General features: G+C 42.8%; 3 protein-coding genes and 1 pseudogene across 3 annotated transcripts; 3 read left to right on the top strand and 1 right to left on the bottom strand.

Annotated features, from left to right (window-relative positions):
* The first annotated feature begins 16,066 nt into the window (after positions 1-16,066).
* On the top strand, positions 16,067-17,064 carry LOC142427619 (L-lactate dehydrogenase A chain-like; annotated as a pseudogene).
* Positions 17,065-18,560: 1,496 nt separating this feature from the next.
* OR2I1 (olfactory receptor family 2 subfamily I member 1) lies at positions 18,561-22,193 on the top strand. Its single transcript, XM_075543484.1, has 3 exons — positions 18,561-18,566; positions 20,317-20,365; positions 21,235-22,193. The coding sequence occupies exons 1-3, from the start codon at positions 18,561-18,563 to the stop codon at positions 22,191-22,193; spliced, it is 1,014 nt and encodes a 337-aa protein (XP_075399599.1).
* Positions 22,194-23,743: 1,550 nt separating this feature from the next.
* On the bottom strand, positions 23,744-26,122 carry UBD (ubiquitin D). Its single transcript, XM_075532827.1, has 2 exons — positions 25,989-26,122; positions 23,744-24,620 (listed from the first exon to the last, which is right to left on the bottom strand). Exons 1-2 carry the CDS (start codon positions 26,013-26,015, stop codon positions 24,150-24,152), a joined length of 498 nt encoding a protein of 165 aa, XP_075388942.1. The 5' UTR covers positions 26,016-26,122; the 3' UTR covers positions 23,744-24,149.
* Positions 26,123-50,478: 24,356 nt separating this feature from the next.
* On the top strand, positions 50,479-51,414 carry LOC142427608 (olfactory receptor 2H2-like). The gene has a single exon (XM_075532802.1). It carries the CDS (start codon positions 50,479-50,481, stop codon positions 51,412-51,414), a length of 936 nt encoding a protein of 311 aa, XP_075388917.1.
* Positions 51,415-72,089: the final 20,675 nt, after the last annotated feature.

Here is a 72,089-nt window from a genome sequence, read left to right on the forward strand (position 1 = left end):
CAACCAACATCAATAATGTTTTGATTAAGGTTTTTGTTTAATTTATAAAAAGTATTATTTGTACCTCTTCTCACTTTTCCTCCAAAATTTGTGTTTGTGTTTTCTGCACAATATGCAATCATTTTATGTTTTAAGTAGTTTTTTCCCACAATATTAATAATGGAACTGAAAATTACTTCAGAAGTTTCTCCATGCACAGAAACAAAATCTAAAATTCTAATTCTTATTCCAGTTTCTGAATCAGAAATCTAATGATAGTTGGAAATAACTTTATATCCTTATGATTAGATGCATCAGAATATATGGATATAAAATTAATATTTTCTAGATTTTTTAATTCTGAAAATGCATATGGGGAAAGCATATTACACACATTTGCCTCGGATTTTGTTCTAGCACAGGCAAATTGTTTGTTGATTAACTTTTTGACAATTTGTGATGTACAGTCCGTAGATCTGAAGGAAGGATTGTGATTAATAGCATGAAGAGACACAAGTCCTTCTGCTAGTGCTGATTTATTTTCTTCGTCTCCGTAAGTTGTTTTCCGAAAAAATTCCTGTATTTTGGAGGAAGATACAGCAGTATTTAAGTCTCTTTTATGTTTCTGTGTCTCCAAGTGCTTTGAAATATCATTTTTCCCATCGTGCGAAATAGAAAATTCACCATTACATTTCTCACGTTTTACCATATAATCGCCTTTGGTTTTTTTTAATAAAAGGAAATTCATTTCTTAGATCATCATTGAATTTGTATCCTCTTTTCTTACTCATTATGTTAAAAATGTAAAAAATTTTAAAATTATATTATAAATTATTATATACATATTGCTTAAAAACACAGCAAGTAGGTACATAATTACATGGACATATTAAATTAAATTAATTTGATTGTTATAAAGTTGCTATATTTTTAATTATTTTAATTTCAATCCTATATTTCTAAATAATAACAATACTAACTTGTATTATTATTTCTCTGAATTTGCTGTAACATAAGTCGTAAGTGTCACTTTCAAGGCCAGTGCTAGACTTTTTGCCGCCACTATAAAATATAAATAATACCAGTACTGTCTGCTAAATTCAAGAAAATTTATGTATTTATGAAATAAATAAATAACTTACCTAAATTATCTGAATAGCTGATTTGTTGACATCACTTGTTTAACTAGCACGCAGTACGATGTGTATCGTCTGAGAGACAGTTACAAAATGTTTTCGTCGTTGCCAATGCCAAAAAATGCCATTGTGCATTTAGTCCAAACAATGGTGGTTGAATTCTAACAACTGATCAACAATGCGAACTTTGATAAGCAGTTCTCGATAATCAGTTCTCAACAATTATTTGTTATTATTAAAGCTTAACATTATAAAATTAACAAAAATAATATAAAACTCAAAATAGCCACATGGCAGCCCCAAACCGTATATTCCCTCCAAATTCTCACCGCCGTTCCCTAGCTTGTTGTGCATTATTTCCAAAACTCAGGACTTTTTTAAAAGGCCGCGGGATGCGGGAAAAATTGTTAAAAATCGGGACATCTGGTCACCTTGTCTACAGATGAGGGTACCACTTCTGCACCATACAACTGCGCAAACCCTACTGAGAGGAAGCCCCCCTCAGCTCCACCTTCATTGTTAACTAAGCCTGACTTCTGAAATCAGTCAAAATAGAGCAGTATCAATCCCAAGGTCTGTGAATTGGCAGCAATACCAATGTTTATCAGCAGAGGATTGTTTAAATGCAGCATATCCATGTTAGGATTGGGCACCGCTGAGCAGGTCCCAACTTGTGGAAACCCTCTCAGACCACAATGAAACACTGCCCCTTTCCACACCCTTGGTTTGGTTCCATTGTCACCACTACTGTGTCCATCCATTTTGCTAAGGGTCTTTCTCTTTTTCGATGACCCCTGACTTCATCAAGCATGATGCCCTTTTCTAAGGACTAGACTCTCCTGATAACATGCCAAAAGTATGGGAGACAGAGGTTCCCAGTCTGCCCTCACTTCTAAAGTGCATTCTGCTTGTACTTCCAAATCATGCTTGCCATGGGACTTCACCAGCATCACAATTCAGAGGCATCCATTCTTCTTAATTTCCCGTTTCACTATCTAGCTGTCGCTTGCATATGGCTTGTGTTTTTTGTGCCAACATGATACTTGTAAGAAGATACGGGTGGAGTTTAGCCTGTCAATCAGGTCAAAGCTTGATGACCTCGTTTGGAGATGCCACCAAGATAAATGGCTCACTGGAGGGGGACTTCTCTCTGCCATCACCTTCCTATTGATGCCACTTGGAGACCTGTTCAAACTCAAGAGATGTGACCACCTCCATTGAATCCGCGGGATTCTTTGTCCACGGCTGGTGATCTTCCTGCATTCTGCATCACTGCATACGGTTTCCTGAGTCTGAAGACGGGCTTAGTACTAGTATCAGATTTAAGGACGTGGAGTTGGAGTGGATTGTGATTTTTGACTGATATATAATTCTTAATATAAATCTCTCGCTTACACATCTATGAGTGTCACGGGTCTTGTTTCTCTAGTCAACCTGGCCTCGTCCATGATGCGATTGAAAATTTGAAAAGCCCGCTGCTTGGATCAGGCACACATGTTAGTCCTCGAAGTGACTTCTTTGCTCTTCAAGAACTTTCACAATGTCTTTTGGCAGCATATGTGCACGATGCAATACGTCGTTTTATTTGACTTTCCCTGAGTGCTGACTGTGTATCAAAGCAAAATGAAATCCCTGACAACTCCAACCTTTTCTCCATTTATCATGATGATTCGTTGTGAGGATGTTCTGTTCGTTTTCTTTACATTGAGTTCCAATCCATCCTGAAAGCTGAAACTTTTCATTTTCATAAGCAAGTGCTTCAAGTCTCCCTCATTTTCAACAAAGTTATGTCACCTGCTTATCATATGTCGTGAATAAACCTTTGTCTAATTGTGATGCATTGTCTCAGACTATTTACTCAGTACACAGATTGAGGAAATAGGTGAAAGAATGTGGCTTGTGAGTTCTGACTTGACACCAGGCAGTGACCTAGTTCTGGTCAAATAACTGCCTCTTGGTCTATGTACAGATTCTCCATGTTTGCAGAAGTGGTCTGGAATTCCCATTCTCCTCAAAGTTATCCACCTGTGCTACAATTCACACCATCCAGTGCTTTTGCATCATCAATAAAACACAAGTCAACATTTTTCTAGCATTTTCTGCTTTCAGTCAGGATCCATCTGGAGTCACTAATGGCACCCCTTGTTCTACACCCTGTTCTGCATCCAGTTTGAATTCCTAACAGTTCTCCATGGGACTGCTACAGCTGTTTTCAATTGTTTCAGCAAAGTTTTACCTGTGTGTGATGTTATGTTGTTTGATAATTTCTACATTCTCTGGGAATTTCTTTGGAATGGACATAAATGTGGATCTCTTCCTGTCGAGTGGCCAGGTTGTGTTCCAAATGTCTTGGCAGAGACTAGTGAGTACTCCCAGTGCTGCATAAGTTTACAGCCTTGGAAATTCAGAGGAGAAGTTTAACTCCTGTGGGGTAGAGTTTGGTGTTCTTTTTTATGAGTACATTATATTAAATTGTAGAAAACATAACCTACAGTAATGTAACAAAGATGAGTAGTTGCCTGGGATCAAAGATGGACATCCCTTGCAAAGAAATGTAAAGAAATTTGGGGTAATAAATGTTCTGTATCTTGATTGTGACAGTAGTTTCACAGAATATATATCTGGCCCAGGAGGGGAAGGAAGGAAGATAGGGGGGCCAAGAAAGGGGGAACCGATCACAATGATCTACATATAACCCATTCCCATGGAGACAGACAACAGAAGGGAGACAGCGGCCGGTGTAAGACATGAAAAAAAAATTATAAATTATCAAGGGTTCATGAGGGAGGGAGGGCGGGGGAAGGGGGAAAAGAGGAACTGATAACGGGCTCAAGTAGAAAGAAAATGTTTTGAAAATTATGATGGCAACATATATACAAATGTGCTTGACACAATGGATGTATGTATGGATTGTGATAAGAGCTGTAAAAGCCACCAATAGAATGATTATATATATATATATATATCTGTTAAAATTAATAGAGCTGTGCCTTTTACATAGATATGGTTTCCTGTATGTTCATTATGCCTCCAAGTGTTAGACTAGATTCTCTAGAGAAGCATAAACAGTGGATCTGATTGATAGATCAAGAGAGTGACTCGTGTGTTAGTCCGGGTACTTTAGAGAAACAAATCCACAGAAACTCACGTATAAGAGAGAGTTTGAGATACAGGGTAAGTGCATATAGAGAAAACACCCCAACCCAGTGCTGCCCAAGCCCACAAGTCCAACATTAACCCATATGTCCAAAACCAATCACTCTGATGCCAACTGCAGGAGGAAAGCCGAATCAGTGAATGTGTAAGCATGTCAGCGCTGGCAGGGGTCTCCACGTGACTGTTCCAGCACCCAGGACTGCATCGGGATTGGTCCATGTGGCTTCTCCTCAGGGATGTCTTGAAGGAAGTGAGACTTACCAGTTGAAGCAGCTGACTAAGGAACTGGCTAAGGCAGCTGCACCCTGGTCCAACCATCAGAAAACAAGAGACCCGAGAACTAGAAAAATGAGGCTCACCAAGCCATTTATCTCTCCACCCTTCAATTAACTCCACATGTGTTTATCGGCCAGATTGGCACAATAAACGAACTAACTCACTTGCACAGTTGTAAAAGTGGATAAGTCCAGCCCAGCTCAAGTCCATGATTCAGATGTGAAGCTCATGTAACTCTCCTGACTCATGGAACTGCAAGGATGGGTGAACTAGGAAGCAGGAAGACCACCGGCTGGTGGATACATGGTCAAATCAACAAGGCAATATGGCAAGCCATTGGCTCAAATCCAAAGAACCAGAAGTCAACAAACTAGTTACAGGTCCAAACCCAGTAGAAGTAAGCTAGTGTCCCCACAACATCTGTTTATATAAGGGTAGACCAAACCCCCAATGAAAATTCCTTCCAATTACATCAGAGTTGTGACCTGATTAAAGAGGTGGTACTCTACCCTCATCTTACCATACTGCTAACTGCAGATTCCATCATAGAACCGATTAAACTAGAGTGCATGATGGGAGACTGCCCAATGACTGAGAACACTGGCCCAGCAAGTTGACCAAAAAAACCCAACCCAATTATTGTTAGATCGTCTTGGTCCTTGGCTCTGCATGAGAAAGAATTCACTCTAAAACCTGGTTTATGATCCAAATGAGTTTTATGAGAGTTAGAAGAGGTTTCAGGTTTACACAGGCACTCTCAGGGTCCCTCACCCCGTGCAGCCTCCCTAGAAACTGCTCAGAAAGTCACGTGGTTGCCTCTGGGCTCCTGCCTTTTCCAATTATTCTGCAGGAGGTGTGGTGGACGACCTTTGTCAATCCCATTGGCTAAATTGAATTTACCTGGCCTAGGTGGGCCACTCCAGGTGCAGCGCCCACCCAGGTGTACCTCCACTTCCTGTCTAGAAGTCTGAACCTCTGAGTATGCTCAGTGTACCACTCCTTTTGGCCGGTAGCTCATACCTTTGAGCATGTGTAATGGATGCCCCAGTCTCTAAGCTAAACTACCTAACATTATCACATCCTATCGATCTCATTTGCATTTCTTAAGACAATTAAAAAGTAAGTTCTCCATCCCCTTACAGAAGGGTCTTGGGGAGGAGACGAAACAGTCAGGGTGTGATGTCCCAACGATAAAAAATACAACTTTCCTCTAGTTCCTAAATGCTCCCCTCCCCCTCCCACTGTCATGATCCGAATCCTACCTTGCAAATCTGACTAGACCAGAGGATGTACACTGGGACAGATGGGAACTGGAAACACAGGGAAGCCAGGCCGATGATCTCTTCAGGACCAGTGGTGTGAGTGGCGATAGTGGGAGGGTATAGGGAGGGTGGGTTGGAAAAGGGGAACTTATTTCAAGGATCTACATGTGACCTCCGGAAACATACAACAGAAAAGTGGGTGAAGGGCGACGTGGGACAGAGCAAGATATGACAAAACAATAATTTATAAATTATCAAGGGTTCATGAGGGAGGGGGGATTTGGGAGGGAGGGGAAAATGAGGACCTGATGCCAGGGGCTTAAGTGGAGAGCAAAAATTTTGAGAATGATGAGGGTAACGAACATACAAATGTGCTTTACACGTTGATGCATGTATGAATTTTGATAGGAGTTGTATGAGCCCCTAATAAAATTATTTTTTAAAACTGAGGAGATCAAGTAGAAAGCCAAGGGCTCAAGTAGAAAGCAAATATTTTGAAAACGATGATGGCAACAAATGTACAAATGTGCTTGATACATGGATGTATATATAGATTGTGATAAGAGTTGTATGAGCCCCCAATAAAATGATTGGAAAAAAATTTTAAATATAAAATTAAGTCCTCAATAGTAATAGTGTTTCACTCTGTTTTACATAGTACTTCCAAATGCAATGGAAAGACAAATTATTAGCAATACTAATTTACAGACACCAAGGATATAGCTATAAAAAAGACACCAAATGTTTGACTTCTGAGAATTTATATTCTAATTGGAAAGGAACAGTAAATAAATAAGTGTAATAGGTGTGTTGAAAGAGCAGGATTCTTAAGAGTGGCTTTTAATATAAAACAACCATATTTCATCCCTTTACTGCCTAGGTACTTCCTACCCATTGGTTACAATATTGGACAGACTATCCTTAGATAATAAAAATTCCTCAGAACACTATGCATCCCTAAAAAAAGGAATCCCCTCATTACATGCATGAACTTGGAGAGCATTATGGTGAGTGGAGTTAGTCAATCACAAAATGACAGGAATTGTATGGCACCCCTATTACCAGTCTATAAACCAAGACAGACTTGCATGCCAAAAGGAACAGACTTTGGCGATTCCCAAGGGAGGGAGGGCAAGGGTTAGATGAATCCATGGACTAGAAGGTTAACAGGATTGACGTGGGTGAAAAGGAGGCTGGAAGTCCCTAAGAAGGAGAAGAGAAATCAGTGGAGAAGGCGTGAGATAGGAAAATAGGGAGAGAGTGCTTCATGAGTGGTTTGAACCATCCAATACTGTTGATGGTCTAAAAATGTAACAGCCCAACATACACCTCATTCACAATAAAAATGTCATCCCCCAAAAAAGAAATCTTCTGGTCATTTTGGTCCCAAAACAGGAATAAGTCCTATTACACAAGGTAAATAAAATAATCAAAATCATGTAATAAAGACTGTGAGCTTCCCCTATTAAAGGCTACCTACAGAGGAAAGAGGATCCTTGATGGTGTAGTGGTTCCATGTTGGGCTGCTAACTATGAAGTCATCAGTTCAAGATTACCAGCTGGTCCAAGAGAGAAAGCTGAGACTTCTTACTCCTGTGAAGAGTTAGTCTGGGAAATCCACAGGAGCACTTCTTCCCTGCCCTAGAGGGCCATCACTATGAGTCAGAATGGACTTGATGGTGGTGAGTTTGAGAGAGGGAAGGGAGAGAAGATCTGCTCCATTTCCTGACCAGGGTTTCTGATGGCCTCTGTCTCCTCAAGACCAGAAGAGAGGCCAGGGAAGAAGATACTAGGTAGAGATCGTACAACTCTTCTTGATATGTGCAACGATTAAATAGTATGATATATAGATTGTGTCCAAATAAAACTGTCTTTTTTAAAAAAGGTAAAGGGTAACGAAGATCTCTTTTGACCACCAGTGCCAGCTGCAAGACTGTGAAGTTTGAGAAGCAGATCACCAGGTCTTTAATCCTAGGCATCTCTGATGAGCTTGAATTGCCCACCTTTCTGTCAGCAGCCAAGCACTTGACTATTTGTACCATCCAAGGACCTCCTCTTATTTGACTGGCACTCTGATTTTGTTGATTTCCCTCACTCTGGCGAATACCGGATGTTAACTCCTTTTAGGCTTGGCAAATATCCTAAGTGAACATTTTCTTAGGAAGCATGCATGGGGTCTTCAGGCACCGCTCCCCACCCGCAGGTCTCATCTGCAGATTTTTCTCACCAGGCCTTGTTGGCTGGGCTCTCACTGTCTCCCGGTTTGAAGCCTCCCCTGCTATCATACGTGTGATCTGAACATTAAGAAGGAATCTGTCTTTGAAAAGCCTGTTTTTCCAGGGGAGGAAACAATAAATGCAAAGAACTTAATGTGTTTAAAGAAACAAAAGAGCCTATGCAATTGGTCTGTAATACTCGAGAACTGTAACACTGGTATAGAGCACTATCTGGCTTCACAGACAGAGACACAAACTTAACATCAGTCCAAGGCCAATTCCTATGAGACAGAAGTCAAATATATCTCTACATTCCCTTACCAATTCTAACACTAACTAACCTTCCCACAGCACTCTCCACTCCTCAGCTTGGCTCAATAATTAAACTATAATGACCACCCAGAACTCACAGACCCAAACCCACAATTACGGGCTTTCTTATGGAAGTTAGATGTTCTTCATCATGACAGCTTCTTCCCGACTATGTCCACAAGCAAACCTCTCTCTGGTTGTTGGAGTCTCAGCCCTTGGCCTCTGGCTTGTTCAGGCAATGTTAACAACACTCTTCTAGAGCTGCATGTAAATAGGCATAAGTCATGCCTCCTCTCCATAAGCTTCAGTTCAAAGGCATTCAGCTCTGTTAGTCACCAAGCCTAGCTCCCTCAAAGGCCTGAAAACACGCCACACCACAAATGAGCCTACTGCCCAAAGGCAGTAATCTTTGCTGCCAGGTGAACCAGCAAGCCCATGACTCTGGCTCAGGTTCTGGATCCTGGCTGTGCTGTTGCTATTCCTCTTCCCCTTGTCTGATGTCACGGCTTTCTGTCTCTGGATCAAGATGTCCATGCACAGAAACCTTAGGGTCCAAAGGACATACTCAATTCATAGATCTACTCTCTTGATGGTCCTGTGATTGGCAAGGTCTGTAAGACTAAATTCTAACTAACTACCAGGTGTGGTAGTTACATAACTTCGTGTCAACTTGATAAAGAACATACAGGGGTGGAGTCGAACCTGTCCACCAGAACTGATTGTACCTTCTGGTGGGTGTGGCCTTCTCATAAGGAGAATCCTGGGAACTTTCTCTCTCTCTCTCTCTCTCTCTGTGTGTGTGTGTGTGTGTGTGTGTGTGTGTGTGTGTGTGCTAGTCTTGGTTGACTAGAGAAACAAATTCATAGAAACTCATATGGATATAAGAAAGGGGTTTCTATACACTAACAATTGAATATTGAGAAAACATCCCAGCCCAGTCCACATCAAGTCTTTAAGCCCAATATTAACCTATATGTCCGATACTAATCTACAAAGTACTCTTCAGACTCATGAAACACATGCAATGACGCCGAGTACAGGCAATCACAGACCAGTGGATAGAAAGTGTTTGGATCCAGTGGCGTTATAAGCATCTCAGCGCTGGCAGGAGTCTCCACTTGGCTTCTCCAGCACCCAGGGCTGCATCTGGGTAGGTCCATGTGGCTTCTCCTCAGAGATCTCTCACAGGGAGTCAGCCTTGTCAGTGGAGAGTCTCCAAGGGAAAGAGCCGAGAGAGAAAGTGTGTGTCTCCAGCCTCCAAGGAAGAAACACCAACATTCCCAGAATTCTCAGGAGAAGGCCATGCCCACACAGAGACCTCATAGATTATGACCCGATTGACAGACTAGACTCCACCCCTTCACTCTTAATCCTCTCAAGCCCCAAACTGACACCACAACAAGTATATACTCTTCAGACAGGGAGGACTCACCTCCATTGCCTCTCAAGGAATTCTCAGCACTCCAGGGCTTGTATACAGTTTTCTCTTTTTTTTTTTAATAGTTTACTTAGGGGCTCATAAAACTCGTATCACAATCCATACATACATCAATTGTGTAAAGCACATCTGTACATTCAAAACATTTCCTCTCCACTTAAGGCCCTGGCATCAGGTCCTCATTTTTCCCCTCCCTTCCCAGCCCCCTTCCCTCATGAGCCCTTGATCATTTATAAATTATTATTTTGTCATATCTTGCCCTCTCCGATGTACCCCTTCACCCACCTTTCTGTTGTCAGTCCCCCAGGGAGGAGGTCACATGTAGATCCTTGTAATCGGTTCCATCTTTCCAACCCACTCTCCCTCTACCCTGCCAGTATCGCCACTCACACCACTGGTCCTGAAGGGATCATCCGCCCTGGATTCCCTGTGTTTCCAATTCCTATCTGTACGAGTGTACATCCCCTGGTCTAGCCAGACTTGCAAGGGATAATTCGGATCATGATAGTGGAGTTGCGGGGGAGAGGAGGAAGCATTTAGGAACTAGAGGAAAGTTGTATTTTTCATCATTGCTACATCACACATTGACTGGCCTGTCTCCTCCCCTACACCCCTCTGCAAGGGAATGTCCAGTGGCTGACAAATGGGCTTTGGGTCTCCATTCTGTACTCCCCCTTTCATTCACTATGGTAAGATTTTTTTGTTCTGATGATACCTTATGCCTGATCCCTTCAACACCTCATGATCACGCAGGCTGGTTTGTTTCTTCCTTGTGGGCTTTGTTGCTTCTGAGCTAGATGGCCGCATGTTAACTTTCAACCCTTTAAAACCCCAGACGCTATACTTCTGATAGCCAGTCACCATCAGCTTTCTTCGTCACATTTGCTTATGCATGCATTTGTCTTCAACGATCATATCATGGAGGTGTGCACCCAATGATATGATTTTTTGTTTTTTGATGTCTGATAACTGATCCCTTGGGCACCTCGTGATCACACAGGCTGGTGTGTTCTTTCATGTGGGCTTTGTTGCCTCTGAGCTAGATGGCCGCTTGTTTACCCTCAAGATTTTAAGACCCCAGATGCTATATCTTTGGATAACCAGGAACCATCAGCTTTCTTCACCATAGTTGCTTATTCACCCACTTTGTCTTCAGTGGTTGTGTCAGGAAGGTGAGCATCATAGAATGCCAATTTAATAGAAGAAAGTATTCTTGCATTAAGGGAGTACTTGAGTGGAGACCCAATGTCCTTCTGCTACCTTAATATTAAACCTATAAATATAGGCACATAGATGTATTGCCCATCCTCATATATAATTATATTTACATATGAACCTGTATTTATGTAGACCTCTATAAATGCCCTTTGCCTCCTACCTCTTTCCTCTATTTCCCTTGACTTTCCTCCTGTCCCACTATCATGCTAAGTCTCCACCTGGGTTTCAACAATTCCTCTTGGTTACATTACCCTTGATCATTCCCTACCAGGCCTCCCACACCCACCTGACCACCAATTTGGATCACTTGTTGTTCCCTTGTCCCTGGGTTTGTTGACACCACTTCTTTTCCCCACCTCTCCCTATCCCATGTTCCCCCGGAACTGTCCGTCCTGTTGTTTTTCTCCTCCAGATTGTTCATCCAGCCAATCTTATTAAGACAGATTTGCAGAGATAATAAAATGCACAAAAGCAAGACAAAGCAAAACCAAGCAACAATATACAACAAACCACTAATAAAAAAAAAACACAATAAGAAAGAAAAGCTTGTAGTTAGTTCAAGGATCATTTGTTGGCCTTTAGGAGTGTTTTCTAGTCTAGTCTGTTGGGGCACCACGCCCTGGCCCCAAAGTCCACCTTTAGCATTCCCTGGGGACCTTGCAGCTCCATTCCCTTGCTGTTCCGCTGCATTCCCCCAGTGCTTTGCCTTGGTGTGGTGGGAACAGGTCAGGCACAATTCCCACACTGTGTCTCCGGTGCTGTCCCCTGCAGGGCCATGGGTCAGTGAGGGGCGTCATGTCTTATAGTGGGGCTGCCATGCGGTCCTCTCTGTGGACTGACTGTTCTAATTGGGGTTATCATTCTCAAGGCCTGGTGGGCCAGCACGTGCTCCACTCTCTGCTACTCCCCCTTCATCTGCTCCCATGTGCTCTGATCAGATATGTCCCTCTCCCGAGCTGCAGATTCAATGCCGTCCTTTGAAATAAATTCTTTTCAGGGGAAGAGCAGGCATCCACTTAGGATTTGGTAGTGGGGCCAGCCCCCCAGACCTCTCCATTGGTTCCCTACTCCACGCCGAATGTTGCATTCACACCTTGGGGCACTGGGTTGAAGTCTGGTCCCTCTTTCCCTGTGGAGATATAAACAATACCCTCCCCTTGGGTAGGTTAGCTCAGCTGGTAGAGCGGAGGACTGTAGGCTACACATGTTGGATAAAATCATATCATCTACAAATAATGATAGTTTCACCTCTTCCTTCCTTTTATGTCTCTTCTTTGCCTTATGCTGTTAGCTAAAACCTCCAGAATGATATTAAATAAGAGTGGGGACAAGGGACATCCCTGTCAGGTCACCTTTTTCAGTGCAATTGTGTTAGTCTTTTCACCATTCACTACCGCCTTGGCTGTTGGTTTTTAATATTTAGCTTGTATTGTCTTGAGGAACTTTCTTTACATTCCTATCTTCTCAAATGTCTTAAACAGGAATTGGTGTTGGATGTTGTCGAATGCTTTTTCTGCTTCTATCGATATTATCATGTGATTCTTATAGTTTTTCATGTCAATGTGATGAATAACACTAATGGTTTTTCATATGTTGAACCATCCCTGCATCCCTGGTATGAATCCCACTTGGTCATGGTGAATTATTTGTTTTATATACTTTCATATTCTGTTGGCTAGTATTTTGTTAAGGATTTTTGCATTGATGTTCATTAGCAATATTGGTCTATAGTTCTCGATTCTTGTGGGATCCTTGCCCGGATTTGGTATCAAAATTATATTAGCTTCATAGAAGAAGTTCTGGAGTTTTCCATATTTTCCTATGTTCTGGAAGAGTTTGTGTAGGATTGGTGTTAGTTCTTCCCTAAATGCTTGGTAGAATTCTCCAGTGAAGCCACCTTGTCCAGGGGATTTTTTTGTTGTTGTTGGTAATCCCTTGATAACCTTGTCTATTTCTTCTATTGCTATGGGTCTGTTGAGATTCTTGATGTCCACCGATGATAGTCTAGGAAGGGATTGTTTTTCCAAGAAATTGTCCACGTCTTCTAAATTGTTGAATTCATTGGAGTACAGTCCTCCATAGTACTGTGTAACTATCCTTTTGATGTCATTAAGCACTGTTGTAATGTCCCCTCTTTCATCCCTTATTCTTGCTATTGAAATTTGTTCCCTCCTTTCTTTGGATAGGTTTGCCAGTGGTCTATTGATTCTGTCTATCCTTTCAAAGAATCAACTTTTAACAGTATTAATTTTTTCTTTATTTTTCTTATTTTCCCTCTCCTGAATCTCAGTCCTGATTTTTATCATTTATTTTCTTTTGCTACTAGTAGGATTGTCCTGCTGACTCTGCTCTACTTGTTGTAAATTTTGTGCCAACATATCAATCATGAGGCACTCTTCCTTTCCCAGGTGTGTATGTATTGCTATGATGACTGCCTTTGCTGTGTCCCATAAGTTTTGGTATGCCATGTGCTCATTCTCGTTAGTTTCTAGAAATTTCCTAATTTTATCTCTGATCTACGCCAGTACACACTCCTTTTTCAGGGGAGCGTTATTCATCCTCCAATTGTTTGCTCTTATTTCCTTTGTCTTCCTTTTGTTGATTTCCAGTCTGATGGCACAGTGATCAGAGATAGAGGTCTGTGTGATTTCAATGTGCTTAAATTTATGTAGATTTGCCTTATACCCCAGCATGTGGTATATCTTCAAATATGTGCCATGTGGGCTTGAAAAGAATGTGATTTTTTTTTTTTTGGTGTATTTGAAAGAAAAGCTCTAATTCTAATTCAGGTCAAATTCTCTAATTGTGGTGTTTAGATCTCTAGCCTCTTTGTTGGGTTTCTTTCCCTGTTATCGATCTTTCTTGGAGAGTGGTATATTGAAATCACTCACTATAATTGTTGAGGCTGTGATTTCTTTTTTAATCTTTTGTAGTGTTTCATGGATGTATTCAGTGGGTCTCTCATTCAGGAAATATATGTTTGCAATGCTTTGTGGTTCTTTGTCTACGATTCCCTTGAGCATTATATAGTGTCCCCTCCTTTCTCTTTTTATGGCTTTCACGTTGAGGTCAATTTTATCCGAGATTTGGATTGCAACCCCTGCTTTTTTTGAATTGATGTTTGCTTGGTAAGACTTTTCCAGCCTTTGATTCTCAGCCTATTTTTGTCTGTAGCCTTGAGCTGTGTTTCCTGTAGGTAGCAGATGGATGGGTTGCATTTTCTAAGCCAGTCTGCTAGTCTCAGTCTTTTAATGCTTCAGTTCAGGCCATAGATATTCAGGGTTATTATCTCCATCTGCGGACTCTGTGATGTCAACTTATACCTTTTGTGTTCGGGTTTTCCTATTTTCCTTTCTCATTAGTGTGTTGTGCATTTGTGTGTGTGTGTGTGTGTGTGTGATTCTTGACTTCTTTCCATCCTTTAGCCAATGCTCTCTTACAGTCTATTTTTTCTTTGTTGCCCTCTGGATGAGGTTGTTCTATGTGGTTGTCTCTTATTTATACTTGATGAGTGTTGTTCTTCTGCTCATACTGGGTCAGCAAAGATCTTTTGTAGGGCTGGGTTTCTTCTCATGTATTCTTTGAGGTTTTTCCTTGTCTGGGAAGACTCTTACTTCTCCATCTATCGTGATTGATAATTTGGCTGGGTAGAGTGTTCTTGGGTTTGTATTGTTTTCCTTCAATTTTTGGAATATGTTACTCCACTCTCTCCTCTTCTTCTTAGTTTCTGCTGATAATTCTAAGCCCATTCTTGTTTGGGAACCTTTATATGTGATTGCTTATTTTTCCCTAGCTGCTCTATTGATTTCCTCCTTTTTTTCTCAAGGTTGGATAGTTTAACTATTATGTGCCTTGGTGACTTCTTCTTGGGATTCAGTCTAGTTGGTGTTCAGTCTAGTTGGTGTTCTTTCAGTCCCCTGAATCGTTGCCTGATTTTCATTCATTAAACTTGGGAAGTTTTCGTCCAAGAATTCTCTTACTATTGTTGCAGATGACTTCTTTGTTGTGTCTTCCTCCAGTAAGGCAATAATTCTAATGTTGTTCCACTTCATAGCATCAGATATAGCTCTTAGGTTGTTTGTTTTTTTTTTTCAGCTTCTCTGATGGTCTTGTTGGATTTTTGTTCACCTTTGTTAAAGTCTGCTTGGCTGTCCTCCAAGTCACTGATGTGGTTCTCTGCCCCTCCAGTTGATTCTCGAGGTCCATGTTTCTGCTACTGGTTTTTGTAATCTCCTCCCTAAGTTCTTGTGTTTCCCTTTGGTGTATGGCCTTTATCTCCTCTATCATTTCATCCTTTTCTGTATTGTTTCCCTCATATCCTGTATGACTCCAAGCAGCATTCTGAAAATTTATTTCTGTTGCAGCTCAATGTCTTCTTCTGTGTCACTCTGTCGCCATCTTCCCGGAAGTCTGCAGTTTCTCGTATACAGTTTTCTAACTTCAGACAATAAGGGCTAGGTGGTGCCACATTTAATGTGTCACATCTTTTCTTCAAGGAAAATCATTCATTCACCTGATTTTGGATCTTTTAAAAGCCAAGGAGTACCCTGGTGCTGCCAACACTAAAGCTCGCAGCTGCTAATTGAAATGTCAATGATCTGAACCCACCAGCTATTTTGCAGGAGAGAGCTATGGTAGCTCACTTCCATGAAGAGATACAGCTGTGGGAACATGATGAGGCAGCTCCACTCTGTCCTAGACGGTTGCGATGAGTCAGAATTAACTTGATGCCAATGGGTTTGACTTTGGGGAGATGGGGGATGGTTACAGCAGTCTTAACATCTCAGACCACTTTACCGAGATGCCACTTTGTGTTCCATTTCTTCTATCTTATCAATTGCACGTTAGGCCACTTTATGGAGGTTTTTACAACCTGCCTCATATGTTTCACATATTCTATTTTTTAAATTCAGATATTGTCTACTTTTAATGACATGTGCATTTGTTGATTAAGAATATTTGGAAGACCCCTCCCATGCCACCTGTGAGCCCGGAGCTGCTGCCACTCTCTGCATCCCTAAGCTTCCCGCTTGCCCAACATGGAGTCCCATTCCTTCCTCTTCCAAAAGTGCCATGGCAACTCTGAAGGACCGGTTGATTCAGAATCTCCTGATGGAAGAACTGCACCACCACCCCCCCCCCCCAGAATAAGATTACAGTCCTTGGGGTTGCTGCTGTGGGAATGGCCTGTGCCATTTCTATCTTAATGAAGGACTTGGCAGATGAACTCATCCTTGTTGACGTCATGAAAGACAAATTGAAGGGTGAAATGATGGATCTCCAGCGTGGCAGCCTTATCTTTCGAACACCAAAAATCATCTCTGGCAAAGACTATGGTGTGACTGCAAATTCCAAGTTGGTTATCATGGCTGGAGCTCATCAGCAGGAGGGAGAAAGGCATCTTAATTTGGTCCAATGCAACGTGAATATCTTCAAGTGCATCATTCCGAATGTCGTAAAGCACAGCCCGAACTACAAGTTGCTCATTATTTCTAATCCAGTGGATATCCTTACCTATGTGGCTTGGAAGATAAGTGGCTTCCCCAAGAAGCATGTTATTGGGAATGGTTGCAATCTGGATTCAGCACAGTTCCGTTACTTAATGGGGGAGAGGCTGGGAGTCCACCCATTAAGCTGTCACGGAGGGGTCTTTGGGGAGCATGGAGATTAGTGTGCCAGTTTGGTGAGGAATGAATGTTGCTGGTGTCTTCCTGCATCCTGCTTTAGGCACTGATGGAGATAAGGAACTATGGAAAGAGGTCCACAAACAGGTGGTCGACTGTGCTTATGCAGTGATCAAACTGAATGGCTATACTTCCTGGGCCATTGGGCTCTCTGTGGCTGACTTGGCAGAGAGTATAATGTAGAATCTCAGGCGGGTACATCCCATTTGCACCATGATTAAGGGACTTTATGGCACAAACAAGGATATCTTCCTCAGTGTCCTGTGCATCCTGGGACAGAATGGGATCTCAGATGTGGTGAAGGTGACCCTGACTCCTGAGGAAGAGGCCCGGTTGAAGAAAAGTGCAGATATGCTTTGGGGGATCCAAAAAGAGCTGCAGTTTTAACGTCATATACAAACCACTTCACTGTCTGGGCTACAAATGGATTTTAGTTGGGGGATTTGTGCATGTGGCTCTTTTAATCTCTTCTATGACTAAAGCAGTAAAATTATGATCGAGGGTAAGCATTAATGTCCTAAAGTCAGACCTGGGGATGGGCCATAAAGCCTTACAACTCTATCCTGAGGTGAATAATATTTATCATGTGTAGTTCTGTATTGGTTAGCATAAAATTGTTCTCCACCTCCAAGACCCCACTGCCAAGGCGTTTACTATGTGTGATAGAACTTCTGGTACCTTCACTCAACATGCCAAGTCCACCTTCTTTCCCCAATCACATCTTGGGCTCCAGTGTGTAAAGTGAATCCAGTATCGCATGTCTTGTGCAACAAAAAAAAAACCCATTTGGAACATAGCAATATGCCTTACACATATTACAGAAACATAGGCAGAAGCCTTCCTTATATATGGGTGGTTAGAGGGCTTCACCTGGATTCCTAATAGAAATATCAAAATACAGAACAATCATGTGTAAAGGTGTGTCCAGCAGTGCTACTTTCAAGTCTTGTTAAGAAAATTAAAAATCGCAAATATTAAGGAGGAGACTGATATTTCAGTGAATTTTAATAAATTGCACTATTTAATACAGTGATATTTTAAAGGCTACAGTGCACAATCATAAGGTTATCAGTATTTATAAGCTACATTTTACTGTACTCATAAGAGATCTATAATATTATGAAAATCCTTCTACTATTAGATGATAAAAGCAAAATGCCAAAAATATAAAATTGTAGTTCACTCAACTAGAACATAGATTCTGAGCCAGTTAAAACAGTACAGCTGACAGAGAAAGGGAGTTAGATTGTCTCTAATCTTCACACACTGACAGGCACACACAATTCTAAAGGGACTTTCCCTCCAGAATGTGCCCTGCTCACCCTGGAGGACTCCTCTCTGGACACCTCCATGAAAAATTAAAGTGATGGGAATGGGACATTGAATCCCTAGAGCTCTGGCCTCTCTTTTAAACCACAGAGGAAGTTGATTCCCCTGGTTCTTTTCCCTGCTCACCAGCAGCCTACCTCCTTGCCTCCAACTGCTATGGCTTTTTGAATCAAGAGAGAAATCTTTTGCCAGCACCATGGGTTCATGCTAATTCTGTATGTTCACCAGTCCTTGCCTTAGCAGAACCCCACTACTGGGTGCTCCAGAAACAGACATCCCTGGATCTTGACTTTTCAGGGGACTTAGGTGGCTTCTTGTCCAAAGAAAATTCTCTCCATTCCTCTCTGTCAAGCAAAATGGTGCTGAACCCACATCTCTTCCCTGCTGTGCCTGGCTGTGATTTCCAGCTCCCATTCCACAAATCTACAAAGTATGCCACTAGGTCTTCTTGTTAACGACGTCCCCGTGCCATTTCAAGCCCAGAGAACCAGAGTCAGGGGACCATTTATCAGCTGGACCCTCATGATCCAATTACCAGTGCCAGGCAATCAGACATGAAGGTAAGTAAGTGTGTTACTGAACTGTCCTAGGAAAATGGTCCTGCGGATGAAGAGGATATTCTAGAATACCAATGAAAGTCTGAGGACTCATTATGGAGTACTGTTAACAATAAATTTGCCTCCTGGCTGCTTGGGGTGAGTGCTAGCAGACGTATGTATACCTACACAGGTGTCAAAGCTATGGATTTGGGAATCTGTACATCCGTAACATTGTCTCTGCAGTATTACCACTGGGCGCCTGATTTCATGTGAGAACAATAGGACCTGTTTGGAGAGGAATGTGGGAGGGATTGCATGTCTGACAAGGCTTGTTTCGATGTGGGTGTGGTATTAGAGAATATAACTTTTCATAGCCGTCTAATTGCCTTGGACCATACATAAGAATGCCATCTCCAGTGCTTTACTCATCAGGGTGACCCCAAAGCTGCCAGGTTCCTTAGAAATCAAGATCGGGTTTTGCATGCCCTTTCCACATGCCCCTTAGCATAATACAGTCTAGTTTCTAAAAATAACAATGACTTTGGATTTAGTCAGATTTGGGTTGGAAGTCTGAGAAATATTTACAAACTGTGAGACTTTGGGTAAATGATCTACATCACAAATCAGTCCCCTATTGGAACGAATAAAATAGGACTGCTATCTAATGTGTAGCAAAGACCAAAGTGAACCGTTGAAAATAGGACTGCTATCTAATGTGTAGCAAAGACCAAAGTGAACCGGCTGACTCAGCACCAACATACCACACAGTGGGTTCTGACTCGTAGTGGCCATACATGCAGCAAAATGAAATGCTGCCCTCTAACCACCTACCTGCTCGTCTCTGCAATGAGGAGGGAATGGCTCATAGTCACAAAACAATTGCTGTTTGCCTGGCACCAGTCTAAGAGTGGTCCATGTCTGAACTGGCTTGTTTCTATGTGCTTGTAACAGTCAACAATCTGAGGCTGAAGGAGGCCTGGAGACACGGGTGCTTGAGCTCTCACTGGCTGACTGAGAGGGATGAAGGCTACCAGCCTACTGCTGATTCAGAATCTGACATCAATCAACAGTCAGAATAAATGAGGGACTCTACAAACAGGATGGGGTTTCCCATTGTTCTTAACAGTTCTATTGGAATATAATTCACATTTCATACAATCCATTGTATAATATCACTACAACCAGTTTTAGAACATTTCCTTCATTCTTGTATTCCTCATTATTAGCTCCCCATTTCTGTCCCCAGCCTCCCCTACCATGTCCCACTCCTGCCCCATTAAACATAATGTTTTGAAGATGGTTTGTTTTCCCCTTTCCCCTGAAAAACATTTTTAAGATTATCATTCTTTTAAATTAAGAATAGCGAGTGTGGTGTCTAAAAAGTTAGCCTTACAGCGATGTCATCAAACAGGTATCAGTTGCTTTACACATGAAAAAAATTGAGGCAGAGAACAATGGAGTGACTTTCCCATATCAATGGGTGACAGCTCAGCTACCCCAAACTCAGGTTTCCTGACTGCTGGCTTGGTGTCCTAACCTATATCCTGATGTAAAGGTTGGTGGGCATGACCATGGTCGTGCAGGAGGGGCATGGCCATTGGAAGCAGTCGTGAGTCCCCACAGTGTAGACATCAGCAGTCAGCAGTGTAAGGGGCTGCATTAGGAGAAGGAGAACATCTGGAACAAGGGATGTGATGGTTATGACCTACCAAGAGTTGACTAGGCGAAGCCTGAGATATTGCACTCATTTTTAGATACCGCTCACTTTCAGAGAAGGGAGATTGAGGCTGAAAGTGAAATCCGCCTTCAAGTATCTGAAGGTCTGTCATGTGGGAGGGAGATTAGATTAGCCTTTGGGCCCCCAGGAGTATAACCAGAACCAAGGAGAGCTGAAAGAGCATTGCCTTAGAAACTAGCCAGGTCCACATTCAAGTCTCACAGAGCCAAAGAATAGCTATGGCTTGAGGACAACATCCAGAACCTTTCTGCCTCAGTTTGTTTCTCTGTACTATGAAGGTTCTAGCCAGGTGGCCTTGTACAGAAAACACTGGGTGGCTCACACCAGGGGGTTCAAATCTACCACCCTTTCCATTCTGCAGGGAAAGGAAGAGGTTGTTCTTTCCCATAAAGATGTCTAGTCTCAGAAACCCTAGGGAGCAGTGCTACTTAAGCCTAAAAAAGGCGGCTGTGAGTCAGATCGACTTGATGGCAGTGGGTTCCAGTTTCCTCAAAACCAAACCAAACCAAAGCAGCTAACCCTTTGTGGTCTTATTACTTCTGGCTCATAGACCCTCTAGGACAGAGCAGGTCTGTCCTCTGACAGGGTTTCCAAGGCTGTAACTCTTTACAGAAGCACACTGCTGAAGCTTTTTGCTCCCCAGAACTGGGGTGAGTTAAACTGCTGACCTTCTGGTTCTCAGTCAAGCACTTGGCCACTGGGCCGCCAAGGTTTTTCATCTTCCTTGTGGAGCAAAAAAACCCAAAGCCACTGCTTTCCGGTGGATCCTGCCCCAGTAGGATCTTGTCAATCAAACCACACGGTATCTCCGTGCACGGCAATCTTTCTGAACCGCGCATTCAGCTCTATGCGCGACCCTAGCTGCTTCCACCCATCCTTTCTTTCTTCCACCTCGTGTTCTTCTTCCTGGGTTTTCACTCCCACCCTTTTTCTATTTCCACCTCCTGGGAGTCTCCCCCCTGCAGGTCAACCGCAGCTCAGAGGAGCGCTTCTTCCTGCTGGGTTTCTCCGACTGGCCCTCCCTGCAGCCGGCCCTCTTCGTCCTCGTCCTCCTATGCTACCTGCTGACGCTCCTGGGTAACTCGGCGCTGGTGCTGCTGGCCGTTCGCGACGCGCGCCTGCACACGCCCATGTACTACTTCCTCGGCCACCTGGCCCTGGTGGACGCGGGCTTCACCACCAGCGTGGTGCCGCCGCTGCTGGCCAACCTGCGTGGCCGGGCGCGCTCGCTGCCGCGGGGCGGCTGCCTGGCACAGCTGGCCGCGTCGCTGGCGCTGGGCTCGGCCGAGTGCGTGCTGCTGGCGGTGATGGCGCTGGACCGCGCGGCCGCCGTGTGCCGCCCGCTGCACTACGCCAGCCTGGCCTCGCCGCGCCTGTGCCGCGCGCTGGCCGGCGCCTCCTGGCTGGGCGGCCTGGCCAACTCGGCCGCGCAGACGGCGCTCCTGGCCGCCCGGCCGCTGTGCGCGCCGCGCCGGCTGGACCACTTCGTCTGCGAGCTGCCCGCGCTGCTCCAGCTGGTCTGCGGCCGCGGCCGCAGCGACGGCACCGAGCGCCAGATGTTCGCCGCCCGCGTGGTCATCCTGCTGGTGCCGTCCACGGTCATCGCGGCCTCCTACGGCGCCGTGGCGCGCGCAGTCTGGGGCCTGCGGGCCGGCGGGGGCGGGCGGAAAGCGCTGGGCACCTGCGGCTCCCATCTGGCGGCCGTCTGCCTGTTTTACGGCTCGGCCAGCTACACCTACCTGCAGCCCGCGCGCACCTACGACCAGAGCCGGGGCAAGTTCGTCTCGCTCTTCTACACGGTGCTCACGCCGGCCCTCAACCCGCTCATCTACACCCTGAGGAATAAGGAGGTGAAGGGCGCCGCGAGGAGGCTCCTGGGGGACATCAGGAGGGGGGCGGCCAGGCCGTGAGGAGGTGGCAAGGGGCCACCGAGCCAGCCCAGGACCGAAGGATGGAAACGTCCATGGGAGGGTCAGTCCATGCTGCCCTCAGACTCTCCTCTGCTGTGAGCGATTCTGTAACAAGGCTCCACGGTTACTGGGTGAAGTCCCCCCCCTCCCGTCAGAAATGCCCCTGCTTCACGAGGGATGTGTCTTTCCTGTTACCTAGCGGTTGGAACCAAACCCAAGGTCACAGAGTGGATTCTGACTTTTAGTGACCAATGTACAAGGAGACGTCATAAAAATTCGTAAAATGTGGAATGGAAAGATAATGGAATTTCCCCCAATAACTTTTGGAAGCCCTCTAGTGGGAAAGAGCTACCCCACAGGATGTCCTTGGCCGTGATCTTTGCGGAGGAAGAGGGGGGATTTCAACCACTAACTTTTAGATCAGCAGCTGATCCTTGCTTCTACCACCCAAGCTATATAAACTTTAATCTAGATAAAGGTCTGGGGAAGAGAAAAAATGTACCCCCACCTCCCACCCAACCTGGTTTCTGCTAGACTAAGGAGGGAGGAGGTGGGCTACTGAGGGGGCACTTACCATTCCTTGAGCAATACAGTAACCTCCCTTCAATACTTCTAATGCTGATTAAATTATGTGTAACCGGATGTTATCTTTAACTTGTCCCGGTGGGATGGAAGAGTTATGGTCTCTAAAGTTGACAAAGAGCTTTTGTTTGTTTGTTTTCTAATGTAGGGAACCTTGCAGGAGACTCTGTGCAAGAACAGGAATCAAGAGCTCTCTCTCCAGCAAACTGAGACATCATGGCAACTTACCCAGATGACCAGTGCTCAGCAGAGGGCACTTGACTCATAAGATTGACGTGGTGGTTGTGCTGTGTTGGGTGAAGATAGGACACTCTCCCATAGGAAGTGGTTCATGCACCAGTTTTGAAGAAGACTCTAGCACTCGTCGGAAAGGAGGGCAAGGCTCGGATTCTAGGAAGAGCCAGCTTGCAAGTGATTAGTGGCAAGATATGAGTCAGAGACTGTAAGAGAGAGGATAAATGGATGGTGGAGGAGGAAAGCGGGGGGTCTGGTGTTCCCAAGAAGAAGTTGTAGAGGAATCAGAGAGGAAAACCTCCATTAGCAAGAACTTGGGCCCAGAAGCCAACCCCATCTCTTTCTTATTCAACTGATGCCTCCAGCCAAAAAGAAGGCTTGCTAGACGCTAAAGACAGAGACTGGTGCACAATCCCTCACCTTTTAGAAAGACCATTCCCGCCTGAAGATTTTCTACCCCCAAGGAGCCCACACTAGAGAGAGAAACAGCAGTTCAAGATCCCCCTGGAAGCTCTCTCCCTGCCCACTACCATGCCCATAGAAAGGAAAGACTTAATTGGGTGTGGGACATGGACAGTACATAAGGGTTACCATGCCAGATTTCATGTCACACCAAATACCCTTACACAAAAAGCAAAGCTTTGTAATTAACTTTTTAAATTATTTATTTGTTATATTATGATCATGTCACAATAATTAATTAACTGAAACATAAGTAATTTCACTCTTCTTCACTATAGCTGGAAATTCAGTTTGACTCCACAGCCATTGGGTGACATTATAGATGAGGCAGAAAACATAGAAAATACTGACACACTTGGGTGCCAACCTATGCCTTACTATCTTAATGGGTAGGAAAGGAAATAGAGGAGATTTTCTACAGATCAGAATTGGATTTAAATGCTGCCTACCATATACCTTAGCAGTTCATTTTCCATTCTCGGGAACACATGATACACAATCAAACGGGTTAAAATCAAAGAGGCCCAGCCTGGAAAAAGATTCCCTCCCCATCTCATCCCAAATCTTACTTTTCTATTTATTACCTTCCCTCTAATTTTTCACAACCACCAAAGGATGTGATTCGTGAATAAAGAGATAAGCTCTTTTGCGCTTGATACCACCCCATCCCTAGAGCAGTCACCCTGCATAGCAGCGACAAGTAAGGAAAAGGAAGTTGTCCTTTCTGATGTCATAATCTGCCATCTTCTTCCCGTCTTCCAGGGTCTTTCCATTGCAGTTCACGGTCTGGGTCTCGGGGGTTATACCAGTCTTCATCTCGATCATCTTTTTCACCTGGGCCACGGAGTAGGACCTCCACACCAGCAGGTGGTACTTCCGCCCATCATCATCTAGGTCTATCAGGACTAGGGGCACCTCCTCATCAGTGGGCTTCACCACCTTCAGGGTGAGATGAATGGTCTCCTCTTTGTCAATGCCGTAAGATGAAAGGCTTCTCTCAGGCCTGAGGGTTTTAGACCCCAGCAACAGGACCTGGTCTTGCACGTGAACCTTGGTCTTGGATCGGATATGCTCATTGATCTTCTTTACTTTGTCAGTCTGGTTGGCAGTGAAGGTCATCAATTCCCATTGCTCAGAACGAACATTTACCTGAACAGAACAACGAGAATCCAACAACAATGCCTTAATGTCCACCTCCCCCTCTACCTCCCCAACCCCACCCCCTTTGCCCACCTGAATGACTCCTGCCCTTCCCCAGCCTGTCAGGTCCCCTCACTCCTTTTCACCAACCTAAGTCCTTCACTGGCTTGGACCTTCTCCCTTTGGAATTGCCTGATTATAACACAGACAAGAAAATGAGTCTCCTTCCATTATAGACATAACTCGTTTTCCATTCTAAAATAGTTAATAATGCCCATTTCTATTTACCTGCCTCCTTTCCGGATAAGCTCGCCGAGTGTCAAAAAGTTAATCCAACTATAAAAGCTTCAAAAGATGTATATTAGACTCAAAAGTCACCTCCTAAAGAGAGTTTCCAAGACTTGACAGACTCCTTGGATATCCCCTTGGCAGGAAACTCTGGTTAGGACACATCATCTCAGCAGGATCCATTTCCTTTAGCTCACCCGATGCTTTATCATGACAATGCATGTATGACCGTGGCACTGTCTCCAGTGTTACTTGTGAGTCTGTTTCATGGCTCTTGTGCTATACGATCACCTTTAATGTGATCAGTTCTCACTCACTGATGGTAGGAACTACACTAGTTTTACTTCAATCACTGGAACATGCTGAAAGATGAGGACATTTACCCCTGTGCAGCTGTTTGACAGCCCGGAAGACCACCCTTGAGGCCCCTTCAGAAATAGCTTCTCCAAATGGGATAAGTGATGATGTTACATTGTGGAGATTGTAAGCCATGACGTGAAACAGCTGTATGTGAATGGAAAATGGACTTTCTCTGTGAACCTTCAAAAGAAAAAGTATATATATATATATATATCTTCCCAGGTCGGCAGTCATCAAGACTGTTTGACATTCTTTCACTAAAATGTCACTCCTCTGTATTAAACATGACCTTCCTCTCAGCTTCTCCTTAGAATGCATCTATTCATATATCAAGTAATTTATTATGTCATCAACAATGTAAAATAAATATGTTTGGTAAAGCCCTCTGAGGAGGGAGCACCTTAGTTTAAAAGCTCTAGATTCCTAAGCGGGGCTCAAGACATCATTTTAAAGCTTAACAGCCCCAATGGGCACCTCCACTCCCTATGATTTACCCGGAAGAGTGGCCAGCATCCAAGCAGTGGCACAAAGCAGAACTCAGGATGTGAAGGACCCGATCCTCTCCCTACTACCTTTCTTCCCACAGTGCAAAACCCCCCACCCTCTCTCAAGATGCCTCCCCATCTCCCCGCCTTCCCAAGCACTGCCACTTGCCCGCCTCCTGAGATCTTTCTGCAACTCTTGGGGACGCTCCTCCTTTCCCATCCCCTTGATCAAATCCTGACTTACACAGAGGCAGGGTGCGTTGGGAGCCATCACGGCAGTAGTCAGGAGAGCAGAAATCTGAAGATGAGAAAAGGGACCTGAAACCCAGCTTATATAGAGCAGAGTTGGGAATCCCTGGACCGGATGGCGTTCTGTGCCCTTTGTTCTCACACTTTGTCAGAAAGCTCTTTCACTTTCAGTGGGTGGAGTGGGGTTAGTTAATAAACCAAGAATACTTTCTGTTATGGCGCTGCTCCCCTCGGCTGACGTATTTTCATTCCAAACATGGGAGAGTCCTTTATAAACCTTATTTTTCCCTGATTAACCTCCTTACATCCCCACTTCTGATCCTGATTTATGAACCATCAGCCCTGATCCTCACTAGCATGAAGACCTTTTATGCTCAGTGATGTTCCTCTCATGTTTTTCTGTGTCTTCCATCAGTTACTTAGGGACCTTCCTAAGAGCAAGGGAGCCCAAGAGAGGACAATCAGGGTTTCTGTAGAGTACTGTGATTTGTGAGCAGCCTATGCACAGTGGAATGTCCCAGGGTGAAACATTGTTTGAGAGGACAGAGGGTGAAACATTGTTTGGGAGGACAGAGGGTGAGACATTGTTTGGGAGGACAGAGGGTGAAACACTGTTTGGGAGGACAGAGGGTGAAACACTGTTTGAGAGGACAGAGGGTGAAATATTGTTTGGGAGGACAGAGGGTGAAACATTGTTTTGAGAGGACAGAGGGTGAAACATTGTTTGAGAGGACAGAGCCCTAGACTGAGAATAGACAGGAGTTCAAGTCCTAGGGGTACCACCTGGTATATGACCTTGAGCAAGTTTGTTCACCTCCTTAACTGCTGGCTTCCTAGTCTGTGAAATGAGATTATGGAAGAGGATCCCTAAAAAGATTCCAGGCTTGGGTTATTCCGGGTTGACTAGAAAAGCAAATCCATGGACACACATATGTGGATAAGAAAGAGATTTATAGAAAGAGTAATTGAATATTGAGAAAGCATCCCAGCTCAGTTCAGGTCAAGTCCATAAGTCCAATGTTAGTCCATATGTCCGATCCCATTCTATAAAGTCCTCTTCAGACTCACGCAACACAATGCAATGATGCCGAATGCAGGAAGATCAAAGACCAGTGGGTGGAAAGTCATGTAAACCCGGTTGCAGTGGAAGCATCTCAGCACTGGTGTGGGTCTTCACGTGGCTCCTCCAGCTCCAGGGCCCTGGCTCCATTGGTGTAGCTCCATGTGCCTTGTCAGCAGGAATGTCCAGGAAGGGTGGGTCTCGCCTCCAGTGAGCTATTTATCTCCTTCATGCCTCCAAATGAGGTCATCAAGCAGAGACCCGATTGACAGGCTAAACTCCACCCCTTTACTCTTAATAGTCTCAAGATGACACCAGATGATGTAACTGCCACAAGGCTCAAAATAGCTTTGTTTATAAATATCCTTTACAATGCATTCTACGTGATAGCCAAGCTAGTCACATCCCTGGCCTATGGTCAGAGGGGATTCACCAGGGGCTTTATCCACGTATATTTCCCACTTCATTTTTTTTCCATTTATAATTTAGCACCCTGCCTTGTGATCTCCCTTATGATCCATTTGAATTTATTCTACTTTTTATCATTTGCTGTTTTCTTTTTTTTGTTTTGCCCTTTAAGGTCTATTTTATCTTATAATAAGACAACCATCCCATCTCCTTCAGTTACTGTTTGCATTGAACAGGATTTTCTGCATTTCACTTTCAATTGGTCTGTCTTTGGATCCACAGTGGATCTCTTCTACGTAGCAAAGAGTGGATCACGTTGTCTTGCCCACTCGCTCACTGCCTTTTGGCTGCAGAGTTTCATGGAGGTACCTTTAAAGTTATTCTCATGAAGGAAGGACTTGCTTCTGCCATTCTCTGTTTACTTTCGGTGTGTGGCACACCTTTGTTTGCCTCATTCCCTCCAATACTGCCTACTTTCGAGTTGAGTTGATTTAACAAGCCCTGGGAAGAGGCATGGATGCCTGGTGGCATAGTGATTATGCATTGGGCTGCTAACTTCAAGGTCAGCAGTTCAAAACACCAGCCGCTCTACGGGAGGAAGCGGAGGCTTTCTACGCCCGTAAAGAGCCACTGTCTCAGGAACCCACAGGGGCCATCCTCCCCTGTCCCGTGGGGGCTGTACGAGGGAGGAGGGACTCCGTGGCCATGAGTTTGACTCTAGTTTTGGAAGAGGATGGAGCCTGGGGCGGCACTGCTGACTGCCAGGGCGGCTGTGCCAGCCCACCAGCGGCTCCGTGGGAGAAAGATGAGGACGGCTGCTCCCTGAAAGAGGTCCAGCCTCGGGAACCTTAACCAGGGCACGGAGAGTTGGAATCAACTCCGTGGCAGTGGGGGATGGGTTTCTGAAGAGGGATTTGGTCACCACAGATCTGCCAATCACAGCCCGCTTCTCCTGTGGCTCCGTTCACATCTCCTTGATGCTTGGGAAGTCCTTTGGGATCAGGGTGGCCTCACTCTTTCTGATGGGAAATCTGGAAGACGGAGGTTATTGGGACAAACTGCGTCCTCACTGCTGTCGTTGGTCTCAGCATCACTGTAGATACTTACTGGGTACTTTCATAATCTCGTGTCAACTTGAGGACATGAAGAGTGGACGCTGTTTTCTTTTCTGTTGAGTTTTTTTTATCTCTTTTACTTTGTTCTGTTCGGTTCTGTTTTAATGTTTTTCTGTATCTGAAGTCCCAGGATGGGTGAATCTACAGAGACAGTACCTAGATTCATGTTTCTTTGAGGTATGGCAGCAGAGGTTGGGGGACAAAGAGAAGCTAATAACAATGACTCAAGAGTGAATGAAGTGTTCTAAAACTAACTGATTGTGGTGATGATTGTATAGCTGTTCTTGATGTGATTGACCTATTGAAATTGTATGATATGTGAATTACATCCCAATAAATTATTGGGGGAAAATTATAATACAGAAAAACTGAGAAGTCAGAGGAGATGTCCTTTTAAAAGGCTTTAGAATCCTGTGATTTGAGCTCTCCAACACACTCCCTATCTTGTCCCAGACCCTACAAACTAATCCTACCACTTGAAAACAACCCACAGTCAAAAGCCAAATGCTGACTCCCACCGTCCTCACACCAAGCACAAGCCAGCACAATCATCACATCCAGCCTCACAGCACAGCAACTCTGTTCCCCAGGACTCTCCGCGCTGCTGTGGTCAGAGAAGGGAATGGTGACATTTAGACTGGGGCTCCAGAGTGTATTAGCTCTGCCCTTGGGAATGTATCCCATCACTGTGATTCCCCTACATTCCAAACTAGTGACTGCCCTCTCCCAGACTCTCAAAACATTGCACAAACCCAGTGTTTGGTTGTGTTTTGTTTTTGTTTTTCATATTTATTAAAAAGTATTTCAAAATTTTGTTCTAAGTAAAAAGTCTGTAGCAATGTCAACTAGCATCTTTGTTTTCACTAGCCATATTGTACCTTTACTCACTGATAGGTCTGACAATCCCATCTTATTCTAAGAATTTCCATGCTGAAGGACTTAGATTTATAGAGGTGTCTGTGTAAAATAATGGGGTCCAAGCATTTATTCTAGTATTTCAAAGCTCCAAAGAGAAACCATGGACTGCTTAAAGGACAAACCAATCTATCTTGGAGGAAGAACAGCCAGAGAACTCCTTGCAGGCAAGGATCTTACATATTTGGCCATGCTGTCAGGAGAGACCAGTCCCTGGAGAAGGACATACTGCTTGGAAAAGTGGAGAGGCAGCGAAAGAGAGGAATGAGATGGATTGACATCATGGCTGCAGCCATGAGCTCCAGCACGGGAACAATTGTGAGGATGGTGCAGGACCACGCAGTATTATGTTCTGTTGTGCATATGGTCACTGTGGGTCATAGCTGATTTGATGGCACTTAACAACAATAACAACAAATCTGTATAGCAGTGAGCAGACACAGCCTCAACTTTCTCCCTTGGAGCACTTGGTGAATTTGAACTGCCAACCTTGACGTTAGCAGCCGAACGCCTAACCCACAGTGCCGCCAGGACTCCTTATTGTTTCAAAATCACATTATAAACAAGTTAGCTTATTTTAAGTGTTTGTTATATGATCAGTTAATACGATTGAAAAAAAACTGATTCTTATATAGGTGTATTTTGTGAGGAAAAATACTTTTACAAACATAGGAGGAGTGTGAGGAGGAATGATTGCCTGATGGAGTAGACTGGGAACTATTAGGTCTTGCTATTGTTGGGTTATTTCTCTGAGCTCCTGTAGTCCCAAGGGTGTTTCAACCAAGATGAAAGGATTATGCCTTTGGCAGCTGCACAACAGAGACGGGTGCCCTGCATCGCTGCTCCAATAAGATTTCAGGATTCTGAAGCATCACCAGTGACCAAGCAAGAAATACCAGCTCGGGTTGAGGATGATAGGGAAACAAATCCCTAATAGCAGGGGAGCTGTGGGGGAAGGGACTTGAAAGAGAGAAAGGAAAAGCTATCTAAACAGCTTCAGATTACTCAACAAGCAAGATAAATAAATGCTTACTTGTGCTCAATCTGGAGTGAACAATTTCACTTTTTTTTTAACCACATCAAAGATTCTGCTTCTAACTTACTGACATCTCATGGTCCCGACCCTTGGTGTAGAATCAGACCTCTTTTCAACTTCACATTTCCTGACAGCAACAGAGTACCCAACAGGCAAGGTCAACACAGGCATACTTAATAATCCCTAGCCAATAATTCCTCAAGATTTTCACCAGCCTGGTCTAAAGGTTGGTAAGATTATTCAAGGGTGCCTGATAACACGTAACTCTCATCTTCCAACCCTAAACCAGGTCCCTCAGACTCCCCTGGTCCTCCAGGATCACAACAGTTGAGGCAATGCCAAGACTGGACCCGTGAAATCTCCATGCCCAGGCAAAGTCTGGAGATTGGTCAGTTTTCCCTTCTGGTCAGTTAAAGAGGTCCTCCCTCCCCTTACAAGTTTTACAGATCAGGAATAGAAGCCTCTACACCAAACTCTCCAGCATCATGTGGTCTCTGGCTGACCAGACACTGGGTGGTAACAGTGAGGCACTCACAGGAACAGGGGATTTCCATCATAGGCTAAAACTAGGACAGCCCTTCCCAAAGAGCACGTGGATTCTGAGAATCAGAGCCCTTTCAAGGAATATGCAAAACAAATCTCTCATCTTTTTTTACAGCAGTTGATTCGATTGTGATGAGGTCCATTCCTTTCTGACTCAGGTTATTTACATTTCCTTCCTTATCTCTGTTAGATTTGCCATTGGTTTGCTTCCTTTTCTAATCTATTCAAAGAACCAACCCCTTGTCTTGTTGGGGGTTGTTGTTGTTGGGGTTTTTTGTATTGTTTTTCTGCTTTCTGTTTCATCTACTTCTGCTCTAATCTTTTGCACTTCTTTTCTTCTGATGACTGTAGGCTTATTTGCTGATGCTTTTTCTAATTGTTGGAGATATTGAGTTTAGGTGTTGACTTGGTTATTTTCCTCTTGTGATGCGTGCTATTATTGTTCCCTGACACTGCTTTTGCTGTGTTGCCAATGTTTGAGTATATTATGATTTCATTCTCATTTGATTCAAGGAATTCCTTTATTTCTTCTATGAATCAGAGTTTTAATCATGGTATTACTAAATGTTCATGTATTTGATTTCCCAGTCCCATTGATCTCTTCCTACTGTTGATTTCTAATTAAATAGCATTGTGATCTGAGAAGATGCCTTATAATATCTTGAAGTTTTAAAATGTATTGGAGCCTAATTTTTAACCTAACATATATGTTCCCTCTATCTACTTTGTAATTATCTTTGTTACAAATTGATATCCCTAGTACCCTATTTTCAGTCTTATGTTTGTTTTACTTTGGATACTTCTAAATCTGGTTTGACGTCTGGGTGGTAATATCAAGAATGTCACATCGATTGTTGTTGTCTACTGTCGTCAATTTTCAGTCCAAAGAATTGCCTTGGGTATTTCTTGTAAAATTGGTCTGGTTTTTACAAATTCCTCTACTTTCTGTTTATTTGGAAGTGTCCTAATTTCACTGTCATACTTGAGGGACAACTTTGTTGGATATATGATTCTTGGTTGGCAATTTTTTTTTCTTTCAGAATTCATCTATGTCATCCATCGCCTTCTGGCTTCATGGTTTCTGCTAAGAAACCAGGGTTTAGTCTTACTGGTTCCCCTTTTAAACTAACTTTTAGCTTTTCCTGAACTGTTCTAAGATTCTTCCTTCCTCTTTGGATCCAAAAATTCGGACTGTGATATGTCATGGTGAATTTCCTTTAGGATCTATCATGTCTCGGGTCTGTTCAGTATGTTAGTCTGCGTAGACTAGAAAAACAAATCCGTAGACACTCATATGTCTACAAAAAAGAACATTGAACATTGAGAAAACATCCCAGCCCAGTCCAGATCAAGTCCATAAGTCCGATATTAACCCATATGTCTGATACCAATCTATAAATTCATCTTCAGACTCACGTAGCACATGCAATGACGCTGAATGCAGGAAGATCACAGGCCAGTGGGTGTAAAGTCTTGTGAATCCAGTGGCAGTAGATGCATCTCAGCACTGGCAGGGGTCTCCACGTGGCTCCTTCAGCTCCAGGGCTCTAGTGTAACTCCATGTGTCTTCTCAAGGAGAATATCTCACAGGGAGTGTGTGTGTGTGTGTGTGTGTGTGTGTGTGTGTGTGTGCCCCAGCTCCAGCAAGCTATTTATCTCCTTAGCGCCTCCAAATGAGGTCATCAAGCTGCAAACTGATTGACAGGCTACACTCCACCCCTTCACTCATAATAGTCCCAAATTGACAACAGGTTATGTGACTACCACATTCAGCTTCTTAACTGCCTATCTTCTAGTCTTTCATAGTGTTAGGGAAGCTTTCTTTAAACAACTCTTTTGACAATTTTCTCTGTATTTTGCTGTTGTTGTTTGTTTGTTCTTCCTTTAAAAAATTCCTCTTGATGATGTTTCACATAACTCTTTGGCTTTCTTAGGATATTTGTTCTTGTTTTATTATTGTTACAGTAGGTTAATACTGAGATAGTCATCTTCCAGCACAGTAATTCAACCTTCCATTGATTCATGTTTACTCCTTTGCTCCTTAAATATCTTGTTTCCGAACTCTTATACTAACCTCCTGGATTTTTATTTGCTGTTTTTATATGGTTTCTAATGTTTCATTTATCTTGTTAGTATATTTTAATATGCTAGAAATCTATTGAGTGGAAAAATCCAGGTCAAGGGGCAATATAACATATATTGTTAAATAAATCTAAAAATTTAACATAACTATATAAAGAGACAGAGAAAAACATAATCTACTTGGAAAGCCAAAATACATCCAATCACTGGGCCCAGGTACATGGCCATGATAACGATACCTAAAAATTTCCTGATCCCACAAAGTAACTGGAATAACTAATGCAATCATTAGCTATGGGATAAGGTACAAGCCAGTGGCTCATATTCACTTGGCAGCGGTCAGGTCATCCTGGATTCAATCCAGTTATTCTTCCTATTGCTGTGCAAGTCATTTAAACATCCTGAAGAATATTACTTTCTTTTCTAAATTGAAATTTCAGTTATGAATGCAAGAGGGGTTACCCCCCCCCCCAAAAAAAACACACTGGAAACAGCTCTGTTGGGTGGAGCTTTCATAGTCCACATTTTTCTTGCTAGCCAAGCGTCAAGCAACTACTCTGAATTAGCGCACCCAGTGGCACCAACTCGGAAGGTTCTCTCTGATCACAGCAAATTTTTTCCCCAAATCAGTTTCACTCAAACCTTGTTTTTTTGTGATGGTCAATTTAAGAGAAAAACTGGAGACTGTGAAATTTTGTTTCCTGCTCTGGAAAAATGCTGCAGAAACTGCTGTGATGTTGAACACAGTTTACAAGGACAGCACGATGGGGGGAAAACTCTCATTTCAAAAAGGGTGAACTGTCAATTGATGACAAACCTAATTCTGGACATCCATCAACTTCCCAAATGGATGAAAATGTCTACTCGTAGTGCATTTGGATTTCATTCCACCAGGTCAGGCTGTTAATCAAGCTTCTATTTAAAGGTTCTGGCAAGATTGCATAACAGTGTGCACAAAAAAGGCCTGATTTGTGGCAGACAGGGGACTGATTTTGCCATCACGACCATCCACCCTCTTATGTTTGACAGTTTTGTGCAAACAAACAAACTTAAAAACATGCCTCTTTTGCCCTATGCACCTTAGCTCGCTCTGTGTGACTTCTTTTTTTTTTCTTCCTGCGAATGGAGAGGGACATGAAAGAACAGCAATATGATGACATAGAAGAGATAAAGAGAAAAAACAAGGGAGGTCCTATCAGCCATCCAAACTGACGAGTTTGAAAAAGTTTCCAAGAATGGAATAAAAGATTTGACAAATGTATTATGTGTGATGGATAGTACTTTGAAAGTGATAAGATTGTTTTGGTTTTTTTTTAAATTAAATACATAGCTTTGGAAAAACATCTGGTGTGTGTGTTTTATTTGTTTGGTTTTGTTTGGTAAGCCCTCATAAGTTCTCTTATTTAAAGTAATGTTACTTTTAAAAGACACAACTATAAGTCATCTCTCTTGTGGTAAATATCTTCAGTGATCCATTGAAACTTCAAAAGTCTTAGAGTTAAATATAGCCTAAATATGATCTATCCAAAATTAGGAAAAAACTAAAATGATTCCATTCTGACAAAAATCTAAAAACAATGTCCCAGAAGTCCAAAATGATCAGTCAGTAATATATCTGTTTATTAGAAAGAGAAAATGAATACTCTTCAGAGGAATATAATGGAATATATGTATTCTGATCTGCAGAATTACAGATTATAATATTCTGTGTAATATATACAGATTCTCTATAATATGAGTCTCATTTCTTTGACCTACTGCCAAAGAAGGAATAACAGAGAAATGGCAAGGGACAGAGTCTCAATACAGGTTGATATTTACAATTTCTCTAGCATTCCATCCACAGTATCTGGTATAAAATAGAAAACTAATAATTGTGGGTGGAAAATTAGCTAGAAAGATAGCTAGGGAAAAAATTCTCTATAAAAACAAACCCTAGCATAATCCAGTTATCAGATAGGATGCTAAAATAACCATTACACTTTAAAGAATCCCACGGAAGGATCTATATAATGAACAGAAACATGCTGGATTTTGGGAGCTGGTTTATATGAAGTTTAAAAAGAATCTTAGAACTGAAAAATATAATATTTGAAATAAAAATATATCAGACAAGATTAATAACTGATTGCAATTAACAGAATAAGGTGCTTTGAGATATATTAAAGATTATACAAACTAAAGCAGAGAAATAAATATTGCACACACAAAAAGAGACTGAATGACCTGTTACCGTATCAAGTGCTTCAACATATCTGTAACTGGGTCTCCAAAGACGACAAGTGAGATAAAGGGCAAAAAGTTTTGAAAATTATTCACCAAAAATTTTCCAAATTTTTATCAAAACCTGCAACTTACCTACAGATTAAAATATTTCAGGAGACTCTAACTCTGTTAAATTTTAAAAGAAGGAAAAACCAGCAGCAGTTAAAAATCAGACAAAAAAGCTGATATCAAGGGCTCAAGTAGAAAGCAAATGTTTTGAGAATGATGATGGCAACAGATGTACAAATGTGCTTCACACAATGGATGGATGGATAGATTGTGATAAGAGCTGTAAGAGTTTCCAATAAAATGTTTTTTTTAAAAAACAGAAACAAACAAACAACAACAAAAAATCAGACAAAGAAAAATCTTAAGTCACCTGGAAGGAATGAAGACATTATGCAACAAGGAACAGTAATAAAATAATCATTAACTTCCCATCAGAAACAAATGAAGTCACGAAACTATGGGATGTATGTAAAATGTTAAAAAGTGACAAAAAAAAACAAATAAAAAACCTCCCAATTTAAAGTTTTATGTCTTTCCAAAATGAAAGTAAGACAAAAACAATTTGAAATAAAAAAACAGATAATTTGATGTCAGATGATATACACTACCCTCCCACACACAAAAAAAATGCTAGAGGAAATTTCTCAAGTTATAAATGATAACTAGAGGATGCTGTGGTAGTTGCACAATTTCATGCCAACTTGAAGTGTAGGGGTGATGTCAATCAGGTCACAGCCTGATGATGCCTCCTGTGGGCATAAGCAGCTCATCAGGAGGGTCCTGGGCACCTCCCCTCTCTTTGTTGAGAGGCCAGGCAGAGACCCCTGGAGATACAGCCACTGCCACTGGATCCACAAGACTCTGCACCCACCTGCTGTTGATCTTCCTGCATTTTGCATCATTGCTGGGGTTTTGTGAATCTGGAGAGTGATTTATGGACAAGTATCAGACTTATTTGGACTGGGATGGGATGTTTTCCTAATGTGCAATTACTTCTTGATCTAAAGCTCTCTCTTATACTTATATGAGTGTCATTGGATTTGTTTCTCTAGTAAACCTGTCCTAATACAGATGCTTACATCTACACGATTTAAGGGGGGAAAGAGCACTTTAAAGGGTAAATAGAGTCGTATCCAGATGAGATATATGACTAGCACAAAATAAGGGGGAACATGGAACAATGTTGCAACAAAGTACCTATATGCCTATTTACTCAACTGAAATTATGTCAGTACTATACAGGAGTGGGTTCTGGTCAATTAAAGAGCATATGTCTAGAACAACCACTAATAATTCAAAACGTACAATTAAAGTTCAACAAATCAGCTAATTGAAAAGTAGAAAATAAGTTTTGTTACTGCCAAAGAAGGAATAACAGAGAAATGACAAAGGCATTAGACATTTAATAAAACAGATACCAAAATGGAAGACATAAACCCCACCATAGAAAAAGTGTCATTCATTATGGATTACTAAACCAAAAAATAGAGGTTGTCAGACTAAATAAAGATGCAACACCCAACAGTATGAGGCCTACAAGAGGAACCACTGACTCACTAATGGGTCAAACATAAGAACCACTGTGAGAGCGGCACAGCACCAGGCAGTGTTTCCTTCTGTGGTGCCCAGGGCCACTGTGAGTCAGTCCTGACTTGACAACAACAACAGCGCAAGAGGAACACTTTATGTTCTAAGACATAAGTAGGTTGAATATAAATACAGAAAAATATTTCACACAAACAGTAATAGTGTGTCAATGATACTGTCAGATAAAGTAAGACTTTACGACAGAAAATATTACTAAAGGCAAAGGGAGATGGTTCATAAAGACGAAGGGATTAATACTCCAGAAAGGTATGATCAATACTACAGGATATGCACCTGACAACAGAGCCAAACATAGAAAGCAAGATCTAACAGGATTGGAAGGAAAAATATACAATGCAAAAAATATACTTGGAAATCTTAAGACTCTAAAAATTTCATAATACAACCAAGTAGAAAATAAATAGGGATTTGGAAGACTTGAAAAACTCTGCTAAAACTTGATCCTGTTGGCCTTTTCATTATAATACATATTCTTCTCAAGTGCTTATGGAATATTCACTAGTAAATGCTAGGAACTCGGGTAGAAGTGGGTTATGCACTGGGCCTCTAACCTCCAGGTCAGCAGTTTGAAAAGATAAACCACTCTCAGGAGACAGATAAGGATATCTACTCTCATAAAGAGGAGCAATCGTGAACTCCAGAGGGGCAGTTCTGCTCTTGTCTTATGAGTCATTAGTGAGTCATAGAGTCACTATGAATTAAAAGCAGCTCGTTGGCAGTGCGTGAGAGCTGACATAGGAAGACAAAAAGGATGGTGCCCAGCTATCGAAAGAGATAGTGTCTGGGGTCTTAAAGGCTTGAAGGTGAACAAGCAGTCATCTAGCTCAGAAGCAATAACGCCCACATGGAAGAAGCACACCAGCTGGTGCGATCGCAAGGTGCCAATGGGACCATGTATAAGGCATCATGCAAAAAAAAAAGAATATACATATATATATATACCATAATGAATGAAGGGAGAAGAGCAGTGTGGAGACCCAAGGCCCAAATGTCAACCACTGGAGATCCCCTCATAGAGGGGTTTAGGAGAGGACATGGGTCAGTCAGGGTGCAATGTAGTACCGATGAAGAACACAGCTTTCCCCCAGATCCTGAATGCTTCCTCCCCCCAACTACCATGATCCGAATTCTACCTTGCAGGACTGGATAGGGCAGAGGTTGTGCACTGGTGCATATGGGAGCTGGAGGCACAGGGAACCCAGGGTGGACGATACCTTCAGGACCAGGGGTGTGAGGGGCAATGCTGGGAGAGTGGAGGGCGAGTGGGTTGGAAAGGGGGAACTGATTACAAGGATCCACATGTGACCTCCCAGGGAGATGGACGGCAGAGAAGGGGGAGGGGGGGAGGAAGACTCCGGATAGGGCAAGATATGACAAAATAACAATCTGTGGGTTATCAAGGGCTCATGAGGGAGGCGGGAGCGGGGAGGGAGGGAAAAATAAAGAGGAACTGATGTGGAGGGCTTAAGTGGAGAGCAAATGCTTTGAGAGTGATTAGGGCAAAGAATATATGGATGTGCTTTATACAATTGATGTATGTATATGTGTGGATTGTGATAAGAGTTGTATGAGCCCCTAATAAAATGTTTTAAAAAAAAGAAAGTGGTATCAAAATGCACATGCACATGGACAATGAAGATGGGAGGCTGAGGAAATGGACTCCATGACAGTGAGTGAACGAGGGAGAACTAAGCAATAAGGCAAATCCCAATAATTTCAGGTGACTTTAATTCATTTAAAATGTGTTCTCTGACCTAAATTGAATTAGGACTCAACAACAGAGGTTCATTTGGAAAGCCAAAAAATATTTGGAAATTATATGACAAAATTCTAAATAATCCAGGAGTCAAAGAAGAAAACCTAAAAAGAACTAGAAAAATATTCTCTCAAATGAGTAGACAAGAAGAGCAGAGTAGGAATCTATAAAGCAGAAGACAAAAATAATAGAATATAAAGTAGAAAAATTAAGTAGACAAAATTCTAAAATTTCAGCTACCCAGACCAAGAAAGACATAGAGAAAAATAAAATTACAGGCATCAGAAATGAAACCAAACCTACAGACATGCTGAGGATGATAAGTTAGTATTGTGCAAAAATTAGAGAACCTAGCTGAAATTTTGAAAGTTCATAGAGCAGAAGTTACCAGAGTTAAGAAGAAATAAATAATTTGACCAAAACTATACCAAGAAATTGAATTAATAATTTAGAATACACACACACACACACAATGCCCAGATATGTCAAATATGCCAGTCCTATGAAAACTTTTCAGAAAATAGTGGAAGAGGAGAAAATTCCAAACTCACTCTATAGTCCCAGTATTATCCTGATACCAAAGCCAGAATTTTTAAATTCACACGAAAACTACAGAAATATATACATGGAATAGAATGGAATGGAAGAGATAACGCAGCTAACAAGAATGGGAATGATGAAAATGGGGAACAGGAGGCTGCCAACGAGGTGGACGAAGGATAGGAAGAAGGTGGGGAAGAGGAGGCAGAGGAGGAAGTTGATGGCGAAGAAGAAGATGAGGCAGCTACAGGCAAACGAGCAGCTGAAGATGATGAGGGTGATGATGTGGACACCAAGAAGCAGAAGACTGATGAGGATGACTAGACAGCAAAAGGAAAAGTTCAACTTAAAACAATCAAACAAAACCACACAGGCCACCGTGACCAATCACCCTCTGCTTCCCCGTCTCAGCATTGAAACGCGGTCACCTTCAAGTACAGCGGTCACCTTCAAGTACAGAGTCCCGCCTGCCCACCACAGACATGCACTCACCACCACCCACCATAACCACACCGTGAATTTGCAACAGAGGAGGCAAAAAGAACCAAAATTTCCCAGGCCCTGCGTTTTTTTCTTAAAAGTGCATTAAAAAGAAAACTTTGTTTGTATTTTTTATTTCCTTTTTTTTTTTACATAGTGTTAGGGGTCAGCCATTTTTACCAAACCGGCCTTTGGAGCGCTCTCTGTCCTACTTCAGACTCTACTTGTGGTGTGACCATGTTCACTATAATCTCAAAGGAGAAAAAAACCTTGTAAAAAAAGCAAAAACAACAACAAAAAATCTTATTTTTTTCCAAGCTTTCCAGTAACTGTTTTGTGTATGTACTTAGCTGTCCTATAAGTAGTTGGTTTGTGTGAGATGGTTAAAAAGGCCAAAGATAAAGGTTTCTTCTTCCTTTTCTTTGGTCTATGAAGTTGCTGTTTATTATTTATTATTATTTTTTGGCCTATTGGACGTATGTGTGAAGCAATGTTGTCCAACAATAAACCAGAATTTTATTTTGCTGAGTTCTTAAAAATAAAAAAAGAAGAAAACAAGTAGGATTTATCCCAGAACTGCAAATTTGATTTAACACTGAATTATCAATTAGTGCAACATACATATTAATAGAATAAAAATTAAAATTTCATCTGACCATCTCAATACATTCAGGAAAAGGGCATTTTAAGAAGACCTATATCCACACATATTAAAAGCTATACAAAACTATAAATAGAAGGGAACTAACTTCCTCAACCTGATCATGGATAAATTCACCAAACTTACTGGCATAGAGTTGATTCTGCTTCATAGCAATGCTATAAAACAGAGTAAAGCTGTCCCTGTACATCTGCTAGACTGTAAATCTTACAGAAGTAGAAAGCCTCACCTTTCTCACAAAGAGCAGCTGGCGGTTTTGAACTACTGACCTTATAGTTAGCAGCCCAACTTATAGTCCACTGTGCCACCATATCTGCCAAAAAAACTAAAGCTAATATCATGCTAAATTGTGAGCATCTGAAGGCTTTTCCATGTTACCAGAACTAATTAAGGATTCCATTCTCAATGATTCTATTCTATTCAACATTCTATCCAGAGAAATAGACAAAAAGAAATTTAAAGCATTTAAGATTGAAAAGATAAAAGAAAAACTATAACTTATAAATGACATGATCCTGCAGACAAAACAATCTATAAAATAAATCTAATGTGAAAATTAATAAGCAAAATGAACAAGATCATAACATATAAGATCAATACTATAAAATAATGCACTTTTGATGTACTCTCAATAAACAGTCCAAAAGTGAATTGAACACAATTTCAATCATAGTACTGTATGTAATTTGTTGTTAGGTGCCACCTTATCATTTCTGCGGCCCCATGTGACAGAATGAACTTGCCCCATAGTGCACTCTTGGCTGTAATCTTTACATGGAAACAGAGTTCATGTGTGGGGTCCAGCCCCATGAGCCAACAGGGTCAGGCAGAAGTGGGAGTTAGCATGACAGGTGAGTGACGAGATGCTCTGAGCTGGTGAAAACACTTCAAGGACTCTGTGAGAGGCCAGGCCTCCCCCGTCTCTTTGGTAGCCTTTTAGGCCCAGGTGCAGAAGGCTAAAGGTTACAGATAACTTTGAACATTGTTGCTTAGCCCCAGATCTGCAGACAACAAAGTTGCAGTGGAAAACTCCCCAGCTACTCCCTCCCCTAAACCCCGGCTATAAAACTCTTCACCTCTTGCCTGGACAGCCCAACTTAGCAGACCCCCAGCTGGGAACCAGAGGACCTCACCTGGGAGCTCAGGATGGTCCGTGCCCTTTCTCTGTACTCCCCTCCCTCCTGGGCTGTGCCGCTTTTCTGGCCCCAATTCAGGGACCCATGAGACTTCTCTGGCCCCAAATTAGGGACCCATGAACCTTGCCCGGGAGCTCTGAAATAAATCTTTGAAATTGTTTCTGCCTTTGCCTTTTTTTTTTTCTTTCATCGCCAAATCTACCTTACAGAAACGACTGTGCAATCATAGAAATAAAAGATACAGAAAGAACAGGGCACAGAGTACTGATCACCAATATGGAGACAAGAAGAGTCTCGAGTTTATTCAACAATGGGGTTACCCACCTCCCCCCCCCACAAGGGGATGAACAACAGAGATGTGGATAAAGGGAGACTGTGGTCAGTGTAAGATATGAAAGCAATTTTAATTTACCAAGGGGTCATGAGAGTGGGAGAGGGGGGAAGGAAGGGGAAACGAGGAGCTGATACTAAGGGTTCAAATAGAAAGTAAATGTTTAGAAAATGATGATGACAACATATGTACAAATATGCTTGATAAAATTGATGTATGGAATGTTATAAGAGCCCCCAATGAAATGATTTTTAATGGGGTTATGTAGCAATAGGCCTGCAAGCCTCTAGTTGGCACATAGACAATAGAATGGGCAATGTGTGAATCTTGGATATCCTGAAATCCCCAGGGGAACACCTCATGATAAGTATCAGGCATTTAAGAGACAAGAAGAGATGTTCCTGGTGTGAGATGAGGCAAAAAATGACTAATCTGAAAGATAGGCCGCCTTCAGCTACGGAGCCAGGTACCAGATGCCTGTAGGAGACAGCCTTCTATTAGAATTTTAATGGAGGTCAGTTGTGGAGAAATTGCTATATATGGAAAATGTATATTTGACTATTATCCATATCTCAGGACTGTGAAAGTCTTTCTGTAAACACTAATGCTGGTTTCCAAGCCCTGTGGTGTGAGTGTAAAGATCAGGCCCCTTACACTCTCTTCCAGTTTCTCACACTCCAGGTCTCGCTACTGCAGAGCCACTGGGTGAGTTCACACCACCAAGATTTCAATTAGCAGCAGTTCATTGAGCTACTAGTGCCAGCAAGGTTCCACAGGTGTTAATTCCGCTGGTGTTAGGTGTCCTTTCAACAGTTCCAACTCATAGCAACCCTGTGTAAAACGGCTACCTGATCCTATGCAATCCTCACAAGAGTTTATTTACTTTATTTAAGTAGCCATATTAATGGATTCAACAAAAATGTTCAGGACCTGTCTCCTGAAAACTATAAAACATTGCTGAGATAAAATAAAGACCAACGTAAGTGGAAATTTAAGCTAAATTCCTGAACATAAAATCTCAATAAGTCAGAATGTACATTCTTCTGAAACTGTCTTATAGATTTAATAAAAACCCAATCAACCAGTTTAGAAACTGAAAAGCTTAGTCTAACATATACGTGGAAATATAAGTATCAAACCCACCGGGGCTGTCTCAAACTCACCTGTAACTCCTGGATGTAAGGCTGGTGACTGCTATCCAAGGGCATAGAGCTGTTGGTCATTGGACTTTGATTCAGGTCTCTTCCCTTGAGCATGCACAATGAATGGTGGCCAAAGACTACCATATACTTACAATTTTAATCCCCTCCTTGCTGTCTTATGGTATGTATTAAACTGTCAGGTGTGGCTCTGCTGTTATGAATTAATATTATTGAAGGTTTGCCCTATCACCAACCCCCACTGTTAGTGTAAATAGTGTCAAGTCACTTAAGAATTGGATGGGTACACATCAACACACCCAAATACAGGATCTGCTGGATTGCTTCGGCCTGTATAGATGGAGATATGGTCTGTGCAACTTATGCTCATGAATTTCCCAAGTACGGTGTGAAAGTTGGCCTGAACAATGATGCTGCAGCACATTATACAGGCCCGCTGCTGGTCTGCAGACTTCTTAATAGATTTGGCATGGACAGATATATGATGGCCCAATGGAGGTGACCAGAGATAAAAACACATGGAAAGCATTTATTGTTAACCTGGTGCCTTCATCTTCTATCTGGATGATGGCCTTGCCGGGACTACCACTGGCAATAAGTGTTTGGGGCTACGAAGGAAGATGTGGATGGAGATTCATCTATTCTTCATAGTACCAAGAAATTTTTTTGGTTATGATTCAGCAAACAAGGAATTCAATGTAGGAGTACATCTGAAACACATTGTGTGTCAGAACGTTGCAAACTACATGCATTACCTAATGGAAGAGGATGAAGATGCTTACATGAAACAAATCTCTCAATACAAATAAATCCTGACATGATGGAGAAGATGTATAAGAATGCCTGTCATTTGCATCCATGACCCTCAACCCAATGACACATGAAACATGAGTGTCCTTGAGCTCGATAGTATATATATATATATATATACTTAATATATAATATATATATATTCTTATTAAAGGTGCCACCCCAGCCTCCCAAAAAAGGAAACAATGCACATGCTACTATGGGAAAGAATCTAGTGTGTAAGAAAAAGCCTAAAAAAGGATTTTTAAAAAGAAAAGGTGGGATCGTCCCAAAACGTCTCTTGTCCAGGAGAAAGATCAGGTAGCTCAGAAGAAAGGAAGCTTCCCCAGAACTCAAGAGTGGACTGCTTAGAGCTAAACCAGACCGTAATTTTCCACGAGGGTCTCCCACCGAAAGACAATAAACTTTTTCACCAAGTTAAAAAAAAAAGAGCACAAAGAAAGATATGACAGCACTTAGTGACCCAGTACAGGAAGTCACTCACCCCTATCATCTGCGTATTGGCTAGTACAGGAAGTCACTCACCCCCATCATCTGGATATTGACTAGTACAGGTAGTCACTCACCCCTATCATCTGCGTATTGGCTAACCAGGTGGGTCATAAGTGACAGTGCACTTTGAAGGGGAGGGATAGTAGATTCAATTTTGTTTGTTTGTTTTTTAAAAGAGTAGCAAAGAATTTAGGGATATATTTTCAACCACTGCAAACACCCTATCCAGTGACAGGTGAATGGATGAACACATTGTGACGGCTCCACACAGTCGTCTACTCTCAGCAACAGAAGAAAACACGCATGGGCTGTTGATCCACAAACATCATGGCTGGATCACACACACACACAAAAAAAGGCATTGCAAGGTATAAGAAACCAAACACAGGCAGGGGGAAGAGGGGAACAGGGAGGGTGGGGGAGGGAAAAAAAGGAAAACGAGCTGATTCCAGGAACCCAAGTGGAAGGCGAATTTTGAGAATGACGAGGGCCACGAATGTATAAGGGTGCTTTATTCAATTGACGTATGTATGGATTGTTATAAGAGTTGTATGAGTCCCAATAAAAAGATTTATTAAATTTTAAAAAAGAAAGAAACCAAACATAAAGGACTATGTCATGGGTGAATCCATTTCCATGAAGTTCTAGAACAGACAGAACATTCCAAAGTAATCGACATGAGGGCAGTGGTTGCTTGAATTAATATTGTTTTTTAAAGCACGGTGGTGATTGTAAGTGGGCCTGGGAAACTTCTGGAAGAATGGAAGTGTTCTATATTTCCAGAAGGATGGTGGTAACCTGAACGGATTCACTTGCCAAGTCTCCAGTGAACTGTGCATTAAAATCTGTGTGTTTTATTATGTACATTATACTGCACCTTAAATGGGGGAGGAAGTAATCAGCCTAAGATGGAGTAATCAACCTAAGATGGGAGCACATTTGAAGCGAGAGAGAAGAGCTTGAAATTATGGGGCCCCTTGGGACTTTAAAAGAGCAATTGACCTGGCCCTCTCTGGTGGCAGAGGGAAGCAGTGGTGACCTTTCTATTTACCACAGGGAGCACTGCTGCTGGTACATTTCCTCTGGATGCCCCCACCCCTACTTACTTAACCAGGATTAATGCCAGTGGCTAATTGTCTGTGGGCTATGGGGCCTCAAACCTTGGTAAAATTAGACTGATTCTCTCCATGGGATTAAAAGCCTGGCATGCCTCCCTCTTTCACCTCACCATGCCTCCCTTTCTACCTCCAGTGTCATGAGACAAGAGGTTGTTAGCATAAAGCTCTCTGGAAGAGTTCCCTTGGCCTCACATGCCCCACAGAGAGACGGGGTTGGGCCATCATTAGTGTGTGGCCACTGGGGTGCACATCTCAGCCAAAGAAAGAGTTACACTTTCCAAACAGGTTATTCATCCCCTGTGGGTCTCCTTTTTTAGCTGATAAAGAACATGAAAATACTACCCACCCCTTGAATTTGGTGTGAGGGACAATATAAGCACGGCACTTTGAGAGGTGCTGGAACAGTAAACACTAACAATCACTCTATTACCTGGCATCCAGGTTCTAATCATCTCCAATTATGTACAATTTCTCAAAAGTTTGCTTTCAGTTCCCATCGTGAGGGTCAACTCGCGGCTCCCACCTGTGAACATCACCTTGTCTTGAAGGAGCTCGGGCAGCAGGGCAGTGAGGAGATTTTGGCTTATTTGCAGGTAAGTTACCAGTTTATTTTAGTATTGCCTGTCAAAATCACGACCTCAAGAGTGGAGCCAGAAGGAGGACCAGATGGGAAATCAAATGGGATCTCAAATTCTGGCTCTGATACTTATTGACTGAGCAACGTTGGACAAGTTACTCCACCTCTCCCAGACAGACTCTTCTCTTAAAAAATGAGGATATATCAATTATCTATCTTTCTGGATTGTTGTAAACAACAGGTTGTTTAGCAGAGAAAGTACGGGGACAATGATGGCTGTTGGAACAATGGCTGGCAGGCTTATAGAGCAGAAATGGTACTTTATTCCCATATAGTATTGATTACATGACAGGCTCTTTGGAGGCTGACCATTTTTTTAATGGGCGCATTAAATTTAATGGGCAGGAGAAAGCAGCAGCAAGAAATCCAGAAGCAACTTCCAGAGGGAGCCAATGAGTTTCCAAATGAGAACTGCATCAGGCGGTAGATGAGCAGTTCTCTACCTGTGGGTCTCAACCCCTTTGGGGGTCGAACAACCCTTTCACCGGGGTCACCCAATTCATAACAGTAGCAAATTTACTGTTACGAAGCAGCAATGAAACTAATTTTATGCTTGGGTTTCACCACAACATGAGGAACTGTATTAAAGGGTAGGGTGTTAGGAAGATTGAGAACCACTGTGGTGGACGAATGAGACAACGCTTGAGAGCCAACGAAGTGTTTAAAGGAATAATGAGTTAAGATGAATAAGAATAACAGCTCTTCAGGAGGGGAAGAAGGAGATGTGATGGAGAGGGCACACAGAAGGCTTCTGAGCTACTGATAGCATTGGATCTTCCTCTCCCTTCTTAAGCACCATTAGGGCCAGTAGCTAATGCATTGTCTTTCAGTTGCCGGACTCTGAGTTTTGAAGAACTGAGAGAGGTGGTATGTTTATGAAGCCCTAGTGGCATACTCTCTCCATGTTGACCTGCAAACTGTAAAGTTAACGTTCTGAATCCACCAGTCACTCCTTGGGAGAAAGACGCGGTTTTCTATTTCTGGAAAAAGTTAGTTTTGGAAACCCACAGGGGCAGTTCTATCCCTGTCCTATAGGATCACTATCAGTTGGAATTGACTGTGTGTGTGTGTGTGTGTGTGTGTGTGTGTGTGATATTTATATAGGAATGGAATCTTGTGTTTCTTCTGTAAACATCACAGATTTCATACCACTCTTTTATTTGGATAATTAACATATTATAAAAGGAAAAATCATATCCTCATGGGAAAAATGAATGCTGGCAGAAGTAATATAGAGACCTACATGCTTGCACAAGGAGGGGGTCGTAATGAAAAGGGAGATGAGATGTAGCATTTAAGCCAAAATAGAGATCAAGTGGTAGAGAAGTGGCCATACCATCTGATAGTATTCCAGTATGATTTCTGCCAACATGGCCACCACTTTGCTTGCCACTCATTCTCTGTGAAGATTCCTCCTCTCACCTACTCATTACCTGTGCATAATTTGCCTTTAATTTCTGACCAGATTCTGTATATTCACTGATGCTTTTTCAAGAACATAGGCCACATGGTCTCAGCTTCCTCTGGCAGAGCCTGGGTCTATCAGCCTATCCTTCCATTCCGGTCTGTTGTTGCATAACTGAAGAAAAACTCCCAATACGACCAGTCAGGCATGTATGATCTGGAAGAGACCTTCTATACGAAAAGTTATTATAAAGGACATTAATGAAACAAACGACAGTATGAACTAGAGAACAGATAGAATTCTTTGAGCCATGCTAAATTCCCTATATTTACTAACTACTATCATGGTTCAATGGGTTAAGAATTGGGTTGCTAACTGAAAATCAGTGGTTCAAATCTACTGTCACTCCTCAAGAGAAAGATGGGACAACTTGCTTCTGTAAACATTTACAGCCTTGGAAACCCCGCGGGGCAATTCTAGTCTGTGCTACTGGGTCACTATGGGTGAAATCAACTAGATAGCATTGAGTTTTTTTTCTCATATACTTTGGAAAGATTATAGGGATGGGCCAGCCATTGGAGGAGGTGGATGTCTTGCCTGGTCAGTGAAAAAAGTGGAAAACCCTCAACAAGATTAATTGCCCATGTAAATGCAACAGCAGATTCAATCATTGCAAACATCGTGAGGATGCTGCAGCACCACGCAGCGTTTCTGTCCCTTGTACACAGGGTTGCAACTTGACCGTGCTTGAGGACAGCATAGTTAACAGAATTACTTTTTTTCTTAGAAACTATATTCTGGATCATGAGATGTCAATAAGGTATCAGGCATCTAAGACCCAGAACAAAATCATACCAATGTGAACTGGGAGGGTGGGGCATGAGGAGTGGAGACCCAAAGCCCATCTGTAGAAAATTGGACATCCCCTCTCAGAAGGGCCACCAGGAAGAGATGAGCCAGTCAGGGTGCAGTATAGCATCGATGAAACATACAACTTTCCTCCAGTTCTTTTTTAATAATAATTTTATTAGGGGCTCATACAACTATTTTCACAATCCGTACATACATCATTTGTGTCCAGCACATTCGTACCTATGTTGCCATCATCATTCTCAAAACACCTGCTTTCTACTTGAGTCCTTGGTATCAGCTCCTAATTTTTCTCCTCCCTCCATGTTCCCCTTCCCCTCCCCCTTGATAATTTATAAATAATTATTACCTTATCATATCTTATGAATTGGACATTTCCTCTAGTCCTTTAATGCTTCCTCCCTGTCCCCAGTATCATGACCTCAATTGTACCTTACAAATTGGATTAGACCAGAACATGCACACTGCTACAGATAAGAGCCCAAAATACAGGGAATCCAGGATAGATAGAAACCCCTCAGAGCCAACAATAAGAATAGAGATACCAAGATACCAGGAGGTCAAGGGGAAGGTGGGGATACAAAGGGGACATCGATCACTAGGATCAATATATAACCCCCTCCCAAGGGGACAAACAACAGAAAAGTGGGTGAAGGGTGACAGGATGGTGTAAGATATGAAAATAATACTCTATAACTTATCAAGGGTTCATGAGGGAGGGAGGGAGGGAGGGAGGGCGAGAGGGAGGGCGAGAAGGGGGAGGCAGGGAGGGAGGGAGGGCAGGGAAGGGAGGAATGAAAAGCTGATCTCAAGGGCTCAAGTAGAAAGGAAATGCTTTGAAAAGAATGATAGCAAAATATGTACAAATGTGCTGGATACAATGGATGAATGTATGAATTGTGATAAGAGCCCCAATGAAAGTATTTACTAAAAAAGAAAATACTGTATATTCTGAAATATGAAAGCAATCCACTCCCAAATAGACTAGAATAAACATATATCTGTTTATGAACAGAAAAAATGGGGTAATTTTGTTGTGATGTGATAGAATGACAGCAATTTGTCATCTGGATAAAGGAGTTTTTAGAATATTTGTGGAAATTTCCTATAAGCTTGAAATTTTTCTATACAAAGGCCTTTCAATTTCATAGTGAATAAATTTAGGGAAACATGTAAATTCTAAGTTTTACTTAAATGCCCCAATTCCAACTAAGTACTTTGCTATTGATACAATCTTATCTGAAACAGAAAATATTTAAAAATCTTTTTTTTGTTGTTTTCAAGGACTGTTACCTAAAAATGGTTTGCAGTTACAGAAGACAATCAAGACACCATAACTTGTGGTGTTTTGTGCCTTACTTTACTACATTGAACATAATTTTGAGCTTAGGACTTTGCAAACAGAGAGACAAATCTTGCATTTAATTTTAGTAAATCAAGATCATCTTGTTCAGAAAGGACCTTGGCACCTAAATGAAGTCTCTGTGGGTGGAGGCACTTCACAGAGAAAAGAAGACTCCCTCTTAATTCATCCTTTTGGTTTATGATCAACAACCGTGAGACTAGGGATAAAGTAAATAAAACATCAGTGAGTCTTGAGCATGCTCCTTCCCAATAGAAAATAAGTATCTGGTGATATTCATTATTTACAAGCAAGCAATCTGATATAAAGGGTTTTTGTGTTTATTCTAGGAGCGCATTCTGAACTTTCACAGTACTCTGAACTAACTGACTTTTGGAAACCAACTCATCAATCTCACATTGCATCAGTAATATCCTCAATGGGGAAGTAAAAGATACCAGAATGAAGCTCCCCCATGTGTGTCCCAGCACTTTGTGAATCCTGGATTCGAACTAGACAACGTTGGTTCAGGAGGAATGAGTAAAGAGAAGATGCTGCTGGATGGCGTGAGCCTAGGCTATGGAGGCTGGGTGAGAAGAGCTGGGAGGGAAATCTGACACCTGGGCCAGGTGGGTTCTCATCAACCTGGAAGGAGCACATGTCACTGACAGCTCTCCTCCATCTCTAGAATCTACAGGAACAGGCCATGGTCAACCAGAGCTCCCCAGCGGGCTTTCTCCTTCTGGGCTTCTCTGAACATCCAGGACTTGAAAAGATTCTCTTTGGGATTGTCTTGACTTCTTACTTCCTGACTCTGGTGGGCAACACCTTCATCATCCTGCTCTCTGTGCTGGACTCCAGGCTCCACTCCCCAATGTACTTCTTCCTCTCCAACCTCTCCTTCTTGGATCTCTGCTTCACCACGAGTTGTGTTCCCCAGATGCTCTTCAACCTCTGGGGCCCCAAAACCATCAGCTTCCTTGGCTGCTTTGTGCAGCTCTTCATCTTCATGTCCCTGGGGACCACGGAGTGCATCCTCCTGACAGTGATGGCCTTTGACCGCTATGTGGCAGTCTGCCAACCTCTCCGATATGCCACCATCATCCACCCCCGCCTGTGCCGGCAGCTGGCGGCTATGGCCTGGGTCACTGGCTTGGTACAGTCAGTGATCCAGACTCCTTCTACCGTCCGCCTGCCCTTCTGTCCCCATCGGCAGGTTGATGACTTTTTATGTGAAGTCCCAGCTTTAATTCGACTCTCCTGCGGAGATACCACCTACAATGAGATCCAGATGGCCGTTGCTAGTTTCTTCATCCTGGTGGTGCCCCTCACGCTCATCCTCGTCTCTTACGGTGCCATTGCCCGGGCGGTGCTGAGAATTAACTCTGCAAAGGGGAGGAGGAAGGCTTTTGGCACCTGCTCCTCCCACCTCATGGTTGTCATTATCTTCTACAGCTCAGTCATTGCTGTCTACCTGCAGCCCAAAAATCCCTATGCCCAAGAGAGGGCCAAGTTCTTTGGCCTCTTCTACGCGGTGGGCACTCCTTCGCTCAACCCTCTTATCTACACTCTGAGGAACAAGGAGGTCAAGAGGGCATTGATGAGGTTGCTGCGGAAGGATGGTGGCCCGGGGGACAATTGAAGAACAGGAGCTTGCTGTGTGCTCTAAATTAGGAAGTTCCTTCATGCATTTGTGAGCAAGTGTGAGCTTAACTGCACACTGACTGCCACAGACACAACTAAGCCATCGTAGTGGATCACAGTGTGACTATGTGGTGTATAAAAGATTGCAAGGGAGAGACTGTGTGGACAAGAGGTAGGATCTCTGTAAAGTGTTTTTATCTAAAGCATTATCATTGCCGACCAATTTCTAATTCTGCTTTCACTGTCTTCACTTCTACTATGGATTCCCTGACTCTATAGCAGGCCCATTGCTGGATACTTAGTTCCTCTTCATTATGTCCATGTCATGGAACACCCTGGAGACCTTGCATATATCCACGGAGGTCAGCAAAGCTTGAGCCTGGGTTAGTTTGACACTTGGCAGTATGCATTGTGATCCTCCAGGGACTAGTTTCTGTATCACTTCTCTTTAGATCTCTTCTCTTTAGATCCCCTTAGAGCAGTGGTTCTCAACCTGTGAGTCGCGACCCCTTTGGGAGTCAAATGACTCCTTCATAGGGTCCCCCGATTCAGAACAGTAGCAAAATTGCAGTGATGAAATAGCAACGTAAATAATTTTATGGTTGGAGGTCACCACAACATGAGGAACTGTATGAAAGGGTTGCAACATGAGGAAGATTGAGAACCACTGCCTTAGAGTAGGATGAGGTCTGATGAGGAATGAGGCTTTCTGCCCCACCCCCCTCATGAAATAGCTGCTGAACCTCGTGAAACATAGCGGCAATGTGCAATTGGCTCATGAGCAATGAGCTTTTCCACAGCTTGTGTTGCAATCACTGGACCCTTTTTGTTTCAATGCCTTATTTATTTTTAGGCATTGAACTCAAAAAGCTGACATCTGTGACTCCTCTTCCTTTGGCTGTTTATGTAACGTTGTTGCTAGCTGCTGCTGAGCTGCCTCCGATGCATGGGGACTTCATGCACAAAACTTGACTATGATAATCCATGGAATTTGCATCATCTGCTTTTTGGAAGTAGTTAGTGGGTCCTCGCTTGTGTTTAAATAATAAACTGTCTGACCTAAAAGTGGCTCATTGTATCTTTACTAGCGAATCCATCAGGCCTAGCCCAAGCCTGTCACAGGCCTGCTAGACCGTAATCATCATTGCTGTAGCTCATTTCTGGTTCCTACCATGTCTGCTCCCTTTCTTCTTCAAAGTCCTTTCTCTTCACTCCCTTGTTGATCCTTTTTAACAAGTCTTTCTCCTTATCTCTCTTTTAAGTAGCATCCAGAAGAAAGAAGGAACTGAAATGCATCAAAAAACATGCAATAGTAGCAGGGTCTCCCCACAAAGTGGCAATCTGTTCATTCCAAGTCGATTGTGAATTTTCAATTATTAATATTTCAATGGGATCACTTATCAGGTATCAAAGAACAAAAAATCATATAATTGTGTGCTCACCTTCCTGATACGTTCACTGAAGACAAAGCAGGTGCATAAGTAAATGTGGTGAAGAAAGCTGATGGTGCCCAGCTATCAAAAGATATATCATCTGGGGTCTTAAAGGCTTGAAGGTAAACAAGTGGCCATCTAGCTCAGGACCAACAAAGCCCTCATGGAAGAAACACACCAGCCTGTGTGATCATGAGGTGTCAAAGGGATTGGGTATCAGGCATCAAATAATTGTGAATTAGGGGAATTGCAGAGTGGGGACCCAAAACCCATCTGTAGGCAACTGGACACCCCCTTACAGAAGGGTCGCAGGGAGGAAATGAACCAGTCAGGGTGCAGTGTAGCAACAATGAAACACAACTTTCCTCTAGTTCCTAAATGCTTCATTCCCCCCACCCCTCCTCCCCAGTATCATGATCCCAAGTCTACTTTACAAATCTAGCTAAACAAGAGAATGTACATTGCTACAGATAGGAACTGGAAACACAGGGAATCCAGAACAGATGGTCACTTCAGGATCAGTGCTGAGAGTGGCGATACCAGGAGGGTGGGGTGGAAAGGGGTAACCAGTTACAAGGATCTACATATAACCTCCTCCCTGGGGGATGTACAACAGAAAATTGGGTGAAGGGTGACATTGGACAGTATAAGATATGACAAAATAATAATAATTTATAAACTATCAAGGGTTCATAAGGGAAGGGGTATCGGGGAGGGAGGGGAAAAATTAGGAGCTGATACCAAGGGCTCAAGTAGAAAGCAAATGTTTTGAGAATGATGGCAACAAATGTATAAATGTGCTTGACACAATAGATGTATATATGGATTGTGATAACAGTTGTATGAGCCCCCAATAAAATGATTAATTTTTTTAAATTTTAAGACAGAAAAGAAATAAAAACTTTGCTTTCTCCCTGAAAAAAAAAATTTCAATCCCCCAAAATTCTAGTAAAAAAATAAACCACACCCACTGCTCCTATATTGCTGTGATTAAGGTCCCAAAACCAAATCATTATGTGAAAATTGGTGTTTGACAAAAAATGGAGGTTGACCACATCAGACCCAAACGTGGACATTACCACATCATTATGGAGCTACCAAACAGGATTACATAACTGTTACATGACAGCATTGCTTAACTACTAAATTGCCCATACATTTTTACATAACTGCCAAACCACTGAGAATCACAGCCCACTCAAGTTGACACAGAATCCTCTCACCTCACACTTGGGCATTCATTATTGCAGACATACATCATTCATTTATATAGTAGTGGCTTTTACTACTGTCATCAGAAATGCAAAATGTTAGATACGGAAATTGTCCATGAGTTTATAGGCCATATGTAGGTGTATAGGGTCCTCGGCACAGCTGGCAAACTAAAAAGCTCTGAAAACCATCCGCTCCATGAAAACTGTAAGAACAGTAGAAGCACAATTTCACCTTTCATGTATATTCAACTAGGTCTCAGCCATAGCTCAAGAAACAAGGCTTTGACCGGGAAGGCTCTGAGAACTTCCCAGCTGGTGAAGGAGGGTGACTCACCCCCTTTTGTTTATGGAAGCTCCACTTTTGGCAAGCTCCCAGAGCTCACCCATGTCTCTCTCCATGATGATGATCCTGCAATAAATCTATCATGGTGAGTGCACTGCTTTCTGTGAGACCCATGAGTCCTTCCAATGATCACCAGGCCCAAAGCAGTACTGAGAGCTTACAGGTGAATGTGAAGGACACCGAAAGTGAAGGAAGCCACAGAGCTTGTGACTGGCCTCCTGAAATAGTAGTGGAAAATCCCAACTTTTCAGCTAGCAAGTCAGATGTCAGGGTGTCAGGGGGACATTTAAATTGACAGCTGATGTCTGTCTATCTTGCAGTCTCAAAGGCAGTGTCTTCTCAACTGTGAGTTCTGACCTAGCTCCAGGCTGCCACCTGGGAAGCTAGCTTCAGAGATGATTGAGAATGGGGGAAGTGGGGATTCCGTTAATTAATCTTCACATTTATGGGGGACTGAATTTATGTGGATTCTCATTCACAGAGGTCTAAACATACCAGTCAAAGGAAATTATAAGAATGAAAAAATGACCAAACCCAGTTGCTGTCAAGTGGGCTCCTAAGAATGGCCCCTCCATGTGTGTCAACATGGAGCTGTGCTCTACAAAGTTATCGACACTTGTTTTCAGAAATAGACCACCAAGACATTCTTACACCTCACCTCAGACCTCCAACTTTCTGGTTGGTCACCAAGCACATTAGCTGTTTACACCACCTGGGGACCTTGTAAAAACAGTAAGACCCAACTACGTGTAGTCCGCAACTTACAGCAGGAGACTGTTCTGTGACTGTGTTATGATTGCTTTTCAATATCTATAGTTATAGATCATAATATTAAACATCTACAAATGAATATCTGAGAAGAATAACATCATCGAATTACATGCTGAAAGATGATATGTGGTACATGCCTCGAACAATAAACTATTCTAACAATGTTGTAAATAGTTTGTCACAACTCAAAACCTTGACTACATTGTAAGTCAGGAACTATCTATACTTGACACAATTTTTAAAAAGAGAAATGAATGAGACAGGTCTGCCTTGAGCATTCTGCTCTTTATGAGCTATCTATGTGAAATCAAATGAACAATAGCAATTCACAGGGTTGGATAGAAATCGTATGAGATGGTGAATTTATGTTAATATGAGGGAGGGACGGCTCAGAAAGGGAAAGTGAGAATTATCACATGGCCCAGAGACTGTAGCCATGTCCCTAAATTACATTGTACCTGTAGATACTGCTGAATTAGTGTATGCTTTGATGGGTATATTCACAAAAGCAAAGTAAGTCCATTTTGGAAAGAAAAAAAGGCAAGATATAATGTGAGATGAATTTTTCATATATAGCATTAAGTCAGTAAATATTGTTACAAAATCATAAAAAATCTTTATTAACCAAAAATAGCAAAGTATTTTTTTTTCTGAACACACCCTCCATGGAGGGCTATGTACTTTTAAAGGGGCATTCTCTGTTCACCTCTCGAACCCTTCCCGAGACGACCCTGGTGGCCCAGTGAACTGCAAAGTGCAAGGTCAGCCTTTAAAACCATGGGAGAATTGTGAGGCATTCTGCTCCCATAAGAGACCCAGGGGCAGTTCTAGTCTGTCCTGTAGAGTCACTGTGAATTGCAGTCAACAAAACGGCAGTGAGTTTGGTTTGGAACCCTTCCCCAAAGGATTGTCCATGTTCTGATTACACAACATTGAAACAGTAGCTTGGGCAGCCTCCAGTGACTCTTGGGTAGACCAGAGCATGTACACTGGTACAGATAAGAGCTCTTGACACACACAATGCAGGACAGATAAATCCCTCAGGGCCAATAATGAGAGTAGCGATACCAAGAGGGTGGGGGGGGGGGGCGATGCGGGGAGAAGGGAGAGAAAGGGAGAACCGATCGCAATTATGGATCTACAACTCCCCTTCACCCCCGCCCAGTTCCCATGGTGGGCTGCCCTGCCCAGTTCCCACAAGGGTTGGCCTGGATTTTCTCCCAGTGCCTCCAACTGTTTTCTCTTATTTACAAACAAGCAACTTGGTCCTGTTTGTTGTCTGCTTTGGCATTCTCTCTTTTTTTTTTTTGGATTGTGACAGGACTTTATTTTTACAACATGAAAGACCAAACATACCAAAAGCTGGGCCACTCCCTGGGACGACAGCCTGGGGACAGGGACACACCGCTGAGCTGGCCCTGCAGTTCCCACAGAAGGAAGGAAACCACCTCCCCTTCTGATGACAGGACGCACAAGGTCCCCCAGCAGGTCCATTGCCAGTTCCAGGGGAGCAGTGATCCATGGCGCCCTGTCTTTGGTTTGTCTGTTGCTGTCTGGGTGCACAGACACCAGTCCCTGGGGTCCCAGGCATAGGCAGGCCTCTGGACTCAACAGACCCCCTCCCCCTGCTTTGGCTTTCTTCTCCTGTGTTCTGGTTCTCCCACTGGCTCGTTTTCCTTTTGCCAAACATTTAGATGTGGCGCATGCTGGGACTGCATCTATGACCGCGGGGCACTGGGCCCTCCTAACGTCTCTGTTGTTTGGTTTTCTAGATGACTAATGCTGTTCCCAAGGGACCTGCACTAAATTATGTGCTGTCCAATTGGCAGAGATTTGGCCTGAAGATGCTAGGGAAACGGAAGTTAAGATACTTCTGCAACACCATCACATTCTAGGTGATGGGGAATCTTGGTTAAAGAATGGCACGCTTTGCTTTGGGACCCTGATTCAGCTGAAACGCTTCTGCAAAGGGATGGGGAAGTGGGAGGAGTTGCTTGATGTCAAAGCCTTTTTCCTCTCGAGAAGCAGTGAAGACCTTCATTCCAAGTGTGCCAAGGACCCCCTAAAGGGCCCTGAAGCTGAAGGCCACTCCACCCCCAGCCCAGCCACACCATCCTAGGTCCCTGAACCTGCAGATGCTGGAGGAAGCCGTGGTCTCATCAAAGTCCTACCCTTAACAGAGGCAGGTGCAGGGTTTGGTGCCCGGGCAATTCACGAGCCTTTCACCCTAATTGGACTCGGGCAGATTAAGAGAGACTTGGGCAGTTATTCAGACAGAACAGTACACAGAGACCTTTCAGCACCTCCCCCTAGCCTATGACTTGGCTTGGAAGGATGTAAGGATCATACTTGGGCACACAATGACAAACATGAGTTCTGAAAGGAGCTAGGAAGTGTGCCAAAGGTGCCCATGTGATGGTTGGCAGGTGTCCAATAGGAGAAACAGCTGTGCCTTCAACTGACCCCACTTGGGATTCTAATGATCCCCGTGACAGGTGGGCACGAGGACATTCTCTGGTGTGTGTCACACATGAACTAAAGCCAGGGTGGCAAAAGGCCATCGCTTACATCAAAGTGAAAGCAATTAACCAAGGGCCTAATGGAAGCCCTTGAAGTTTCACAGAGCAGCTCAAAGAAGCCCTGCAGCGTCACACCGCTGTGGACATGGCTCATATGAAGGGCAAGTCTGCCTCGGGGATGAATTTCTCACACAGGCTGCACCAAACCTTTGGGGAAAGCTCCAGAAGTAAATGAAGAAGCCTGGAGGAGTTACCCTATGGTCACTTCTACTAACTCCACCTTTTACAACACGGACAAAGAGCAAAATCCTGGGGCTCGGGAGAAGGACACGGGGAAAGATGTTAGACTGGCAGGTATTGACGGCCATAGCTAACCAACTCCAGGCACCAACTGCCTCCCATGTTCCAAGACCCCTGCACTGGGTACACAGTCGTGTGTGTGTGTGTTGGCATTTGTGCCACAAGCAAAGGTTTCCCTAAAGGAGACAGGCCTCCCTGAAGCCCCTGCTATCAGTGTAAACAAACTAGCCACTGGCAGCTCTCTGTCCTGTGGGGAAACTCAAGAGGAGAGCAATCGCTGTCAAGTCTGCACCTGCTTCCTGGAAGAAGCAGCCCAACATGACAGCCCCAGCAGCACAGGATTGCCATTCCTATTCTGGATCCCTGATTGTGCATGGATGTTGGAAGGTGAGCCAATCCCTTTCCTCTCAGATGGTGCTGTTTACTCTATCCTTGTCTATTTCCTGGACCCCTGGCACCCATTCATGGGTAAAACCATGGAGCCATCACAACCAGACCCCTCAGAAGCAAAGCACACAGATGAGTACTCCTATGAACCGGTGGATGGTATTAACATGGTGTTCCACTGCCACCCTGAGACAGAAAAGTGCTCCACAGAAAAGCCTACCTCAGACCCACTGCAGTCGGTGCCTGTGTTTAAACTGGCACCCATGCCTGTCAGTCCTATGGTTTCTTCTCTAAACTTCAAGTGACACTAACCCTCACTTCCTAGGGCACTGCTCTCGCACAGCTTTGCCCTTGCCTTCCCCAAACTGTTCACCTGTTTGGTTTCTTCCAGAAGCCATCAAGTTACCAATGACCCTGAGCCAAGATTGCCAACCCCAGGACCACCAGCTCCTGGATCACCCCAACCTCATCCATTGTGGGGCCCTAGGTGGACAGCCCTTCCCAAAGGAATACAATGAGTGTGGACCCCAACGCCCATAACATGCACCTTTTGTCAACAGGAAACGGCTAAAGATGTTGTCCCCTAGTACCACAAAGATTTGGGTCCATACTCCTTCAGTGGGGAAATATTAAGTAGCCAGGGCAGAGACAGGGGATTGTCCCTCCCATGCCTGCACAGGCCCTCTAGAGGAGGTTGGAAGGGAATCAGGTGACCATTAGATACCCTAACTGAGCATGCTCCAATTCAAGCCCCCAGCCAGCTGGGAGGTACACCTGGGAGGTCCAAACTAGGCCCCAGGCCCATCACATCACACAGGTGGGCTTACCACAGCCAATCAGGACAACCAATACCTTCAAGCATGCCTCCCCTAGCCAGCGAGTGCGATAGAATAAAGACAGGAAGCATGCTCTGGGACTTAAGCTGACCACACAGCACCCACTTGTGCCATGCCACCTCAGTTCTGCACGTGTGGACACACTGTTTCACAAGATTGCTCATGTCCAATTGGGAGCTCCAGTGCGGCTTCTGCATGGCTTGTCATGCTTCCCCGACATAGCATGTACTCTATTGAGACTGTAAACCTGAAACTTGTTCCATATTTTTGAATTCCTTTTCATGTGAAGCCAAGAACCGAGGCATTACCCACTCAAGAAAACTCCCACACACCCTTCTCAAAACTTAAAGCACTGACATGTGTGTGGTTTATTGTATATAAATTGTCCCTTGGCTAAGTTGATTCTTAAAAAGTAACTTGGCTACGGATAGAAGAAAAAACGTGGGCAAATCTCGAAAATATATTATGCTGACTGACAGAGGCCTGATCCAATATGGGATCACATCGTGTGATCCCATTTGTGTGAAGTCTTACAAGAGGTAAAACCAAACAATATCAACAGCTAGGTCACCCTGGGAAGAAAGAGGTACACCAGAAGTTTATAAAATGATGAAGACATTCTGTGGTTATTAAAGCTATCATAATTCATTGAATTATAAACTTAAAATCTGCATTTTATGCTATGCAATTTATATCCATTTTGACAATGAGATAAGTAACAAAAATAATGGGATGATAAATGGGCTCCTGAGATTCCAGAAGAAAGCCTGAGACACTCAGGAGAAAAGTGGCTTTCTGCTCCCCAGTGGCTGAGGAGCACACTCAGGGAGTACGACGGTGCCACCTTTACCACAGGGAGCATGGCTGCTGGCATCTTTCCTCAGGTTCCTTCCCTCTTTTCTTAATCATTAAAGCCAGTGGCTAATTAATTGTCCATGGGAGTGGGACCCCAGAGCCCTGGCAGAATTAATGAGCTGTTTCTCTCCATGGGATGAAAGCCATAGAATACCTCCATCCACTGCCTCACCTTTTCTAATTCCACTGCCACTAAAGGTGAGGTGAATTCCATCGACAAGAGTGGATGGAATTCATTGGCTAAGGGGTTCTTGCCAAAAGCTCCCTCTGAACTAGGCTTCCAAGAAGAGTGATGGTGGCTGAGCTATATTTAGTGAAAGAGCCAGCTCCTAGGGGTTTAAGTCTCACTTCTGTCTGTGCTACTCCAAGCACATGATTTATCCTTTTTATCTTGAGCTTCTTCATCTAAAAACACAGATTTGTTAGTTAAGTGTGATCAACTTGGATCCTACACATAGGGACCTTGTGAACAACAGATCAAAGCACTGCCCAGTCCTGTGCCATCCTGACAATTCTTCCCATGCTTGGAGATCATTACTGAAACCACCGTGTCAAACAATCTCACTGAAGACCTTCCTCTTTCTGCTACCCCTTTATTTTAACAAGAACCATGTCCTTCAGGGACTGACCTTTCCTGACCACATGTCCAAAGTAAAACAAAGTCTCACCATCCGTGACTCTAAGAACTCTAGCTGTACTTCTTCCAAGAATTTCAGTGTGGACTACAACTCAATGCAAAGAAAACTGAAAGTATCGGGACTGGAGAAATAGATAGCATCATGATAGATAGAGAAAAGATTTAATTTTCAAGGATTTTGTTTTGCTTGGATACACAATCAATGCTCAGGGGAGCAACATTCAAGAGATCAAACAACGCATTGACTTGGGCAAATCTGCTACACAAAACCTCTTTAGAAGTTTGAAGATTGAGGAGGTTACTTTGAGGATTAAGGTGCACCTGATCCAAGCCATGGTGTTTCCAATCACTCCATAGGCATGTGAAAGTTGGATATTGAATCAGAAAGAATAAAGACGAATCAATGAATTTGAATCCTGGTGCTAGTGCTGGTGAAGAACATTGAAAAATAAAGATAGAAGATAGTAGTAATATCAGAACAATATAGTTATGAGTTCTTTGAATTGTGTGGTGGTAGCATTTCTAATAAAAAATATTACCCAAGACCTTATTTCCAATCATTTCAGTGCTGCTGATCCTTCCTTAATTGTTTTGTGTTGTCATTGTGAGCATCAGTTGGAGGATCCAACCAAGGCAGAAGCTCCTTGTCTTGGGAGAGGTCTGGCAGCAAGGCAATAAGGAAATTCTGACAGGACTACAGGTAAATCACAAGCGTCTTCATCTCCTACAGTCCATCAATTTCCACATGTCTTCAGTAGTGGAGCCATTATTTGAAGGTGAGCAGGATTGAACATCCTGGTCCTGTCAGTTATGACTAACTTGGAACATGCTTTCGTTCTCCAAACCTGTTCTTCTCCTATAAAACAAGGATGATATAATCGACCTTTCAGGTGTGTTGTGAGATCCAGGTATTCAGGGATTTGTTTAGCACTGTGACTGGTAGCTATGTTAATTGCAAAAGCAATCACCCAGTTATCTTTACTAGCACAGCAGAATTTCTAACTGATTCATTGTTTCATCCTTGAAAACACCAAAAGCATATTGCCTTTCTGGAAACCAGTAAAGGAAAAAGGACATGAATGGAATGGCAAAAACACATGGCACTATAACATATAAATATAAACAACAAAAATACATGACAGTCGTCCTTGACTTTTGTTGGTGTCAGGAAACAGGAGGATGAAAAGACAGTAAATGAAGAAAAGTCAAGGTGCCTTGGCCTTTGCCTACATGGGCCAGGAAGCTGGCATACCTGTCTCTCTGTCCCATACCGCTAAAGGCATGAGCTAGATAAGGAGAAGGTGCCGCATAGCTTGAGTACTACTCTTGAGTCCCCGTGTCACAGTCTCGGGTTAGACAGCCTCCACTACTTCAAACAGAGATCTTGTATGAGCTATTCCAAGGTCTTTGGAGTTTCTCTCTGCTGCTGCTGCTAAGTTGGCTCATACTTAAAGTCAGTGTGGTGGTAATGAAAACTGAGATAGAGAAACCATCCCCGCTCTTAGTATTTACACACTGCCTATTTGTATAGGCTCACCTAAGACCCAAATGGGTAGAAGAGTGATCAAAGAAAGCCTGAGAAAAATGTGTTGAGAGAAACAACCTACATCTTTTTGGGATCCTGAAACAAGAAGAAACCAAAAAAATCTATAGAGAAAATAGTGTAAGAATTCGTGAAAGAAAATTGCACCAATATTACTGAAGAGGAGAAAACAATTACTAAAGAAGCTGAAAAGACCCAACATAGGATTTACCTGGAGGAAGTGGGGAGGAGAGGGGGCAGACAGGACTTCAAGACATATAGGAATCAAATTATCCACCTTCGAGGAAAAAGGAGAAAATTCTCTAGAGCAAATAGAGAAAAAAGAACAGGCACCAAAAATGAAATGTTCATAAGGATGAGCTCAGACCTCTCAGCAGTACAATGTAAGCAAGAAGCCAGTGGAGCAACATAAATCAAACTTGAAGGAAAATAAACTGCCAACCAATTTATAGAAAATAAATTCCTATGCCCAGAAAATATGAAGGACAAAGAAAATCTGAAAGAACTAATAAAAACAAAATTAGCATTACAAAAAAATTTAACCAGATAACTGTAGTCTAAAAACTTTCACTCCATCACAATTTTATATATATATATATATATTCATCCACATTATTTTTATCTCATAAAGAAGAGTGATGGACAGCTATTTTAAAATCAATAAACACTATTAATATTGCCTCCGACATCTCCCAGAAGATTGCACCACAGAGGACAGCACTGATGATGTAGCCCATGGAGAGTGGTGGATATGCTCAGACCACACTGGAAAAAAGTAAAGTAAGAGGGGAAATAGAGAGAACTTGAACCGAATCCTAGCCCACCCAGCCTGAGGACAACACTCCTGCTCAGAACACCCAAGGCACAGAGAGGACCATAGGGCGGGCCACACCAGGAGACATGACATCCCCTCATTGACCCACAATTAGTCCACACAGCAGTACAGAGGGCTCAGTTCAACTCAATTCTGTGCAACAGTTAATATACTAGAAGTCCTTCAACTCACGAGGGCTGCTGGATCCTAGGTCAAGGGGACAGACAGCTGAGTCTTCAGTAGGGCAATGCAGCCAGTTTAGCCACAGGAAGCAAACAGGAGGACAGGTCGCAAGCAGTCAGCCAGATGACAGGATTCCACAGTCCCAGGCTCACATGATCTATACACCAGTAGAGTGGCTAAGCAGGTCTTGAAGGAGCCTCAAGCTCTAGCGACATGATCCACGGGTTGGGTGTCCCATGGATAGTGTGGCTTGCAAGTAAAAGCAGAGAATTAGCTAAGGCAACCACAGAGAGCAAGAGAGACAGGCGAGTGCTTGCCAAGCCATTTATCTCTTTGCCCTCCAATCAAACTGCCACCTTATCAATACTACAGGTTCCTATTGGCCAGGTTGGCACAATAAACCTACCTATCACAATCAGGATATTTTTTCTCCACTTGCTTAAGGGGGACTGAGTAGACTTGAAGTTAGGAGAATATACCCCAAAGCATACAGCAATCCATTGGAGCTAAAACCAGTCCCCCAAATCCTTCATCTGGCAAACTACTAAGCACACACTGTGGCTTTCACAACATAAGCAAATATACCAGCATTATTAGGATTTATAATCAAACGGGTCTTTAGGTAAAAGCTTTGCTAATTCCGCCCTAACAGTTTCCTAACAACCTAGCATTACAGAGATCAGAGTACTAGCCTTCTCTCCATTTCTGAAGATCTCTCCTGTTTGGGGGACAGGTTTTTTTCTTTGTCCACTATCAACTTCTTCATAGACAGAGACCCTTAGAATCAGAGGTCTGATCTTTCAATGCTGTAACAATTTCCTAAGTCCATTTTCCAGTGGGATTCTGACCAGCCTCCAATGGTCACATTCAAAAGGTCAAATGAATTTGTAGGTTATCATACACTACAGTGTAAGTTGTAGAAAGACAAGAAAAGGAGAAAAACATGCAAGAGAACATACTAAATTATACAATCTCCTATTCACTTTTCAAGGTTTGTGTCCACCTTTTTAATTATTGTTTATAACAAAATTATTATTTATTTTTTGTGCCAAATACAGAGTTCTTTTTCTTGTTCTACTATTCTGCTTATTTTACACAAAGAAAGTCATGTTATTTTTTTAAGAATTTCCAAAAGTGTGACTCAAATATGTTCAAGAGAATAATTGAGTAAAGCAAAGTCTACTGTGTCAAAAACAAAGGGAAAGTAGAGTTACTTGTAATTAAATAAAATCTGTTTAACACATGATAAATATTATAAGTGTTTCTAATTGGACAATAAAAATTATGGATAAAATTAATGTAGCAGCCTGTCACTAAACCATACAATAGAATATTTTGAGCACCCTTTTTGATTGTGGAGATTGTTTCTTAGAGGTATAGTAATTTATTTTTACAACATATACTTTGCAGGTGAAAAATAATTTCATTTAATCTTTTTTTTAATATTGTATTAGGGGCTCATACAACTCTTATCAAAATCCATACATATACATACATCAATTGTATAAAGCACATCTGTACATTCTTTGCCCTAATCATTTTCAAAGCATTTGCTCTCCACTTAAGCCCTTTGCATCAGGTCCTCTTTTTTTTCCCCTCCCTCCCCACTCTCCCCTCCCTCATGAGCCCTTGATAATTTATAGATTGTTATTTTGTAATATCTTGCCCCATCTGGAGTCTCCCTTCACCCCCTTCTCTGCTGTCCATCTCCCAGGGAGGAGGTCACATGTAGATCCTTGTAATCAGTTCCCCCTTTCCAACCCACTCACCCTCTACTCTCCCAGTATCGTATCTCACACCCCTGGTCCTGAAGGTATCATCCACCCTGGATTCCCTGTGCCTCAGCTCCCATATGCACCAGTGTACAACCTCTGCCCTATCCAGTCTTGCAAAGTAGAATTCGGATCATGGTAGTTGCATCCAGGATCTGGAGGAAAGCTGTATTCTTCATTGGTACATCACACCCTGACTGACTCATCTCCTCCCCTAAACCCCTCTGTGAGGGGATCTCCAGTGGCCAACAAATGGGCTTTGGGTCTCCACTCTGCACTTCCCCCTTCATACAATATGGTATATATATATATATATATATATATATATATATATTTGGATGATGCCTTATACCTGATCCCTTTGGCACCTTGTGATCCCACAGGCTGGTGTGCTTCTTCCATGTGGGCTTTGTTGCTTCTGAGCTAGATGGCCACTTGTTCACCTTCAAGCCTTTAAGACCCCAGACACTATCTCTTTTGATAGCCGGGCACCATGCACTCGTTTGTCTTCGGCGATCGTATCATGGAGGTGTGCAGCCAATTATATGATTTTTTGTTCTTTGATGCCTGATAATTGATCCCTTAGGGACCACGTGATCACACAGGCTGGTGTGCTTCTTTCATGTGGACTTTGTTGCTTCTGAGCTAGATGGCCGCTAGTTTATCTTTAAGCCTTTCAGACCCCAGACACTATCTCTTTTGATAGCCGGGCACCAGTCTCCACCTTTTTAGATCTCCACCTGAATCCTCAGGAAATAGAACAGAAAATTTGCTTAGATTTGAATCATTCTCCTCTCTTCTTCCCCTCCTTGTTCTCTCGTCCAGGAGCCTACACCTTAAAGCCAATGAAGGAAATGAGGAGACTCTTGCCTTGAGTCAAAGAGGAGGAACTCAGGGAGCAGATCAGCCTTTATGCTTCTCTAATCTCTATCCACAGCCCAGCTATCTCGTGACCTGGATGTCTGATAACCAGCACTCAAGATCTCCACGTGGACTTCAGTCCAGGAAGCTGTGACCCAGAGCCACCTTCTTTCTCCACCTGAGCCTACTTGTTCTGCACTCCAGTCACGTGTCTATTCAATATTTCCTCCTAAATCATTGTCTTATCAGTCTTCTTCTCTCCATCTTCATGGTGTCTACTGTGCTTGGTTCCTGAACATTGCTGATTTTTCATGTACAGCCTTTTTGCTGGTATATCAGTCAGTGTAAAATAGCTGATGCTTCAGTAACAATACTGAAATTCAGTGACTTCTCCATCCTAACCAGACCCACTGCCATCAAGTCCACGCCAGCTTCTGGAAACCCAACTCTAGAGAACTTATTTTAACTGCTTTGTAGTGTTTCCAAATCTGTCAATCTTTACAGAAGCAGACAGCTTCATCTTTTTCCCACAGGACAGCTGGTGGGTTTGAACCACAGGCCTTGAGGTTGGTAACTCAATGTTTAACCCACTGTACCACTAAGGATTGTTCTCAAAGACTTGCATCGGGCTTTTGCTTTTGTTTTGCTTTTCTATTTTTTTTTTGATCCTATAGACATACCTTAGAGATGTTTCAAGTTCATTTACAGACCACAGCAATAAAGCAAATAATGCAAAAAGGTAAGTTGTGGAGTTTGTGTTTTCCCAATGGCTATAGAAACTTTGTTTACACTGTGCTGTTGTCTCTTAAGTGTGCAAGAGCATTATGAAAAGGTGTTGAAATCTTGTGAGAGTTACCAAAATGTGACACAGAGACATGATGTGAGAACTCGCTGTTAGAAATATGACTCACCACTGAGGGTGGCCACAAACCTGTACTTTGTCAAAAAATGCAGCATAAGCAAAGCACAATAAAATGCAGTGCGCATGCCTTTCTCCACGGCTCTGCCATGCCATCCTCACTCCAGCATGCCAGCTGAAAGAATAGCTGATTGGCTGAGCTGAAACAGGTCAGGGTCCCCCTTCCCTGCATGTCCCTGGAGGTCAGCAGCTGCCCCGCTGAAATGGAAGACCCAAGAACAATGCCTGTAATGCCTGACACCTTGAGAACTGGTTGGCCTGCCTACCAGAGCTGATCAACTACATCCTGGGCAATAAACCTTGCTGCCACACCCAGGAACAACACCTCTCCCCAATTTCCTTTAAAAACCTCAGACCCCAGGCAAAGCCTGTAATTCCCCTGGGCTACTTGCTAGATCATGGGGCTTCACCAGGGTACTCCCACCCAATAAAGCTATTTTTGTTTCTGCTTTCCATTTGTCCTTTCAGTTATCTTTGTCCCTCTGCCTGTGCTTCAGTTTACCTCTCAATAATGACCTTTTTGGATATTGCTAATTGTTGGAAAAAATGGAAAGAATAAATGTAGTAAGTAGTAAATTGACTTGTAGAGCTTCTTCCTACAGATGGCCTGTGATTTTCACTGGCCTTTCATTTTCCAAAGCATATTTCAAGGCCACAGCTTGCAGGCACAGGGGGGGGGAAACCCACCATGTACAGGAAAGACAACAAGAATATTTGAAAGACCACATTAAGGGCTACTACCTCCCTACCTCCAGCCTTGTCTAGTTTAAGTGGTCCTCTACTCTACTCTGAGGACAATTGTTCTAAAATTCTAATTTGATCATAGTCTACCTTAATCAAAAATAATAAATCTTTCTCTGTAAAATAGAGTCCAAATTCTAGGAGGGTACATAGCCAAGGTCCTTTAAGAACAAATTCCAGATTCCTACTTTCCTGACATTTTCAGCCACATCTCTAGGTCAAGTGCCCTCTCTCTGTACACCAACAAGCTCCATGTGCATGCCTCTAACGGGACCCTTTTCACCCATCCTTTGTCTGTCTCCCCAGTGGATGTAGGAACCTTAAGAATTTCCCTCACTGACCCATAGTGCAACAGGGGACAACACTGGAGCCACAGTGTGAAAATTGCTCCTGTCTGACCCCAACACACTGAGGTGAAACACTAAGGGTGTGCAACAGAACAGCAAGGGGAACAGAGCAACAAAGTCCCCAGGGAATACCAAAAATCGACTGTGCTGGCAGGGTGTGGAACCTCATCAGACTCGATCAGAAAACACTCCTAAAGGTCAACAAATTGACCTTCAACTATTTATAGGCTTTTCTCTTTTTTGTCCTTGGTTTTTTGTTGTTGTTATGTTTTCTTTTGTTGCTTTGTTTAACTCTGTCTTGTTTTTTGTGCATTTTATTTTCTCTGCAGGTCTATCTAGATAAGACAGGTGGGGTAAACAATCTGGAGGAGAAAACAATGGACCAACGGTTCTGAGGGACATGGGAGAGAGGGAAGCAGGGGAAAGGAAGTGGGTTTTAACAAACCTAGGGACAAGGGAACAACAAGTGATCCAAAATCAATGGCAAGGAGGGTGTAGGAGGCCTGGTATAGCTTGATCAAGGGGAATGTAACCACGAAGAATTTATTTACACAGATGAAGGCTGAACGTGATAGTGAGACAAGAGGAGAGTAAATGGAAATAGAGGAAAGAACTAAGAGGCAAAGGACATTTATAGGGGTCTAAATACAGGCATATAAATATGTTTATATCTGATGATTGGGAAATAGATCTAAATGCATAAATTTATAGGTTTAGTATTAAGGTAGCAGATGGACATTGGGCCTCCACTCAAATACTCCATCAATGCGAGAACACCTTGTTCTATTAACCTGGCATTCTATGATGCTCCCCTTCCCAACATGGTCACTGAAGACAAAGCAAGGGCATAAGCAAATATGCTGAAGAAAACCAATGGTGCCCACTCTCAAAAAATATAGCATCTGGGATCTTAAAGGCTTGAAGTTACAAAGCAACCCTCTAACTCAGAAGCAACAAGACCCACATGGAAGAAGCACACCAGCCTGTGTGATCACAAGGCATTGAAGGGAACAGGTATCACGCATCATAAGAACAAAAAATCATATCACTGTGAATGAGGGGGAGAGCAGAGTGGAGACCCAAAGCCCATCTGTAAGCAAGTGGACATCCTCTTACAGAAGGGTCGCGGGGAGGAGACAAGCCAATCAGGGTGCAGTATAGCAATGATGAAACATACAGTTTTCCTCTAGTTCTTTAATGCTTCCTCTTCTCCCCACCCCCCCCCCCCCGCCACTATCATGATCCCAATTCTACCTTACAAATCTGGCTAAACCAGAGGATGTACACTGGTACAGATCAGAGATGGAAACACAGGAATCCAGGACAGACAAATCCCTCAGGACCAATAATGAATGTAGAGATACCAGAAGGGTAAAGGGAAAGTGGGGGAGAAACAGGGAACCAATCACAATGATCTACATACCTCCTCCCTGGGAGATGGGCAACAGAAAAGTGGGTGAAGGGAAATATCAGACCGTATAAGACATGAAAAAAAATAATTTATAAATTATAAAGGATTTGTGAGGAGGGGATGAGGAACTGATATCAAGGGTTCAATTAGAAAGAAAATGTTTTGAGAATGATGATGGCAACAAATGTACAAATTCATTTGACACTGGATGTACATATAGATTGTGATAAAAGTTGTATGAGTCTCAATAAAATGATTTTTTTTAAAAAAGAACCTTAAGAATGACTACTGTAATAGGTCAAAAAAAGGTTTCACAGTAAAAGATATATACTTTGATGGTTAACAAGAGTGGGAGGAGACAAGCTATGTTACTGACTATAAGGTTGAGCCATGTTAATATGTGTGAATGGGAAGACAATATGGAGATGGAGCAGACACTGGGAGGAGTTCAAGAGTTAAAGGCAACAAATAAATGATATTACTTATATAATCCTACAATAATAGTAACCCACAAGTAGATAGATAGACATACAGTGGGTGTGGAAAAGAGAGAAGGGATATACCCACAATTATATAGGTTTTGACAGGGTATATTACCTTTGTAATGGACAACCCCAATCCATAATCTGCACATGGAAACAACAGTCAAGGAAGCAAATGACATGTTGCATGGTTAAATCTGGTCCACAAGATTTCTTTAAAGTGTTAAAGAGCAAGGATGTTACTTGGAGGACTAAGGTGCCAGACTCAAGCCATAGTATTTTCTATCACTTCATATGCATGTGAGAGTTGGACACTGAAGAAGAATAGAGGCACTTGAACTGTGGGGCTGGTAAAGATTGTTGAAACTGCCATGGAGACCAGAACAAACAACTCTGTCTTGGAAAAGATACAGCCAGAGGGCTCCTTAGAAGCAAGAATAGCAAGTCTCCATCTCACATACTTTGGACATGTTGTCAGGAGGGACCAGTCCCTGGAAAGGGTCATCATATTCAATAAAGTGAAAGGTCAGCAATACAGAAGAAGACTTTTCTATAACATCGATTGACACAGTGGCTTCAACAGGAAACTCAAACATAACAATTTTGAGGGTGGTGCAGAGTGGGTACTGTTTTTTCTGTTGTACATAAGGTTGCTATAAGAACTGACTCAATGACAGCTGGCAACAATAACAACATTACCTTTTCTGAAATTATATCCATAAATATGGTAGAACATACTGGGAGCAAAGTTATGAAAATGTCTTAGATGTAAAGATGTACTCAAACACCTTAGGGAATGGGTAGCTGGCCTTGAAGCCTCAGGGCCACAGTCCCAGGCTACAGTCACAGAACCCAAGCTAACTGGGATAGCACAGTCCAGTTTTGGGTCAATAACAATGGGGGTCTTAAAAAAACACATGATCGGCTACCAAAGTGCAACTATTGGTCTCCCCTCATACAGAGGGAGAAAAAAGTGAAGTAATTTGAAGACGTGTGGAAGTAATTAGTCCAATGGACAAATGGACCACACAAACATCAGTCTCCATGACCCTGAAATCAGAAAAACTAGATGGTTCCAGCTACCGCTACCAAGTGCTTTAAAAGGGATCACATTAGAATGTCTTGGGTAGAGTGGGGGATACAAACATACAGCAGAAGTAAAACTCATGGGAAAGATTAAATTTGCTGGTGGAATTCTTGGAACGATGGCTCTTAGCTGAGATCTGGAAATGAACTCATCCTCATGCTTCACTTTTGAGCCAAACAATAGCCAGGTCTGTACAGGGAACGATAGCACTGCTAAGGCGTGCACATTATAGTGGAAACAACTACTGGAGATCAAAAGGTGCATGCTCACCCAAGGACAATGTTCAGAAGGGCTAGGAGAGAAGGAGAAATGGAAAGACATAGGGAATGTAGACTCAGTGATGGTGCAATAATTTGGGAAGGGATATTAATAATGATTGTACAACACTGAGTTAAAGCATATTGTGCCAGCCTGGCCAATAAACACATGTGGGGTTAATTGAAGGGCACAGAGATAAATGGTCAGCCTTGTCTTTTTAGTTCTAGGGTCTATGACTTTGTGATGATTGGTGCAGCTGCCTTAGCCAGTTCCCTGCACCTTAGCCAGGGGCAGCTGGCAAGTCTCACTTCCTGCAAGACATCCCCGAGGAAAAGCCACATGGACCTACCCTGATGCAACCCTGGGTGCTGGAGCCCTGGGTGCTGGAGCAGTCATGTGGAGACCCCCTTCAGTACTGAGATGCTCACACGTTCACTGATTCGGCTTTCCCCCTGCAGTGGGCATCATAGTGTGTTTTGTGAGATGGAGGAGGACTTTGTGGATTGGTGTCAAACATATGGGTTAATCTTGAACTTGTGGGCTTGGGCAGCACTGGGTTGGGATGTTTTCTTGATGTACACTTAACCTTTATATAAAACTCTCTCTTATACATACGGTTTTCTGTGGATTTGTTTCTCTAAAGTACCCACACAAATACAAACTCGAAGCATATAATCATTGACATTGAATTATAAAGTAGAAGGTGTAGGATTGGAGAATGTTTTGTTGTGTGTATTTTTTACCACAATTAGAAAAATTTAAAAAAGAGGACCTGATGCAAAGGGCTTAAGTGGAGAGCAAATGCTTTGAAATTGATTAGGGCAAAGAATGTACGGATGTGCTTTATACAATTGATGTATGTATATGTATGGATTGTGATAAGAGTTGTATGAGCCCCTAATAAAATGCTTTAAAAAAGAAAAATTAATTCTCATTACATGAATAACAGTGACTACAAGG

The sequence above is a fragment of the Tenrec ecaudatus genome, chromosome 1 (genome assembly GCF_050624435.1).
Source record: "Tenrec ecaudatus isolate mTenEca1 chromosome 1, mTenEca1.hap1, whole genome shotgun sequence".
Taxonomy (NCBI): domain Eukaryota; kingdom Metazoa; phylum Chordata; class Mammalia; order Afrosoricida; family Tenrecidae; genus Tenrec; species Tenrec ecaudatus.

Coding starts and splice junctions, on each gene's coding strand:
- OR2I1 (XM_075543484.1), top strand. Junction 20,366..21,234: donor CCGCCTTCAAGTATCTGAAG/GTCTGTCATGTG, acceptor ACCTCCTGGGAG/TCTCCCCCCTGCAGGTCAAC.
- UBD (XM_075532827.1), bottom strand. CDS start 26,015: ATGGCTCCCAACGCACCCTGCCTCTGT. Junction 24,621..25,988: donor CCAACGCACCCTGCCTCTGT/GTAAGTCAGGAT, acceptor TGTTCTGTTCAG/GTAAATGTTCGTTCTGAGCA.
- LOC142427608 (XM_075532802.1), top strand. CDS start 50,479: ATGGTCAACCAGAGCTCCCCAGCGGGCTTTCTCCTTCTGGGCTTCTCT.